General features: G+C 37.4%; 2 protein-coding genes and 3 long non-coding RNA genes across 6 annotated transcripts; 2 read left to right on the top strand and 3 right to left on the bottom strand.

The window, feature by feature from the left end:
• Window positions 1-1482: 1482 nt before the first annotated feature.
• LOC133833863 (uncharacterized) lies at window positions 1483-4631 on the top strand. Of its 2 annotated transcripts, none has more exons than XM_062263478.1 (7): window positions 1483-1601; window positions 1699-1775; window positions 1907-2004; window positions 2700-2795; window positions 2887-2981; window positions 3223-3310; window positions 4319-4631. In XM_062263478.1, the coding sequence occupies exons 1-6, from the start codon at window positions 1582-1584 to the stop codon at window positions 3230-3232; spliced, it is 396 nt and encodes a 131-aa protein (XP_062119462.1). In that variant the 5' UTR covers window positions 1483-1581; the 3' UTR covers window positions 3233-3310; window positions 4319-4631. The 2 variants fall into 2 exon arrangements, with proteins under 2 accessions (XP_062119462.1, XP_062119461.1); XM_062263477.1 differs by having other exon boundaries at window positions 1489-1601; window positions 1685-1775.
• A 1769-nt stretch (window positions 4632-6400) lies between these two features.
• LOC133833864 (uncharacterized) lies at window positions 6401-8647 on the top strand. Its single transcript, XR_009893181.1, has 3 exons — window positions 6401-6505; window positions 7895-8064; window positions 8302-8647. It is a non-coding gene; the product is annotated as an uncharacterized LOC133833864 (long non-coding RNA).
• Window positions 8648-18296: 9649 nt separating this feature from the next.
• LOC133833865 (uncharacterized) lies at window positions 18297-19498 on the bottom strand. Its single transcript, XR_009893182.1, has 3 exons — window positions 19396-19498; window positions 18490-18624; window positions 18297-18358 (listed from the first exon to the last, which is right to left on the bottom strand). It is a non-coding gene; the product is annotated as an uncharacterized LOC133833865 (long non-coding RNA).
• Window positions 19499-52229: 32731 nt separating this feature from the next.
• Window positions 52230-53043, bottom strand: LOC133833866 (acetyl-CoA acetyltransferase 1-like). Its single transcript, XM_062263479.1, has 2 exons — window positions 52576-53043; window positions 52230-52500 (listed from the first exon to the last, which is right to left on the bottom strand). The coding sequence occupies exons 1-2, from the start codon at window positions 52681-52683 to the stop codon at window positions 52378-52380; spliced, it is 231 nt and encodes a 76-aa protein (XP_062119463.1). The 5' UTR covers window positions 52684-53043; the 3' UTR covers window positions 52230-52377.
• A 3976-nt stretch (window positions 53044-57019) lies between these two features.
• On the bottom strand, window positions 57020-58185 carry LOC133833867 (uncharacterized). The gene is made up of 3 exons (XR_009893183.1): window positions 57911-58185; window positions 57551-57615; window positions 57020-57424 (listed from the first exon to the last, which is right to left on the bottom strand). It is a non-coding gene; the product is annotated as an uncharacterized LOC133833867 (long non-coding RNA).
• Window positions 58186-72089: the final 13904 nt, after the last annotated feature.

Consider the following 72089-nt stretch of genomic DNA (forward strand, 5'->3'; position numbering starts at 1 on the left):
AAAGAGTTACACTAAGATACACTGTTGGTTTCAGGATCGAATTGAAACCATGGCTCCTAAGAGATTGGTACGGAGGAATACTTGGTTGAATCGCAACATTGATGGCCAACGTGTTGTTCACCAGTATCCCACTACAAGAAAAACACCCTTTAGCAGTGACAATATTAGCGGCGAAATTTGGTCGCCGCTAATAATGCTAATATCAGCAGCGACAAAGCATGTTCGCTACTGACATCAAAATGTTTTTTTAATTTACAAAATTATTAGCGGCGACTTTTTTTATAGTCGCCACTAATAAATTAAAAAAAATGGAGGAATTTCCCCACAAGATTTTTTCAGATGATTATTAGCGGCGACACATGTCGCCGCTAATAGTCGCCATGATAACTCCCCTCAGAACCCTTCTTCTTCATTTCACATAACTTCCTCTCTCTCATCAGCCGCCACCCGCAGCACCTCCCCAACCCCCAGTCGACGCCCCATTCTCCCCCTCTCTCCCACAGCCCCTCCCGCCCACCCGTCGCCTCGACCCCCCATCTCTTTCACATAGCGCCTCCCAGCCCCCACCCACCTGCCGCCCTGTCCCCAACATCCTTTTTTGAGAAAATAATTATGAGTAAAATTTGGAGCTTTTTCATTTGGAATGTTTTCTTTTGAATCCTTTTGTTAATTGGTATGTGTCTCTTATTTATTGTGTTTATTATTATTATTCACTACACCAAACACCCATTACCATAACACATCATTATAATACTATTTAAAAAGAGTTATTGTATATTAGGAAAGTTTCAGGCGGCAAGGGAAAATAAAATAGCGCGAAATCACTCTAAGTTTCTCTTCCTGGTATACCCATTTCCCGTGTCTCATTTCCCGGACCTATCTCTCTCGGTCTCTCACTCCCCTTCACGAAAGACAAATCCTGAGAAGGGCTACACCACATTCGAAGGCGATATAGGATGCACGATCTTCCCTAGAGACTTTGGCCAAATCAAACTCGTGAGGTTGGTGAACTAGGTGGAAAGTGCAGGTCAGCACTGTGGAGATAGAAAGGCTGATGGTTGGATCCTTCCACTGTCTTTGAACATTGAAATCAGGTAATGTTCTCGTCACCATCACCAAATTCTTTTCCCTTGCTCTCTCTCTAGCTCCCTTTCTTCTCTTTCTTCTTCATTCTGATTTAATATAGGTAGAACTAGCATTTCTATGTTGATTTGATATAGCCTAGGCTTTGGGTTAATCAATTTTACCTCTGATTTGTTGAAATGTTGTGAAAAAATGACTCAAAATCCCAATTTCAGTTCTTGGGTTTCTGAGTTCTTGAAGAACATCGAAGCTTCCTTGAGAAGCTTTATAAATTTGATAAAATCCCCTTTTTGATCTATTTGTCATATGGCTCGAGTAGGACTCAGTGTTTTACTACTGAGCAGAAAATTCCTTTTTGTCGCCAATTTGTGAAATTTGTGAAATGAGATTGACTGTTGACTATTTTGTATTACAGATATTCAAGAATGACTGCTGAACTGTTGCCAACAGTTATAACATCCATACAAAAAAGGATTGAAGTCGGTTTCCCTTTCAGAAATGACCAGACAGGTCTACTGGTATGGTTCCCTCTCTGATTATAACAATTACATAATTTTATTCACTTCATTGCATGCCTCAGTGATACTTTTCTTTTCAACAGACTGCTTCTTTTAGTTGTTTGACAGCAGCTTTCACTATCTCACCATCCTCAACGCAAGTTAAAGAAGTGCTTCTTAAAGAGATGAATGAAGGTGAGTATTATTTCATGCCATGAGGATGGTCAAGTGTTGATATTTCATATTGTCAGAAGTATGCTCAAGAGTTTTATACAACACTCCTTGTTTCATTTAATATTATAAATTCATTATTGGCTTTCTTATAGGTTTTATTGAGGCTGAAAAGAAGCCAGGTGTTCTTCTTACTTTGTTTCATTACTTGGAAAAAGTAAACAATCACACAGTATGCTTAGAGGCTCTCCAGGTAACCTATTAGTTAGTTTGGAAATACCATGCTTTATGGTTGTCAGAAATTATTCTCTTGTCAAGAATCTAGGCATTGCTTGAAGTACTCTGTATTTGGAATCTTGGATTTACTATTTGTATGCCTGTGTGGATGTATCAGGTTTTCAATGGTGGAATTAGCTATATTTTGCTATAGATATTATATAATTCTAAATACATTTTCCTGTTAGAATTGTAGTTATTTATCTCGTGTGAAGTGAGGGCATGAGTGTGTATTAGGGTATGCGTTTTCATTAGTTAGCTGTAATTGAGAAAGTGGCTATCTGTCATTGTAATTGGATCTAGTTATACAGTTTATGAAAGATAAAATAGAAGCGAATAGAAGATCTGAGTAGTATCTACTCAAGAATTTTCCATTGATTCTGCGACATGCTTCTGCAATGGTTGATTAACATTGACCTGATATCATTAAGTATAAAGTAACTAAGAAAAGACAAGTCATTATCATTCTTTTTTCTTTCTCTGCAAAGTGTTAATCTTTTTAACAACCCTTGTAATATTAATTATCAAGAATTGACAAAAGTTTAGGTTTATTAATTTAGGTAGGATTTTTAAAGATTGATTATAAGCCCCCTGAAGTTTCGGTTTATTAATTTAGCTTGGACTTTTAAGTGTCTGTAGTTACTTCTGAACCACCTCTATGTGTTCTGCAAGGTGAGAGCTGCATCAGTAACATGTTTTGCAGGCATAACTTCCTCTATATTCTTCTCTCTTGCGAAGGAGAAACATGATTTCATTCTTTCTGCTGCGGTAAGCATTGATTATGTGTTTTTGACTTGTTTCTCTTGGAAATTAATTATTTGCAGACAAGTTTATGCATTATAACTAATAGACTTTGCAGATTAATGCAGCCAAACAAGACGAGGTGCCTTCAGTTAGATCAGCTTCTTGTCGAGCCATTGGTGTCATTTCATGTTTTCCTGAAGTTTTCCAGAGGTGATTTTAAATTTTTTTCATGCTTTCATGTTTCTTTGAGCTCGAAATATAGACAGAAGAATTACTAGAAACTTAAATGGTATAGTGCGGAGACCCTGAAAAAATTGATTCACGCAGTGGAGATTAATACCCGCGACCCCTCAATATCGCTATTTCTCTTTTACTTTCAATTTTTATAATAACCTTGCTCTCTAATTTGTTCATAAGGGAGTAATATTTTCCTATACGTTTGTTGTTTCAGGTGCGAATAACTGCTTCTTGGGCTTTGGCAAACATATGTGATTCTATCCGGCACTGTATTGATACTCTTGCTTTGGAAGGCTCCACATGTGGGTTATATGTTACATAAGATATTTATTATTTTCCACTACTTTATATGAAAAGTTATTGATGTATTATACTTTTCCTTAGACTATACTACAGTCTCTGAATCAGTGGCATTACTAACTGATTATACTGAAATGACAGCACATAACACCGAAATGAATCATCTGATAGTATCAACTGTGATAGTGCCCCTGCGCTTAAACTGAAATGACAACACATAAAGTATTGTATTTTTTTGTTGATTTTCTGATGATCTTTCAAAGTTCTTCTTTCATGTTGTTTCTTCAATTTCTTCTATTACTGATTCCACAGTATTATTCCCTTGCAATATATGTATATATGAGTTGGCATGTTGTATTGGCTTCTTCTACTGTATATACTACTGGTATGTGGCCATCATTATTTTGTCTATAAGCTTGAATCACCAAAATACATGTTTCTCTCAGCACCATTGATCTATTTCTCTTCATTTTATTTATATGACAAATTGACAATGGCTTAGTCTACCTATTATGTACTCTCATACTTATTTCTGGTAAAAGAATAGTTGCGGACATTGTTTTTGATTGGCAATTAACAAGTATCAATGCTTTTAAGTATTTTCCAATATCTTTGAGGGGATTGGCCAATGTTAATTTTTATGTTACCTTCTTACTCTAGATCATATCAAGTGTATGGTTGCTTAGTACTTTGTTTCTAATACTAAGAGTCTAAGTCCTCTACTTTTTGTCTTCAGTACACTCCTGCAATAAATATTTGATGCATAGGATGTATTTGCTGAAATACTTCTTAAAATTGTGAAATGTGTGCATTCTTATTTGTTATTTATTTTTAATTTTTTGTTGTACACACTTGATTTTCAAGTTATTACTTTGCTGTTCTGACTAATCATCAATAGTCCTGTTTATTTTATTGAAACATTTTATTCTCCTTGTTCAGTTTCCTATTGAATGCTCTCTTACCTTGAGACTAGTATGAATAGAACTACTGAATGTTGTATGTCCAAACAGGAGCCAGAGTCCTTGGGATGCTTGTTAGAGTTGTCATGGAATGGACAGAAGTCACTGTCATTGAAAGGGGCAACCCGTAAATTCCTAGAAGATGGTGATAAAGTTATCATCACTAGTTTTTGCAAGGTTCTTTGATTCACTAAGACCTCTCTTTTATTTTTCTATTTAATGTGATAAACACTCTCTATTAGTACCAAGGCACCCAAAGTACTAAGTCATTTGCTCTAGAATGTTTAATTGCTCTATACTCATTTTGAAAAGATACATAATCTACCAGGGAAAAGTATAAGATATAGAAACAGGGGACGATTTTGAATATTGAGCTGAACCAATAGAGGGAAATTTAAAATCTGAACTTTTCATCAGTCTAATGCATTTGCATGATTCTGTGAACATTCTGCCCCATATTGATAACAAAAAATTAAAATAGAAATCTAAATTATGTGGAGGTCATGTCAAGTTAGATAATGTCTACTAGCAAATCTTAGCTAGTTTGGTATGGTCTCATTCCATGGCAAGTATAATAAATTATTTAATGGCTACAGAATAGAGAGGATGGGGGATTACACTCTTATATATTTTTTTTAGTGGACAAATCTTAATGAATAGAAATCTAAATTTACAATTATATGCTTCACTTTCTTTTAAAATGTATGTCATCTATGTTCGTGCTAGTAGGTATGTCTCTGTGGTTTGCTTTAGAGGACTTGTAAAAAAAAAATTGATTTCTTATGGAGGACATGTCGATTTTTTTTTAAAGTGCTTTCTTTCTGTATAAATTGGCTGCTTTTTATTTTCCTGTTACTAGCACAAGTTCTCTGTTTTGTATGCTTGATTCTATGAGCACATTCTAGAATTTCCTATATAAAATATCAAGTAATAACCCATAGATAAGTTTTTTTGAGCATTTTAATTGAATTTGACATTGGAATTAAACCTCCTTACTGATGCAGAACCAAGAAAGAAAAAAGAATGAGAGACATAGACATTGATAGAAATGACAAAGAACTAGAGAGAAAGATAACAGTTTTATTGAGAGACAATCTGATTTTTTTTTATTCTATCATTTTACAAATAATTCACACCCCTTTTAATCATTTTCTTTATTCTTTCCTGGATTTTATTTTTTTCTTTCTTTTTTTGGCTGTTTAAGTTTCTTTCCTTAATTGCAAGAAATAAACTAAAGCTATGAATGTGTTTTTGGTCCCCTTTCTAAAATTGTTTGGATGTTCTCATATGCAAACGTGCTTCACTTATCATGATGTTCTTCTGTTAAAAGTATTCTAGAATGTTCTAGGAGAAACCTAGAATTAATTAGACTATGATATAGATTATTATAGAATTATTTAGAGAATAGTAGAAACTAGTTAATGACTTGGAAAATTCTAGAAAGTTTTAGATTTCTTCATTGTATCCTAATAGAAGAGTGGTGTGTATAGATGTGATCTCAATCGTTAGGCCAGAAGTAAATGAGGGTTTGAATAAGTATCCATATGTTAAAAAGCTATGTTCAAGAACAGTTGCTAACACTTGGTATATGTTTGTCTCAGTATCTTATGCTCTGTTATGAGTTTTCTGGTTTTTTTGATATGATTCTTTCTGTGGTTTTTGTTGTTGGTTTTAAGTGATCCACAGAAGAGAGCCATATACGATCAATATGCTGAAGAAGGTCTCAAAGGACAAGTGCCACCCCCTGATGCAGCAGGGGGATTCCCTGGTGGTGGTGCTACTTTCTTTCAAACTGGGGATGGTCCAAGTTAGTTATTTACTGATTAGTGGTGCCTTCCTAAATATACAATCGAAGATATATTTAATAGAGATTGACCTTCCTGTATTCACCTTTAAATTATGCGTTTCTATTCCTCGATTGTTGTGATTGATCTATTTCCACTGATTAATTTTTTTTCTTTACTGACTGTAGTGTTGGACACAAGAGATAGGTCATTCTTGAAAAACAACTGGTACAAATTACAGGTTGAAAATTTTAGTTCCTTATCAAGTTCAAATTCCTTTCCTTCTATTTTAATTCATTAATATTTTCTTTTCTTGCTCCAAAAATTTATTTAGGAAAAGAATGAGCTGATCTTAAGGTGAAGAGAGCAGTGATAATTATAGCTATTCTGATTGGATTAACTTGTGGGATGATTTTAATTGGCTTTTACATTTGCAAGTGGAGAGCATTTTATGGTAAGAGTCTCTACCCTTACTTCATTCATCTATTAATGTAATATTTTAGCTGAGTAATATTTTGACCTTGCAAATCCAAGAAGTATATGGTCTATAAAGAAATTGACAAGTTTTTATTCTAACAAAGTAACAATTGCCATTGAGGGTTAGCCAACATTCATGGCATAACATAAAAATTCATTTGAAACTAAATAGAACTTAAAGAAAATACTGATTTTGAAGACACGTACAATATAGATATTTTTAAGCATACCTGGAAATTTTGAACAGAACATATGCATTGTTCTTGTGAATATATTTTAGAATCGACCATAAGACATGGTTTGTGTGAATTGGATGGGAATTTTTTAACATGCACTTACAGAGCATTTTTCATGATATGTGTATATAACTGGTGTTATCATGTCATTTGTTGTTGCTTTATTGGTATTCTATAAATATGAAAGAGATCAATGCTCTAAATCTGAGTTTGAATGTTTGTTATTTGTGTACTGTTTAAGTTTATTCATTTTTTTTCTTTCACTTTTGTCTGCTACCTTGTTTATAATATATGGTCAAATTTGTTAAAATTCCATTTAGATAGATAGCCATGTAGAGTATTTGTGGAATACAGAAGTAATATTCAGTCATTAATAACTCTACATGATACCTTTGAATATAACTAATAAAGGTAATATATATATATGGTTATTAACTCTCATGCATGTTTTGCTCAAGCAAAAAGAAAAAAAAAAGAAAGAAAAACAAGAGCAAATTGAGTTTGATGAAGCAAAACAAAAGAGCTGAAAAATGAGTAGCAGATCCCTCTATTAATCATAGACCAATAAGGACTCTACTCCTAGCAAAACCTCAAGGACTGGCACTATTTTTGTAACCTGATCTGATCTTTATTACAAACTTTGTAGACTTTTCTTTAGAGTTTGTTTATAAAATTAAGGTTGCCGGTGTCCTTGCTTTTGCTATAATTTTACTGAAGTCTTCAAAATGAACTGGAGGTGCCTGAATCATGATGTATATCATCTAATTGGTAAGTTAAAGTTGAAATAAGTGTTTTTGGCCACTTGAATCTTATTGTTGCTATCTCAGATGCTGAACAGAGAGAAGTAGATACCTGACACTTCATGTAAACAGCCCCTTGGCTTGGTTTACTTCCCAAGGCTGATGGGCAAATATTACATTCTCAAGATGGTGGAGATAGTCCAATTCTCAGTCTCTTTAAATTAGTCACTGCTGCAATATTATCTAAGCCAGGGTGCCCAAATCCAACCTCTTTCAGCACCCTATGATTTTCCATTATGTCATATTTTATATATTTCTTTGAAGTAGAACCTGTTTTATGGTCTCTACAGAGCTTTCTTTGTATTAACTAGAGTTTTCCAATTTTCTCAGGAAATCAAATCCTTGTTTCCTACCGATTGCAGTCCATTCTAAGCTGGTTTTGGAAATAGAGATGCAGATGAAGTTAGCTACCTTAAGGTCAGAATTCCACTAGGAAAAAATTACTATGCCTGAAAATGAGCAAAGTCAGAACTGAAAGAGCTTCTTCAGAGCTTTGGAAGGTACTTTTTTCCAATTCATTCTTAATATGATTTTACCTTCTTTCTCAGCTGCTTTGAGTTTTTCCATCTCTGATCCTAAACATGCTTTACTTTTCAACTTTATCCAGATATAAGATTGCTCAAAAGGTTTGTTTTTTGGCATATAAATTGAAAACATATTTATGAGCACTTTCCATGTTTTTTTTCTTCATGAAAGCTGTTAAGTTGTGCTGAATGAATGTAACTTTGGGTTTGCAGGTTGCGGGTTTAGCTGTTGTTTGTGTTATATGTTTCACCTCTAATGCTTTTGCAGGCAGCAAGAGCAGCTGATTATATTATTGGGAGTAAGTTGCTGATACCTAAACCCCTCCTCTCACTTTTTGGAAACTTGACAGAACGAATAGGGTAGAGTGATTTCTTTGGAGAAATTCTTGACAATATTTGTAGTTGAGGCCTTTAGAATGGAAGAATGTATTTCACTAATTTTTGTATACATTTCTTGTTTTGTATTTAGTGATAAAGGAATCTGAATTGGGCATAAATTATGTTGTAATATGATTTCTTAAGCCTAGACTAGTAGACTAAATATTTTAATTACATTTGAGTAATTGATAAAAATCTATTTATGTTACCTTATTTGGCTTCAACTTTCATATTTGTTTTCCTAGTTTTGTGTAAGTAAAAAAAGATTATGTTTCTCTAAGCTAATATAACACATGTGTTATACTAAAGTGTAGTATAACACAAAAAATGTGTTATACTAAAGTATAGTATAGCACAAAAAGTGTGTTATACTAAAGTGTAGAATAACACAAAAAAAGTGTTATATAATCGACTATAAATAACATAATTAAACAGTTATCTATATATTAAAATAACACAGAAATTGTGTTATCGTTGACAGTACAATAACACATCTATATAACACTGATAAACTGTTATGTAAAGTACCCTGACCTACGATAACATAGTTGGTTTGTTATCGTATGTTTTGATAACACATTTTCGGTGTTATTAAAAGCATTTTTTCTTGTAGTGATTATTATTATTATTTACTATTGTTAGAGGAGTTTGAATATCCTAAAATTCATCCAAAGTGAAGTAGGTTCTATTAAATTTTGGTGTGGTGTGGAGATATAAGGAAGAAACTTGTTGTGTGTTGTTTGAATTGTATTTTTTTAACTGTTTACATATGGCTAGGTGATTAGTATAAGGGAGATGCTGCAATTTTTTTTGTAGATTTATAGGGTCAGGATATGGTTGGGCTCAGGATAGGTCTTTTATAGGGTCGGGGGTCAGGATAGAGTCTTTATAGGGTCAAGGATCAGGATAGAGTCTCTATAGGGTCGAGGTCGAGTTGGGATAGGGTCGGGGTCGAGATAGGGTCTTTATAGGGTCGGGGGTCGGGATGAGGTCTTTATAGGGTCGGCATAGGGTCTTCATAGGGTCGGGGGTCGGGATAGTGTCTTTATAGGGTCAGGATATGGTCTTTATAGGTTCAGGGGTCTAGATAGTGTCTTTATAAAAAAAATGTTATTATTTCTAATAACAAAGAAAATTGTTATTACTTCTTATGACAAAGAAAATTGTTACTATTTCTTATAACAAAAAATCATTATTATTTTTAATAACAAAAAAAATTGTTATTATTTCTAATAACAAAAAAATTCTTATTATTTCTTATAACCAACAATTGTTATTATTTACCGTAGACAACGATTAATAAGAGTTGGATGAAATTGAGAAATCGTGCATGTGATGCTTATTGGATCGCTCTCCAAAATTTCATGAATATGGCATCATAACACAAATATTATGACGAGAGAATAAGATGTCCTAGCATCAGATTCATGAATCTTAGTGTACTTTGGATGTCGTTTAGGCACATATATTTGATCGGGGTTTCCAACAGAGTTATGAACAATGTATTTACCATGGGGAAGTATAAGAAGATGTTGATGATGAAGGGATGAATGAGAATGAGCCCGTAGTTGAGATGCGAGATGTCGTTGACTATTTCCTTTTACTGAAGAAGCTGTAGAATGGGTCAGTACTATGACGAGTTATTCGACGAGATTGAAGCTGAGTTGTATCTGGGTTGTGATTGGATATCATCGCTGAAATTTTTAGCTAAGTTGATGCACTTGAAAGTGAGGGGGAAGATACATAACAACACATTTGATTTATTGTTGAAGTTATTAAAGTTTGCATTTTCGAAGGAAAACAAAATTCCAGCATCCCACTACAAGGCACAAGTAACTGAGTAAATTAGGGTTGGGATGCTAATCAATACATGTGTGTAGATATGATTGTTGCTTATTTTATAATGAGCATGCATCTATAGATTCATGTCAGGTGTGCCGGAGTAGCAGGTGGATAAATGAGAAGAATAAAGGGAAAAATGTCCCGCATAAGGTGATTTGTTATTTTTCGTTGATTCCTCGATTCAAAAGATTGTACAGTTCAAGGCATACAGTGAAAGAGATGCTATGGCATCATATTGGGAGATTGAAAGAAAATGGGATGATGCGTAATCCAGTTGATGGGTTAGTATGGAAGGATTTTGACGTCATACATCCTGATTTTGCAAGAGATCCTAGAAATGTTCATCTGGGCTTGGCTGCCGATGGGTTTAATCCATTTGGCAACATGAGTTTATTGTACAGCATGTGGCTAGTTGTCTTGACGAACTATAATCTACCACCCTGACTCTGTATGAAGGACCATTATTTCATGCTGACTTTTTTTATTCCTGGGTCAAAATCATCAGGTAAGGACATGGATGTATTTTTTAGACCATTGGTGGACGAGTTGAAAGAGTTGTGGATTAACGGGGTGGAAACTAGGGATGGTTGAAACAATAATATGTTCAAGATGCATGCGGCCCTTTTGTGGATGGTGAGCAATTTTCCTATACTTGAAGTAGTTTATCTGGATGCAGTGATCAGGGTTACAAGGCTAGTCTTGCACGCAATGAAGACGCATCCTCTATCTGAGTGATTGCTAAGACATTTTATTTTGGTCATAGAAAATTCTTGGCTAGTAATCATTAGTGGAGAAAGGATACTCAATTCGATGGAAAAGTTGAGTAAAGACGTCCTCCAAGAAAGTTTACTTGTCCGGATATCTTAGATCAATTTAATGCCCTTCCACCTCAAGTCTCGGGGAAACATGAGAATTTTGGAGGTTTGAAACGAAAAAGAGGTGCGGAGGATAGTAATTGGCAGAAAAAAAGCATCTTTTATGAACTTGACTACTAGAGCACGAACAAGTTAAAACACAACATAGATGTTATGCACGTTGAGAAGAATGTATGTGACAGTGTCCTTGGTAATATCTTTGATAACGATAAGTCCAAAGACACTACTAATGCAAGACATGATCTAAAGAATATGGGAGTTAGAGACGCATTGTGGATATATGATGATCATAATAAAAAGTTAATAAAACCACATGCTCCTTACATGTTTGACTCTTGAAGATAGGCGAGAATTTCTTCAATTTCTAAAAGGTGTTAAACTGTCAGATGGCTTTTGTGCGAACTTGAAGAAGAAAGTGACTGATAATGACTCAAATATCATTGGGTTGAAGTCACACGACTGTCATGTGATAATGCAATGATTACTTCCAGAGGGTAACCGCAAGTTTCTACCAGAATCTATATTAGGCACCATAATGGAACTATGCAATTTCTTGAGACAATTATGTTCGCGGACCTTGAATGTAAATGATATGGAGAAAGCTTAAAGGCAGGTCATTCACATCTTATGCAAAATAGAGTTGATTTTTCCTCCAGCTTTTTTTGACATAATGATACATTTGGTCTTGCATTTGCATGAAGAGGTTTTATTGGGTGGGCTGGTATTTATGAGATGGATGTATCATTTTGAAAGATACATGAAAAAATTAAAAAACTTCGTCAGGAATAAAGCTCGTCCTGAAGGGTGCATAGGTAAAGGATATGTGGCAGATGAAGCTTTAACATTTTGTTTCATGTCGTTCAAAGGTGTGGAAACCAAATTTAATCGTCCGGATCGAAATGCGGATATAGTTTATGTTCCACGCCACCTTTAAGTGTTTCAATCTCAATGTCATCCATTGAGTAAGGGATTTCAAGTGCCTCTCCACGAAAAGACTCGGAATATAGTTGAGTGGTTCATACTGGAGAATTCTTCTGAAATCGAAGTCTATATAGAGTAGTTTAATTTAATTATATTTTTTTTAATGTTATTTTTAAAGTAACATCTTTGAACTGTAACACTATGTTAATCAACAGCGAACACCTTCGTCGGATCAAACAGAGGGATCCATTGGGCGATCAAAACCTTTTGCACAAAAAAGAGTTTCATTCCTGGTTTCATTTATACCTATGAAATTCTTTGTTGTTAGATTGTTATATAAGTTTCTCATTATAATATGTTTTTCTATATTTAGATATATGACTTGCACCAGCTCGAGTCATTAGATAATGGGGATGAGTTGCTAGCTTTAGCATCTAGGTCTGATCTTTTGGCGTACTCCTATCAAGCATGTATAGTGAATGGGGTTTGATATGTTACACACAATCGAGATTGAAACATATTACACAAAATAATGGAGTGTATGTTGCTGGGACATAAAGTTTTAACTATTATGGACAACTGGAAGAGATATTGGAGGTATCTTATACTGGTGTATATTCAGTTGTATTATTTTGATGTAAATGGTTCAACACGGACCCCAAAAAAAATACTGAAAATAATTTCACCACTATAAATGTGAGCAATGAATGATATAAAGATGAACCGTACATACTTGTGAACCAAGCTAAACATGTTTTCTATCTCGATGATCTACTTAGAGGTTGAGCTTAGATAGTTGTTGAAGAAGTGAATCATAGGCAAGTTTGGGATATTCCAGACAATTTTGATCATATTGTTGATGTTGTACATGACACAAACTCATCCAATTTTATATTGACTATTGAGCTCGGGGAGTTGGTTGTTCAACAATCTAATCAACCAACAACATTGATAGGCACCGTCCCTTGACCTTATTCGACTGGTCAAGATACTGATGATTTTATTAATGATGATGAAGAAGAAGTCGAAGACGTAGAAGAAGCTAATGACTAGGGTCATTTACTTGTTGACCTTAGTGGTGATGATAACACCAATCATGTTTTAACAATAGATGTTAATTTCATAAGTGATGACAGTGACTATTGTACTTAGTTCTTGTATATGTGTAAGAAAAACTTTATATTTGAATAATTATATATCATAAATGTTGAACGATTTATAGATTTGTTACGTTGTGGATTTGTAATAAGAAATGTTAAATCATAATTATGTCACTACAAGAAAAAATGCTTTTAATAACACCAAAAATGTGTTATCAAAACATACCATAACACTTTTTGATGTGTTAAGACTAACTATGTTATCGTAGGTCAGGGTACTTTACATAACACTTTAACATTGTTATACAGATGTGTTATTATACTGTCAACAATAACACACTTTCTTTGTTATTTTAATAAATAGATAAGTGTTTAATTATATTATTTATAGTCGATTATATAAAACATTTCAACACTTATAAATTTGTGTTATACTACACTTTAGTATAACACATTTTTTGTGTTATACTACACTTTAGTATAACACATTTGTTGTGTTATATAATGAAGTTTGCATAACATAATTCTTTTCTTATAAAAAGTGTTATTGTAATAGATATTATAATACATTTTTCGTATTATTTTAATATTTAGATAAGTTTAAATTCTCATTATATATTCATTTATATAACACTAATTTATTATATTATATTTTTATTTTTTATTTATATAATTAAAATTAGCTTTCTAATATATACTAGCATCATCAAATGAACTTGATTTTCAAATAACGAAAAGTAAAAAGCATTCAACATTGTATTAACAATCCAAAAATTAGTTTAAAACATTCAACACTGTCATCAACAACAAAATGTTCTTTAAGTATTCAAGTAATCTTAAATATTCAACATATTGAAAAGTTATTACTTTCAGCACAAAATATTGAAGAGTTTAATTTTTTACATAATAACACGTCAAAATTTGAGTAGTTGCACACTCCTACAGTACTATTTGATAGGAAAAAAACATGCAATTGAAGTTGCTTCATTGTACCAGCCACAATGATCTGATCTTCACTTCCAATTCTAGCAAAACCAACACACTCTGTGTCTTCATTGCAGACTGCAACACAACATAATACAACAACATTCAATGTTAAATTGATAAACTAAGTCTGATTTAGTTGTTTGAACTTCAAAGTTAAGACATGAGTGAGTTATAGAGTAATAGTAGTAGTTATAATTACCAGATTCTACTTTTGCTTGCACAACTTCTAGGAGCTGCTCAATGGCAGTCTTTATTGTCATGTACCTAGGTGGTTCATACTACTTCTTCCCTCTAAAATTAAACAAGAAATACAGAGAAAAACTCAGATCCTGCATGTATTAATTTAAAGAGCATTAATTTAAAGATCCAATCCTAGGAAGCCACAAGCGGAGAACAACTCAGAACCTGCATGCATAAGAAGATCATGAAATTTCTAGGAAGTACGAAGCATAAATGTAGAAAGACAACTCTGACGTACTGACCTGTTCAAAAAATAAAAGTGTTACTCAATTATCAACACATAAAAAGCATAGAACAGCAAGATTCAATTGCTACTGCAAAAGCAGAAAACATAGAAACAAATGACCAAGGGATGATCAAAAAGTTGTTCTCTTCAACACCAAAAGCTAGTTTCTTATTGTTACTAAAATCACTCCCATAAAGAAATAATATAAATCAAGAAAAACAAAAAGAACAAAGAACATAGAGAGAAACTAATTTCAGAGGAAAAATAAAACAAATAAGGTCATTAAATACAAGAATTGAAACTTATCACATTTGAGAGTAAAGGAAACCAGGAGACCAGACCTATGCAACTCAGGAGAAAAAGAAAGGGAAAGGACAATTCATACTAACTAATTTATCACCCTATATTCCATAAGAAGAACCAATATGAAGAAACAATTCATACAATTTGTACTAACTTCTATCCCCATTTATTTCTTCTCTAAAGACCTAGCAAAGTTAATTCCTTTCTATAAAGTTCAATACATACATATCATTGATGTGTAAATAGCTTTGGCAAAATTCTCTCTGTGATAGGTAACCAACAGGGCATCAAGTATGGCATCCAAATTAACAAGTAGAATGTGAATATGGCTGTTAGAGGTCCTTTATGAAGCCCATGCTATTCCTCTTATTCTCCCAAAGTTTCTCTTTCTTTCTAAGTTGGAAGTGGGAAATGTGTTTAGAGTTAGGTTATGGGAAACAAGACAAACAAAAACTGGGAAAAAAAAAACAAAAGTGGAAACAAAAAAATTACCCTGTTTCTTTAAATGAATACTCTTTCACTCTCTTAGCTAATTCAATTTCAGTAGCAGCTGCACCAGGAACCATTCGGCTATCCCTGCACATAGCCTAACAGGAAAAGTACCCGGTAAGAATGGTTAGTGGGGTAGATAAGTTTCCAATTCATAAGTCTGATGTAACAAGTACTGTCAAAAAACCTACTCTGTATGGATCATACGGTCATACCATCCTAAGAAGATTGTAATAGACAATTAAAGATACCTAATGTTGCTTCTAAATAAAGATCGATACACAAAGAAAAACTAGTCCAAATTACCTTGTAAGTATTTACTCCATCATCAACTGCTCTTTCAATGTCATCTAAAATGTTATCTGTGCTTCCTCGCAATAAAACAGTGGTTACGGAGTTCCCACCTTCTTCATTCTTCACAACAGTGAAGTGCTACAAATATTTGACAGATTTCATAAAAGATCAAAAGCATTTAGATATGTACAACAATCACAAGTATGTTTTGAAAATTAGTAAGTTAATCAATAAAAAAGCACAATAGAAGGTGATATACTTGTAGCGCTCATAGAAATGAAGTGCCATCTCCCCAACTGCTGCTCCACTAACAATTACTTTGGCACCTGAATCAGCAACTGCCTTTATAAGCTCCTCAACTTTAGCTTCTTCAGTTTTCGCATAATTTTCTAGCTACAAGATATTAAAAAAACTATGAGAACTACTTAAAGGCACATAATACATAAAAATTTCAAGGATAACATAACAAGCCAAGATATTAAGAAGCAATTTTATATCAACTGGAGCAAGAACAGAGCAGAACAGTATTCTCACGATGGTGTCATTTGGCATTCCTGAGTCAAGAATACCCACCAATATCGTGGGAAAGAATAGAATTGCAAGCCCAAAACTGTCCAGCAAGAAAAGCTTTTCTTTTTTTAATTCATCATTCATCAATGATAAAATATGAACTAAACAACCAAAAGAAATTAGAAAAATCGATGCCACTAAACATTAATATGAGATGAAGGAAAATTTTGCACAATACATTAGTTACGTGGAGGATCAAAATTAGCCACAACAACAAAGGCATTGACAGACAGGCAACTACAAGTGCATGCAAATAAAAAGCAAGAAATAAAAAAAATAAAACAGAAAATAACTGCTAAGTATATTGGCTACCTCATGAATAAGCAAGCCAGAATAAGAAGAGAAACGTTCATATAACAGCAAGTAAAAAATATCCATTTCAGAATTTTACTTGGTCAGCACTATGAATTAGAACTGCTCCTTTTGTCTCAATTACAAAGGTATCCACACCACCAACAAATACAACAACCTGAATGAAGTAGGTATAATAGAACATACAAGCTTAAAAAGCTAGACATGCTATTTCAAAAAAAAAAAAAATACAAGTATTAAAAAAAATTGCTAGGTTCAAAAGCTACTAATTACTATAGAAGTCCGAAAGGAATATTAATAATAAGTAGCTACCAATATACTTGTAAAAAAAAAAGTAGCTTAAAAAGCAGTACATAAGACCCTACTTCTGAATGTTGTACCAAAAATCAGTAAAAATCTAAAATATTTTTATTGAGACAATTTTAATCAAAGGGAAAAAAATAGCAAGCATAGGATGAAATAGCCATCTCAGCATCATCTAACATGAAAATAAACTCCCCACCATTTCTTAATGCAATATTTAAATTTTCAACAAACCAGATTATGGAATCCTAAAGAGTGGGAAACAAGATCCCTTTTTAGTAATACAACCAAATTGTATAAAATTTAGCTAATCTAATTTTCAAATAATAGAATTGAAGACACTATATATATGACAATTATTAGGCACTAGACAAGGAAACGTGAAATGGGGTAAGAGGTTATCTTAAATACCTTTGATCTTACTTGGAATTTAATACATAATTAGCTATTATATCTTATGAGGCACAATCTGTTTTAGATATATTATATACTTCTCTACAATATAATCCATTACATACTAAGTAATAATAATGCAAACATCCCCACCCAATCAATATCATCAATATTAGATTTCACATCAAAAAATTCAATAAAATGTATCAGCTATTCAACATTGTTGCTATTAGTCTCACATACCATCAATCCAAGTTCTGAAGTAGTGTTAGAAACATGCTCACCAAACTTAGCGTTTGTAGCAGCTACACAAATTTTGACTTTGATAAGATGTTCTTAAAGCCGAAAAGAAAAAGAAAACCACTGTCAATCAACTTATAAGATAATGACAACATTAAATATATATACATAATATCCATATGTATACTATATTGCTACTATCTTCAAATGACAATAAATATAACAAAAACACAATTAAATGATTCAAATACAACAAGATAAGAGAACTGCATGCATTGTAGTGATTCTTCCTCATTTAGAGCTAATTTCTGCACTAAAGGATTCAATTTATTTGATGAAGACCAGAGAAAGAACAGTCTTTACAGCACACAAAAGCTACAAAAATTCAAGATCAGAAAAGTATTTGATTAAATTGCAATGCAATAAATCAAATTTGTTAATAATACCTCCAACTTAACTCTTTTATTTAGGAAAGAGAGCTGAGCAAAGCATCCATATATAGGACCTAGAATCTCAATCAACAGGAATGTGCAGATTTTTTTTATAATCAAAGACCAAAACAGAGTGTAAATGGCACCAAGCAGATGAGATAACATATTTGAAACACATGCATGTAAACTTACCTTGTAAACATGTGGTGCACCATGAATTTTTATGTTGCTAGAAGTTCTCTGACCAGGAAAGAAATACATTTTAAGTATTGAGCCTTTCCCCAAAACCGAACCGTTACGCATCTTTACAATTGCCTCCATAACTGTATCACCATTTTGGGACTCATACGGTGCTCTCAGTTCCTCCTAAATTAAAAAACAAATGAGGGTTCAGATATCCATGCCAATAAGTGGACAAATTGTAAGTTAAAGAAAAACTGTAAGTCTCAATTTTCCTAGTCCAAGAAAGAAGGAAATAAAAAAGCCTCCAATCTTACAGGAACTGTGAAAAATCTTCCAGGCCTTAATCTTATGCTCCATTTCATTGCTTTAAATTCTGGATTGTGACGATTTGAAATCCCTTCATTTCTGAATATTCGACCAATCTCATAAACTTTTTCAAACCCTCTAACCTGTCATCCACAGAGATTTAATTTTAGTGCAAAAGATTAAAAATAATATGGAGAGAAAAGTAAATGACGATAGTCGATTTTTTTTTTATAATGGGAACCAAAAATGTGCATGCAAGTGAAAAAGTTTGGTAGAACAAACCAAAAAGAAAAAAACAAAAATAAATTAGATGGATATGCAAATATGCATTGATCTTCAAGGACAAGATTATAAATGTCGACACTGAGAGTACTAAGTAGAAAAATACGCACTGTGCACATCTATCTCTCGATAAATATATACATTTATACATATATATATTGTAAGAAATGAGAACTTTAATAAACTAATGAATGGGAATAGTTATATAAACCAATATAAAAAAAAAGTAAAATCTATAAAGAGGAGAAATTTGGTGTAGGCATAGAGACGAATAAGAATTTGTCTGTATGTGTTCTCTTGTACAGATATAAGAAGAGCTCAAGAATTATCATTAAAAGACAAATGAATTTCTTATAAATATTGTCAGCCTTAAGAAATCTACATTGGAAACAGCGAATGTTTTATAAAATCTTTACACAGAAAAAACTTGCTTAGCAAAACAATACTGCCATGGAAGTGATAAAATCTGACATATACACACAAACTAATGAATAAAAATTAGAAAGAAGCTTCGGGAAAATGACCAAGTTAAACTGGAGAAATTACACCTTGGAAATACCAGAGGGCGGTTGAAGAGATTATGCATGTTAGTATAGCACTCGAAAGAAAATGAATATACTTTAAATCCTCACCAGCATCCTCTTCAAGTGGAGCTCTGTTGCTATCCTCAAATAAAGATCCCTTCCTAGCGAATTATGGTAGGTAACAAATGGTCTTGCTTCTGCTCCACCAGCTGCTCCCAAGTTGATTAAGTCAATTAAAAACCAACCTTCAAATAGAAACAATACTAATGTATGTAAATTAAGGCACCAAAAAATTGTCATATACAGAAAAAGTAAAAATTATTCCTAGAAATGAATACAGTTCATCAAAATTTATAAAATATAAACCAAAAGAATTCCCAGCTAAGTATTTCAATAGTTCAGCCTCCAGTCATCTTTACAATAAACTAGACATTATCTTTTTTAAAAATTCTAGAATAGGGTATTCTATAAGTTGTATCTTGGCCAAGAACAAAAGCTAAGCAATTGAACAAGCATCACCAGAAGTAACGGTAATCTTACATGAGAACTCAGCCAAAGTATAAAGTCAAATTCCATTATAGAAATGCTAAATCTTGATATGAACCATATGACCATAAAACGGTTAGAAAATCCACAAACCTGTAGAACTGTTGTTTCAACTTTGAGAAATCCAAAAGATTCCACTGTCTTGTGTAACTCTGATACAATCTAATCCACCAAAAAGAAAAAATAGCAAAACATCTATAATGTATAAATAGCAAGATGGCTCAACCACTATATCTAGGGAATAATATTGAATTTATATGTGTATACTATAAAATGCCCAAACTAGAAACAACTTGGTATACCATCCTTCTTTTGCTCAAGTTTTCAACAACTCCATAATTGCTAAATACATTCAACCACCGTAAGCACTCTAATATTTAGAGAAAATTTGTTCAAAAGAAAGATAAAATATCCATAACTTGCATAAATAAATTATCTCCTCAAGTGTTAATGCTGTTAAGGAACTTAATATAGAAATTATAACCCTGTAACCTTTTTTTTAGAAAAAAAATAAAATCCAATGAACCGTGCTTCAACTTAGGAAAGGTCATTTAATGCTATTTTTGTCTATTCAAATACTTCATTAGAAGCGAAGTACCCTTGAAGCAATCATATAAGATAGTTCTAAGGTCCTCATGTTAATAAAAATACTATTTCTGGAAAGAACATATACTTTAAATAACTAAAAGGTCTTTAATTACTCCTCAGCCTAACTTACCTTTGCTTTCTTCCGAAATACATCATCTACTTCAGGATTGGAAATCATATCAATGTACCTTTAAAAGAAAAGTAAAGTTCAGTTATAACCAAGTATACCCCAAAATATATATATTTTATTTAAAAAGCCATTTAGACAAGTCTTTTGCAAGAACCACTGCAACGAATTGTGGGCTATCATCATCCAGTAGAAAACAATTTGTTATTTCCCATAAGAGACACTCTCACTCAAACTGTGAAAAAGAAACAGAAAACTCAACTTACCGTTGCCGGTAACGCTTATCCACATGAGTTAGACCATGATATTTGTCTGGCAAGGGCAGTAGAGATTTTGTAAGAATTGCAAAAGAGTTCACATAGACAGAAAAGCTCCCCTAAAGAAACAAAGAAATAAGTTCAATTAGTTTCTCACCTCAAAGGGAAATCACAAAAAAAGTAAGAAGCCAGTCAAAGCTAGTGGCGTTTTTTTATAAATGGCATTGGTTTATCTAAATAGCTTCCAATACAAATAGGGTAAGAATAGCTTCACCTAGAAGTACCTATAAATTCAACAATCAACACCTAATCGCAAATAGGTGCAAAAGATAATTTTTGTTAGTACTTGCCTTTCTCAGTTCGCTTAATTGAGCCACTTGCACCAAGTATGTCACCAATATCAACAAGATTCTTAAGCTCGTCAAACTGATCACTTAAAAATCTTGCCTTTTCACAATAAAGTTGTTTCAAACATTGAACAACTTGAGTGAGGATTCTTCCATACTAAATGTGAGCAAAGATTTATAGAAAGTTTCTGAAGAAACCATCCCTACCCGCCAAAATTTACAAACTTTGGAAAACACCCCATTTTAAAAAAAAAAGAAGGTAACTAACTTATATATTTTAGATCAAGCATCCCATAAAATAGACATGCTTTTAAGAACTAAACCACCTAATCACATCTTATTATTATATTTTGTCTTTATTATAAGTATCCATCTAACAAAGAGATGGCAAGATCATTGTAAGGACAGAAAGTTGAGGTGGGGATACCTGAATTGTCCCTGAATCATCTCTTAGAGTGAGAAATGCAAGCTTTCCAAATGCTCGACGAGCCACAATTCTTCCAGCTATTGATACATTGTCTTGCTCACCATTCATTTCTTCACCATTTTCTAAATTTTTATAAGTCTCTTGCAGTTGATTAGCAGAGTGAGTCTTGTCGCACTTATATGCATACGGTTCCAGCCCTTTGCTTCTCAATTCTTCTATCTACACAAAACACATCCACACAGACCTATGTTTATTGAGCGGTATTGAAATAACAATGTCCCTCTAACACACATTTCACCGAACAGTTTATGGGCATTACTTATTGAAAAGTAATTCAAGGAACAAATCTCAAATTCAAATTCAAACTTTTTCGGCAAATAACATTCTAGAGAATCCCAACACAATAATATGATTCAAAGAAGAAGAAAATCATATTTAAACATTTATTTTAATAAATGTAAATCTAATTAATATATACATATATCAAACTACCTCTCTCCATTTCTTCTCGACCCTTTCTCTGCAAATTAACCAACCCTCAAACTTCAACCTAGCTCTAAGCTTCAAACCCAGCCCCGTTTCCAGTCTCACATCGTCGACCACACCATATACTATTACCTTTGTTCTTGTAGATGCTTCATGCAAAAAAACCCCAGCAATATGCAAAATCAAAAATTAATTTTGAAAACCACAGATTTTATAGATTCTATGAGATTCAAGCTGATAAATCTAACATCTACAACTAAATAATTACCTGGCTTGCCAAGATCGAAGAGAAGAACGAATCCGAGAAGCCCAACAACTGGAAACGGGTTGACAGAGAGAAAGAGAAAGATGAGAGAGAGAGAGAGAGGAGATTTGAGCGAAGGAGGAGATTTCAGAGAGTGAGGAGATTGGAGACCATACCAAGCTGAAGAAATGGGTCTCTTCTTTGTGTCGAAATGTTGAAGGAAATGGTCTCTGTTCTTTGTTGAAGAAATGTTGAAGGAAATGAAAAAAAAGCTAAGTGGCGGGATGGCTAAATAAATTACCGCCCATTTTTTCATTAAGTTCCCAATATAATACTTTTTCATAATACTTTTTTATTAGTATTATATTCATGTGTTATGGAAATGCGTATTTGGTGTAGTGTGTGGTCATTACAACTATATATTTATAAATAATATGTATCTGATATTCATACTCACAAACAAATTTGGTCATATTTATCTTAAAGATGTCAACAAATGTAGCTTCATACCATGGTGGAGATGGTGGTGGTCAAGATCCACCGGATCCTAGTATGATCCCATCCAGTTGCGAGTTAGGTATTTTTAAATATATTCTTTATTTATTTCTAATTAGACCTTATCATACAACATAATAAATAATATGATGCACTTATTTAAAACAATATAGTAGATCCACCAAAGAGAAAAGGTCATGGGCCTGCCGCTGAGAAAAATTTAGAGGACAGAAGGCGAGAAGCTGGACATCCACTCCCCATAGTGCCTGACCCTATCACGTACAAGGTGGTGGGAACGAAACATGCTACTTTTGTTCGGCCTTTGGGCACCCAAGTCACATCAGCGGTTCCAGGATATTACAAGGATTGGACTAGTGTCCCAAAACAGTATAAGGACAATGTCATTAGTAAAGTGAAGGTAAATTTTTTAGAATTTACTTTAATAATAATTGTATTATAATTCCAGCACGATTAACATGTTTTCTCTAGATTGTAGCACATATATCAAATAGATGGGCGACCAGATTATACCACCCTCATTAACAGTATCGATGCTGAGATGGCTGAGAGATACAGAGACAAGAAAACTAAGCGGCACACTCACTTCAAAAAGTTTTGTTGCCGCTAATAATTATTATTCGGGGCGAAATTTTCACCGCTAGTAATCGATATTAGCGTCGACCTATTAGTGGCGATACGTTAGCAGCGACGTGTCACCACTAATGACTATCAGCAGCCACTTCAGGTATTATTAGGGGCGACATCTGTTGCCCCTAAAGATCCTTTTTGTTGTAGTGTCTCCTTGTGAACTTATCTGTCTCCCTATGGATTCAAAAAGGAACCTTCAAAGTTGACATAGAATACAGTGGCACATTACAAATCATTGAATTAATCATGACTTGTTTTCCAACATAGGATACAGTATTCATTTTCCATCCTTCAAGTTTCTTCTATTGGGTTTTATGCCCTTATAAAAACATGTCAGACATGTAACGCGAACTTATATTGTCTATAAAATAGTAGAAATCATTTTGTTTGACAACCGTGTTGCTTGCTTGTTTTATTACATGATTATTGGAATAATACAAACATTTATAAGCTCCCGAACTATGCACAGTTACAATTATAGTGACTAGGTCACAGTGGATTATAGTTGTAATTATATGTTCAAAAGAACGAGTTCTAAGATTAGATCTGTGCATTGGATTTTCACTGATTGGGCAATCTATGATATGATCTACTTACACATTCAGGGCGTGATAACTTGTCCAAGGCATTGACAAGGTAGATAAGATAGAATGTATTTGGTTACATTAGACTAGGACTGATATTGATTTGTTCAAAAGGTTAAATGATTGAGATCTCATTTCTGTGATTAAGTTCACAGAAATATCATTTATAAGTAACTTAGTGGGAGTTAAGGATAAAATACTGATGAGTGGTAAAACTGACAGTAATGAGATTGACCGATATAATTTGTACCCAGGTCGTTAGTAAGTCATCGATAGAGGATTGACTGACTGTAATGGTTATAACAATGGATAACGTAATTATGGTTTGGAAAATACGTTCTATGAATTCAAGAGTTCAATTCTGAGTCTATAGTGGAGTCACGAGAAATTAATAAGGTAGTGACATTATTCGTAAACAAATTGACGGTAACTTATTAAAGATTGATTTCATGGATCCATGGTCCCCGCATCACCTTTGAGTAAATCATCTAGAATGTCTCATTTAATTTATTTAATTATCAATTAGGATTTTTAAAGTGTACTAGGTTAATTTTGCAAAATTTTACAGAGATATGAGATATAGAGAATAAAAGAGAATCTTTGGGAAATTTTATTAATCTTGATAAATTGGTGTCAATATAAATAAATAATATTAAATCAAGTTCTAAATTATAATTACTTAATTTGACTAAGGATTTAATTAATTAATTAAAAGATAAATAAAAAAAATTTAATTTAGGCCCAATTGGGATTTAAATTCAAATCAAAGAGATTGGGCACAAGTCCATTTGTGGGAGCTCAAGGCTTTTATTTTTTGTTAATTATTTTTAAATAATTTTAATTAAAATATAGCCCATTAAGTTTCCTATATAAAGAATATGATATTTAGGGTTTTCATAAGGAAGTTTCAATTGATTCATTGGGTATGTGAAAACTTAGACAATTTAATCATTTGTTGGCCACTCACTCTTCTTCTTCTTCTCTTCTAGATCTATATCTCATGTGTTGAGAACTAGTCCACACTAGTTCTAATTTTATCAAAGGGTTGGTGAGGAAGATTGTGTTGTTGAACTAGTTCAATTTCTTGAAAATAGTCTGCTACAAAAAGGAATCAAGGGTTAGAGAGATTGAAGGATGGAGTTGTTCCAGTTCCGTTGCATAATGTAAGTTTCTTTACTTTACTCTATTTTGTATCAATTTCATAGGAGCATGTTCTAGGAATTTACATGTTTGTTTGATAATAATATGTAAATTACTTGAAAATAAACAAATCCTATTATATGCAATTTCTTACAATTGGCCTCAAAGCCATAGGTTGCTAGTTTATTTTCATGAATGAACATGTAGGAAATTGATTGATATGTTAGTGTGTTAATTGGATGGTACAAATTTAAAAACAAAAAAAAAATTCGACTGTTTGGGCACTATGCGTGCTGGCACGCAGGAAAAGATGTCGAGACCCCAGGGTCGAATGGTGTGACGTGTTGCGTCATGACCCACCTCCAGGGGCCATTTTGTATATATGAGCATGCCTTGGTGCTTGATCATTAGTCAAATCTTGCACCAAGTAACCTCATGGGTAAGGGATGGCACTTTTGTAATTATGCATATGTCTCCCAGACAAAAATCATATATGTTCCTAGGAAGACTTCATTTCCTTAGAAAGCTCCTTAGGGGGGGTGACCTGGTGACTTAAGGAAGCACCATGGCCACCAGCAGATAGGGGCTTAAGTTGTGTACTCCCTTGCCCTATCAAGGCCTTCTATGAATAAAACGATGCTTTTCCATGTCCCTTCGTGTATGCTTTCTTTACGGTCTATGTGTTGCTTGTTTGTTACCTTCGTTGGGCCATTGCGTGCCACTCGACTGTGTTGTATGCTCTGATTGTTGTGTGGGATGTTGTCTCTGGATAGCTTGCCTCGTGCTTGCTCTCGCTTCATAATTGCCCTTACTTGTGTGAGACTTGTAACGTGGCTAACCATTGAGTTTGCTTGCCGCAGGTGTGAATTCTAGGCTGACTTGCTAGCTAAGAGCGCTAACAAGTGCCGCACGTTCCATCAATTCGAGTACCGAAGTTGGCGGCCTGTGACAGTTGGTATCAGAGCTAAGTTTGAGAAAGCTTGGTGACCCTGCATGATGGTGAGCAACACTCAAAGGATTGAAGCGCTGGAGAGGCGCGTTGGAGAGATAGACGGCCTGGACGAAAGAGTCAGAGATCTTAGCTCTGTCAAGCTAGAACCGGAGACGACTAACACACAAAATCGCGTGGCTATGTTGGAGTGAGATGCGACCAATCTACTAGTCCACATAACTGCAATCGAGCAGAGGGAAAACCTTTCAAGCACATCCAATAGTCCTCAGAGGGAGGAACGTATTGAGGCAGTGGAACGAGCGGTGAAGGACCTACAAGAAGCATTAAATGACCTTGTAGAGAATTGTAGAGGGTCAGTTGAGGCATGGAAGGATGAAATGTTGGAGGTGAACACCAAGCTGAACCTCACCATGAGGGCAGTTGGGAATCAACCTGCAATTGGACCCATTGGCATGGAATATAGGAGAGTAGAAGTCCCTGAGCCGAGGCCCTATGGTGGGGCTAGAGATACGAAGGACTTAGAGAACTTCCTCTTTGATATGGAGCATTACTTCAGGGTCGTGAGAGCTGAATCAGAAGATGGCAAGGTCACCATGGCAACGATGTACTTGTCTGCAGATGCCAAAGTGTGGTTGAGGATGAAGTACGACGATATTCAGAAGGGCAGACGCACCATAGCAATGTGGGAAGATTTAAAGAGAGAGTTGAAGACGCAGTTTCTCCCTGAAAATGTTCCCTACATAGCTCAACGCCATTTGAGAGAGCTGAAGCACACCGGAACAATCTGAGAATACGTGAAGAAATTCTCTGGGTTGATGCTGGATATCAAAGACATGTCTGAAGTGGACAAACTCTTCGCGTTTTTAGAAGGTTTGAAGCCTTGGGAAAAACAAGAGCTTGAGAGACAATGAGTGGCTGACCTAGCCATTGCTCAAGCTGCTGCCGAATGACTGACTGATTACTCATCAGGGAACATTCAAGCCAAGAAGACCAATCCGTCGACTAGTGGAAGTAATGTTGGGAGTAAAAAGTTTGGGAAGTCTAGGTAGAGCAAGGGTGGGGGAGGAGAGAAAACGAGTGTGGAATCTAACTCTCCTAGCAAAGGTAGTAACCCCCCGTTCAAGAAGCCTCTTACATGTTGGATTTGTACCGGTCCTCATAAGTTGAAAGAGTGTCCTCACAAATCCAAGATGAGTGCCCTCCAGGCGTCATTTTCCCAAGGGGAACAAACCAACGAAGAGGAGGAGGAGAACTATACGCACATGGGTGCCCTCCAGATGCTGAATGCTCTCAAGAAACACAGTGTGAAAGTGAAGAAGACCCTTGGAAAGGGACTAATGTATGTGGACCCCACTCTAAACGGTAAAATGGCCAGAAGTGTGATGATCGACACGGGCGCCACTCACAACTTCATTTCAGAGACCGAAGCTAAACGTCTGGGACTGAAATGGGAGAAGGACCATGGCCGCATGAAAGCGGTTAACTCGAAAGCCTTGGCCACAACTGGCGTGGCTAAAAGGGTGAACATGAAGATCGGCTCGTGGGAAGGGCAGACTGACTTGGTGGTCGTGCAAATGGACGACTTTGATGTGATATTGGGTATGGACTTCCTTACGAAAAAGGGAGCCATTCCCATCCCAGCTACAGGAAGCTTACTCATAATGGGGGAGACACCTACAGTGGTGCCTGCTAAAGTAGAGCAGCCCCCAGAAACCAAGTTACTGTCAACCTTACAATTGAAGAAGGGCATGAGAAGACAAGAGTCCACGTATATTATCCTACCCACAGTATACGAGGATACGGTGGATGAAGTCATCCCACCAGAAATTTGAATGGTCTTGAAGAAGTATGGGGATGTTATGCCGGATTAACTCCCCAAAGCGTTACCATCTAGAAGAGGAATTGATCACCAGATTGAGTTGGTGCCGGGAGCCAAACCACCTACAAAGGCGGCCTATAGGATGGCACCCCATGAACTAGCAGAACTGAGGAAGCTGTTGAAGGAATTACTAGAGGCACGCTTCATCAGACCATCGTAGGCACCATTTGGTGCGCCCGTGCTATTTCAAAAGAAGCACGATGAGAGCTTGAGACTATGTATTGATTATCAGGCTCTCAATAAGGTGACAGTGCGTAATACGTACCCCATCCCCTTGATCGTCGACTTATTCGACCAGTTGAGTGGAGCAAAATTCTTTACGAAACTGGACTTGAGATCAGGCTACTATCAAGTGCGGATAGCAGAAGGGGATGAGCCGAAGACAACGTGTGTGACTCGATATGGAGCATTCAAGTTCCGAGTCATGCTGTTTGGGTTGACAAATGCACTAGCCACATTCTGTACGTTGATGAACCAAGTTTTCCAGGAATACCTAGACAAGTTCGCGGTAGTCTACTTGGATGACATTGTGGTCTATAGCTCCACAATAGAAGAACATCAACGACACTTATCTCAAGTGTTTCAGAAATTGAGAGAGAACCAACTCTATGTGAAGCGAGAGAAGTGCTCCTTCGCACTAGAGAGAATCAAGTTCCTAGGCCACATAGTATAACGTGTTCGAATTCGCATGGATCTAGAGAAGGTGCGGGCCATTCAAGAATGGAAGGCCCCCACCAATTTGAAGGAATTATGCTCTTTCCTTGGTTTAGCCAACAATTATCGAAGATTTGTGGAGGGCTATTCAAGAAGGGCGGCACCCTTGACCGAGTTGTTGAAGAAGGGTGTAACATGGACGTGGACCGATAGGTGTGTTGAAGCATTTAAGAGTCTGAAGGAAGCCATGATGCGAGATCCTGCCCTCACCTTACCAGATGTTGGTAGGCCCTTCGAAGTGTAGACAGACGCGCCTGATTATTATTTGGGAGGGGTGTGTGTACAAGAGGGCCACCCCGTAGCTTATGAAAGCCGCAAACTCACAGAGGTAGAGAGGCGATACACTGCACAAGAGAAGGAGCTTCTCGCAGTAATTCATTGTCTACGAGTGTGGAGGCACTACTTGTTGGGGTTGAAGTTTGTGGTGAAAACAGATAATGCCGCAGTGAGTCATTTCCTCACCCAGCCAAAGCTTACCCCTAAACAAGCATGATGGCAGGAGTTCATAGCATAATTCGACTTTCATTTCGAACACAAGGCAGGACGTCTAAACCAGGCAGCTGATGCCCTGAGTCGCAAAGCTGAGTTAGTGGCTCTAAAATTGCTAGAAAATATGTGAGCTAGCATGGTTACCACTCCACTCCGAGAGCGCATTAAGGAGAACCTGGTGAAAGACCCGTGGGTAGACCATCATGAATCTCGCAAAAGAGGGGAAGAGTCGCCAATTTTGGGTAGAAGACGATTTTTTGTGGGCCAATGGTGGCCGCTTATATGTTCCAAAGACAGGAGATTGGCAGAGGACACTAATGAGTGAGTGTCACGACACCTTGTGGGAAGGTCATCCAGGGTGGTAGAGAACTCATGCCCTATTGAAGCAGGGGTACTACTGGCCACAAATGCGCGATGATATTGTGGATATACCAAGACCTGTCTCACCTGCCAGCAAGACAAAGTGGAGAGACACAAGACGCCAGGGTTGTTGGAACCTTTGTTAGTCCCAAGCCGACCATGGGAGAGTGTGTCGCTTGACTTCATTACTAGTTTACTGAAGACGGGAGACTTGAGTGCGATCTTGGTGATCGTGGACAGATTTTCAAAGTATGCAACCTTCATACCGGTGTCGAAGTATTGCTCGACAGAAGAGACAGCGAGACTTTACTTCAAGTATGTAGTTAAGTATTGGGGAGTACCCCAAAATATAGTTAGTGATCGTGATGGAAGATTCACAGGGACCTTTTTGTCTGAGTTATTCAACCTTTTGGGGTCACAACTAAATATTTCCTCGAGCTACCATCCTCAGACAGACGGACAGACTGAAAGATTCAATGGGATGTTGGAAGAGTACTTGCGGCATTTCGTCAGTTCCAACCAAAAGAATTGGCCACAACTACTAGACATAGCTCAATTTTGTTTCAACTCTCAGAAGAGTTCTTCGTCAAACAAGAGTGCTTTTGATGTTGTTAACGGTTAGCAACTGCTGTTACCCCACACAGTGGATGAGTATCGAGGAAGAAATCCAAGAGCCTTTAATTTCACGAAAGACTAGAAGAAAACCACCAAGATTGCCTGAGTCCATCTGGAGAAGGCATCAAAGAGAATGAAGAAGTGGGCAAATCAGAAGAGACGACCGCTAGAATTCAAAGCAGGCGACTTAGTGATGATCAAGTTGAGGCCCGAACAACTGAGAATCTGAGGGAATAAGGACATCAGACTCATCCGCAAATACGAGGGTCCTATTCCAATCATCTCAAAAGTGGGCCTGACCTCCTACAAAGTGAGCTTACCAGAATGGATGAAGACACACCCGATCTTGCACGTCAGCAACCTCAAGCAGTATCACGAAGATCCAGAAGATCCAGCGCATAACCAGTCTACCAGAGAAGGAGTCAGCGTCAAGCCACGAAGCATTAGAAAACCTGAAGAAATCCTAGCAGAGAGGACCATGGTCGTGGAAAGAAAGAAGAAGAAAGATTTTCTGGTGAAGTGGAAAGGGCTCGGAGATGAAGAAATTTGCTGGGAAAGGGCAGAGGACTTGCACAAGCATACGCAGAAGATTGAAGATCAGCAAGGGGCAGGTTCATCGAGGACGCCGAAGATTTAAGTGGGGGAGAGTGTGATGTGCTGTGTCATGACACTCCTCCAGGGGGCCATTTTGTATATATGAGCATGCCTTGGTGCTTGATCATTAGTCAAGTCTTGCACCAAGTAACCTCATGGGTAGGGGATGGCACTATTGCAATTATGCATATGTCTCCCAAACAAAAATCATATATGTTTCTGGGAAGACTTCATTTCCTTAGAAAGCTCCTTAGGGGGGAGTGACCTGGTGACTTAAGGAAGCACCATGGCCACCAGCAGATAGGGGCTTAGGCTATGTACTCCCTTGCCCTATCAAGGCCTTATATGAATAAAACGATGCTTTGCCATGTCCCTTTGTGTATGATTTCTTTACGGTCTATGTGTTGCTTGTTTGTTACCTTCATTGGGCCATTGCGTGCCACTCGACTGTGTTGTATGCTCTGATTGTTGTGTGGGATGTTGTCTCTGGATAGTTTGCCTCGTGCTTGCTCCCGCTTCATAATTTCCCTTACTTTTGTGAGACTTGTAACGTGGCTAACCATTGAGTTTGCTTGCCGCAGGTGTGAATTCTAGGCTGACTTGCTAGCTAAGAGCGCTAACAAGTGCCGCACATTTCGTCAATTCGAGTACCAAAGTTGGCGGCCCGTGACATACGACGTCCATATGGCAGCACCGCGCGGGCCCGCAATAGGTTTTTTCACAAATTTTTATTTTTTTTACAATTGGACATTTGGTGCAGTTAAGTTTAAAATATTTATAATTGATTATTTTACTGTTTTAAATATTTTAGCCTTTTTAAATATTTTTAATCGGTTATTTGATAATCAAATTATTTTAAGATATATTTTATTTTATTTTTTTATAATTGAAATGTTAAGATGGGTTATCTAATTATTCAAGATATTTTTATTATTTAAAATATTTGAAATTGCTTATTTGATAATTCTTGATATTTTAAATATTTTAAATTTGGGTAAAAGATATTTTAAAATTTTAAAATTTGTTAAAATACTTTATCTTGTCATTCTTGACAACTTAACAACATAGTTTAAATTAATTATTTGAAAATGAATTTTGTTTGATAAATTCTATTTCAATTAATTTAACATTTTTGCAACTTGTTTAATTGATTATATTGAATTTTGTTTGATGAATTCTATCTTAATTAATTATTGTATTATGCAAAATAGTATATTTCCATAATTTAATAATACATGCTTATAGAGTAACATGTTAGACTCATCAATTATTAACATATCAAGCATCATTATTAATACATTTTTTGCATTTGGGCTTTAAAAAAAAGTATAATGATGACCCAATTTTTGTGTTTGAAAAATATGGAAAAACTCAAATAAAACTTTCATAAAATGTTAGGTTTTATTTAGGCCCAATTGAACATGTAAATTTTAAATCCCTCTCTTGTGAGTGGTTCCACTTGTGAAGGCCCTTTCACTTTGCATTACTAGAATGGGCTTAATAAATTGAATAACAATTAATAAAATGAATGTACAAATTCCTGTCTTTTTGGACTTTGTGTGGAAGTTAGTGAGCCTTAATAATGGGTCCAACATACTGAACCCAGCTCTCCTCCATGTAAACTCGAATTGTTAGGGCCCATTTACCTATGTTGGACTTAATTGTATTATGTTATTTTTTTTTAGTTCGACTTAAAAATTGATTAGAAACAAATTAAATATATTTTTTGGATTAATTTTCAATGTTAATTTTATAATTATTGGGAAAATGATAATCTATGATTTATTGATTATTTTAGTAGTTTGGCATCCCATAGTTGGTTTATTAATTATTTTCATAATTTAGTAAACATAAGTTAGTTTATTAATTATTTTAATAATTCGGCAAACCTAAGTTGATATTTTTTAAAAAGAATAAAATACTAGAATATTTAATAATGATTATTAAAAAAAATTGAATTTGATCTCCATCGTTCATTTAACAAGATTAGAGTTCAGTGGGGCCTCATGGCGCTTTGATTTCGTCTCCCTAGGGAAGGTGTTCACTGGACTTTTTAACATGGTTAAATTTGATAGGATGGATGATTATAGATGGACCTTCTATATACTTGTTGACGCAGTTTTTCGTCAACAGTAGATTATGAAATCAAACAAGAAAGATATTTTTCCTTATTTGTAAACCGTAATGAATTATGTGAAGAACTTTTCACACACACAATGTTGCGTGGTTTAGTGGTTAAAATCAACCTAGTCCATAAGACAATATTATTACTCTCTAACAATTTCTGCAGTGTTTCTGTATTACAAAAAGCAACCCTTTTTCTTGTCCATTATCCTTGATATTTATAGTGGAATTTCCTGGACAGGTTTGGGTAACTGTGTGCACAAATATGGTAAACAATCAATAAAGATAATTTCTATTTACATAGGGATACAATTTCATATGAAAATTACTCCCGTTATCTCGGGCAATAAATTTATAATACAACCTGGACATTATTGAGCATATAAGTGAGCTCCAAGTCTTTCGGGATCCTTCGCTGTGTGTCATGATCAGGTTTCCACGAGCTAAACATCTTCATCTAGCTGGTGATTTAAGAATGTACGAACTTAGATTCGGGTTAAGTTCGGGCTGTCCTAAAGGCGATCTAGAGATAACTGTCTGGAAGTAGATTATTGTCCTACAAGGCAATCTGGAGATTACTTGCATATCGCGCTGTCAAGTCCTAACTCGAGCTAATCATATCAGCAATAGCTAGATGTTTAACTCGCGGGATATTTCTACGTGTTTATCTACCAGTTGTACTCCTAGCTGAGTCATCAAATCCATGCCTATTTTGGGGTACAACATTTGCCCCCAAGCTCCTGCTCGTGCTTGACATCGTCATCTTATGACACACAGTAGGGGCTTTTAGGCTTCGATCATGTGAAATTGTGCATGCCCACAACTCGAGTGTTGAACACGTGGCGGTCAGTAATTGGCATATGCTCGGGTTCCGAGGATTGTGACAACTGTCCTGTCAACTTTTTGTCCCTGCACGAGTCATTCAATCTTGGCCTTTGTATCTCTAGCTGACCCGAACGGATGGCCTAGATTAATACCCAAAGCATAATTACCCCAACACCTTCGCATTCAAAAACATTCCTTTCAGAGACAAATCTTCCCTTTTTCTCTCATACTTCTTTCAAAAACATTCATCACCCTTCCGTTTTACAGGAGCTCTGAAGCTCCTGCCTGTGGAAGCATCAACATTCTCATCAAGTAAAGGTATACACTATATGTATTTCCTCATCTAGTCTGAATCTTTTACTCTTTATTTTCCAATGAGTTCCTTTTATTTCGAAAGATATATTTTTTTTTTACTTTCAGTACCATTTTGTGCTCTAGCCATGTTTGAGTTCAAAGAGGGGTCGATTTTAGGATAAAAGAAGGATTTTAGAATTGCTTAGAAATAAGGTGTTTGAAAACTAGGCAAATTTTATGGGTTTTGTAAAGAAAGCGTTGTTGATGAATCGATTAAGATTCTTGTTTGGTTATAGAAGTTAAAAGGTTTTTTTAGGTTTGGCTATGGGTAGCTTAAGGGTCATGATTCCTTAAGTGGTTTTGCATTAAACCGCTTTCAAAAGAAAAGTAGTGGGTCTGACACGTGAATCCTGAAGTATCATGGAATTTCCTGATTCTGTAGTGCGTGGCCTAGGACTGTGCGTGTAGACATGCGTTGGAGCTAGGACATAACTTAGCTCATGTAGATTTTGAATCACAAAAAATAAACCTCACTCAAACCCTTGGGTCACTGTACCATTATCGTTGTAGTTAGTTATTATCTTAGGTCGCTTTGTCGTCAGGCGAGCTAGATCATGGCCCCACCAAAGAAAAACATCGTGAGCTCCTCTACCCAAAACAAGAATAAGGGCAGGAAGATCGCATTCGAATCTCCTATTCGTCATTTTGACCCAGTGGTGGAAAGGGAGATTATTGTTTAACCTGATGTCGTTTTCGAGGCTGAGCACATCATGTAACGCCCTGGATAGCCAAGACCGTTACACTGTGTGTTTATAAAGTGCCAGACTTGCTAACCAAATCATTAAAGTAAAAATGTGTTACTGAAACATTAAAGGTACTAGGGTTAAAAGCGTTTTGGTCTCAAAAGTGCTGTTCTCATTACTAAACATTGTTAATGTACATGGGATCCCAAAATTGACAGTGTAAAAGCCATTTACAAAATTTACAAAGTTTAGATACATTGACTGGCCATACTAAGGCAAAATGAGCAATTAGGTAATCTCTGTCCTGACACACTCCTCGACCATGGTGATCGAACGGCTGGCTATGTACATTACACCTCGGAGCTCTCCACCTCAGGCCTGGTCCAGCTTGCCCTTGCCCTTACCTGCACCACGAAGCACCCGTGAGCCAAGGCCCAGCAAGAAAACACAGCAATAGCAGAGCATGAACAACTAGAAATCAAGGCAATTACTCATATAGCATCTCATAAATTCAAGTATATCATCATTCAAGTATACCACATGCTAAGCATCTCAACTCATAGTACACAATGCACAGATGATAACCAGGGCTAGCGCTCACAGGCTGCTCCCTCTGTTATCCTATTGTTTCTGGCTCCCAGTGGCCAATTCGCGCCCCGTGCGCTAAAATCATGAACGGTACTCTTAGACCGCTTAAACGTGTCCCTTGGCATAATACCAACGATGACACAATACAACTCTCGGGAGCACTTAGTCCCAATCACAACCATAATTCGGGTGCAGTTTTCTTACCTTTCAGTTCACTGGTTTTCGAGGCCACGTAGCCGCATGCACGGTCCTACTACCCCGAGCCTCTCCAAAGTCCTAATCACAACACAAATAATATTCTTTGTCATTAACCAATCCAAGACTACCTTCCCAGTACCTAACCCACACTCTCGGAACCCCCAAAACCTTAGAACAACACCCCGGAGACATCCCCCGAACCCCCGGGGCAAAGGCCTAAAATTGTCAAAAATCACACCCTGAAATTAGCCTTGTGCCGCGGCCCCCACCAGTCAGAGCCTCCAGGCCGCAGCACACAAAACCCGTGCCGCGGCACGCCTTCGCAGCCCAGAATTCTGGGTTTTTCCTTCGCGTTTTTCCCGAGCCTAACTCACTCCAACTCACCCCAACTTCATACCCAAGCCCCAAAACTCATTTGAAACCCCACATAGACCAACCAACAACTTATAAACACTAAAACCCAACTCAACTACACAATCACCCACAGAATTCATACCTAAATTCAAACTCTAACACCTAAGCTAAAACTTGAGTAAAGTACAAACCAGGCCCCTAAATCTTTAAACCATAACAGCTATGAAATTGCAAACACACTTAATACCCTTACCTCAAATAGAAATTCGACCTGAGCTTCCTCCAATCCAAGCTTGAGCTGAATTCCACCTTAACAAACCAACTGAATTCCATACAAGAAAAACCATAGCTATCTCTCAATTCTTTCAAAAACCAAATTCAGAACTTAACAAAACAGAAACCAATCCCTTACCTCAGTATAAACCTTGATATATGCTTGATTCCACACCCTTAAGCCCTTCTCTAGCCTCAAAGAACTCAGTTTAGTTCCTCTCCCACCTTGCCTCTTAGGTGCTTGATTCTCCCTTTCCTTCTTGACCTTTCTAACCTTTCAAGACTTAACTTCAGCTTTACTTAGCATAAATAAATCATACCTATCTTTTTTCCTCAGCCAAAGACTCTATATTACTGCCAAAAGACCTTTTTAACCTTCCTCAAATATCCTTTTCTAACTAAACCTCAAGGGTACACTTGTCTTTTCACCAGCTTTGCAAATCTACCACTTTCCCCTTAAAACTTGTTACTCTCTATAGTTACTAATAGTTACACAAGTTACCAAATTACCAGTTACCACTATCTAGCTTTCTAGGACCGTCTCGGCACGTGCATCACATTGGTATCACAGCACCCACGCGGTATAATACACACATCATAATTATCACATAATGTAATTCACATAGTCATATAACATGCCTAAATCATAATCATGCATCTTAATCATAAAAATCACACATAATTCCCATCATGCCCTCCCGGCATACTAATCAAGGCCCTTAAGCCTTATTAGTGAATTTGGGTCGTTACACATCGTGTGTCGAATAACGACTTAGTGGAAAGTGAACAAGATACTGATGAGCCATGGGATTGAGATGGGGATTGAGGGCCTTATTGCTTGACCTTCGTTTGAACGAGAGTAGAGCTGTACCCCACTTCAAGATGACTTCAGGGCTTCGAGTGATGTGTACCTGAAGGCATGTGCTTTCCTTCCCTTAGACCAGTACTTCGTAGATATCTTGAACTACGTCAAACTGGCTCCATTCCATCTCCCCCCAAACTCGTATCGACCTTTGGTTGGGTTAAAATGTTCATTCTTGACGCACGAGTGGGAGGTCCCCATTTTGGCTGATATTATGTACTTCTTCTACCTCAAGGGCAGTCCTGATCAGAAGGGGCGAGGTAGCAGCTTCTACTACCTCACTCACTTCCCCAACACGACCTCCGTTATTGACCTCCCCGGCCACCCAAATGACTATGAAGATCAGTTTTCCTGTCGATTGGGTTCGAGAATTGCCATCACCGATACTTCAACCATCCTCATAAGTCTCCTAAATTTCTAAACTCCATATGTTAAATCCCTTGTCATTTTTTTTATTGAGTTTAATCCTCCTAACTAAGTTCGTTCTTTGTGCAAATATATTCAAGAGCACAGGGCGATCTGAGACCCTTGGAGGTCAATACGAGATGTTGTCTCATCTTCCTTCAAAACAGAAGAAATTCCATCAAGAAGTGAATGATGTAACTATGGTACCCTGAAACCTGATACTCAAAGATCAGACTCTGGCGATCAGGACCCGAACTTCTCCCTCCTCAAAAAGTTTGGCCGCCATTGAAGACTCCAAGGAGGAAGAAGTGGCACCGCTTGTGCGTTAGAGAATAGTTCCCTGAGGATGGGCAGCATCCTGACCCAGAAAGAGCTGAGTCAGGGGCAGCAGCTAGAACTTCCGGCCAAGGTAACCTGTATAGAGAAGTAGAACAAGCTGCTGCCAGTTTTAGGCTAATTTGATTCAACCCCCATTAGTTCATGTGTCGACATCCAGTTGACCCGGACCTGAACACAACGCTCGTCCTATGTGTGGATCATCTGGTGGTACGCAATGACCATAGCCTCCCAAAATGTACAATTATGGTAGACAATACCCTCCACTTTAGGTCCACCATCTGTTAGGAATATGGTACGAATCGTAGGACATGGCCTTCGTTACGTCAGGGTGTATTCTCCATAAGGTTTTAGGCAATCTGTAGATGATTCCAGCTTGGAAGAAGAGCTTGAACCCCTGAGGACCCATGGTGTAATAATTCTAGATTCTCCCCCACCTTCGTTAGTCCAAGAGTTAGAGGTTTTACCCAGACTGGTTCATAACCCCGAGCTGTTCGTAGTAGATTCCTCCCCTAGCTCGGATGGTACAGTTCTTGTTCTATTATTTTCTCTGCATTATTTTGACTAACTATTCCTTGTATCTGAATCTTTTACTCGTTCCTTTTTAGGTGAAGAGATGGATTTTCCAGATGCCTCCGATTTAAAGGATGCCTTCAAGGCTGGTGGCGTCGGAGCAGGCCCGTAGTAAAAAGGCCTACATTGCCAGATAAACATGCCTCCAAGACTAGAACTTCAACCGAGTCTCCAGTCAAAGATAAAGGTACGAGCTCCACCCAAGAGCAGTAACAACAAACTCAACCCCCATCCACTGTAACAACAGCCACCATCCTTGAAGCTCCTCCTCCTCTCCCTCGACATGTACCTTTCTCGGTTCCTTAAGTGATTCAGGGCGAAGCTGTTGGTTTTTATTGATCAAATCAGAGATTATACGCAGCGGAACAACAATCAAATTGTTAGATTGATCCCATAAGATTTCTAGATCTACTTCTTCACATGCATATATATATATTGAATCAAGGACATGAACAGAAAAATTACCTCAGGTCCTTCCTTGCTGCTATCTTTTCGTATGGCTAAATCCTCGAGATCTCACACCAAGATCTTCCAAAATGTTCTCAGGCACACAAAGAACGAGTGTGGGCTCGCTATACAAATAATAGGCAATAACAATTTATCAGATGTTCTCAACACATGAGATCTGATAAAGTTTGGACCTAGGTTTTGTGAAGAACAATGACTTTAGTTTTTGTCACTGTTCTCTTTCTCTGAGAGAGATTCCTAGATATTTTTATATCCTTGAAAAGTTACGTTCTTTGAAAAACTGATATCCAATATTTAATAATATCCAATATATTAAAATATTTGTTATTTTAAACAAATTCAAAATAACTAATCAGTTATCAGATTTTTGTTTAAATAATAATATTTTAATCATATTAAAATATCTCATTATTTATTTAATATTTAAATAACTAAAATTGTGGAATCAAGAGACTGAGTAAACTCTCTTATGCGTATAGCACAGTGCCTGTGCATTGTGCCACACGTGTACCACATGCCTGTGATGGCATGTGATTTTTCCCAATTTTTATTATTATTTAAATACCAAAAATCCCAAAAATAAATTAATTCAAAATTAATTATATTTTTGTTAAATCAAATAATTAATTAATTCTTAATAAATTCATTACACATAATTAAACAATAATTATGTTTGATACATAGAAAAATATTTTACTTATCACATAAGTCCTTTTTGACCATTTTTTGTATTTGCCTTTGACAATGATTGTTTGAGCCATTTCGGGGACCATGGACCTATAACATTAAGCTCCAATAAATTGAAACTAAATAATTAAACTCTTTATTATAATAGTTAATTTATTAATTTTGATATTACTCCACTATAAATTCAGAATTGCACTCTTTATGTTATAGATATACTTTTACAAAAATCTTTTTCTTAAGTCGTCCATTGATATAACCATCTTACAATAGTTCAACCCTCTAATTAATTAGTTCATAAATTAGAATGGAAGAATTACCATTTAACCTTTCTAATTTACTTCTTATTCCTTAAGTACCATTAATTCACTAGTGAATAATTAATCTATAATCTAATTATAGATTTGAGCTCAAAATCATTCAGTTCCAGAATTAACCCTTAAAGGAACTAATATACGATCCATTAGGAAAGATTAGATTCCGTATTGTTGATACATGTTCTCAGCCATCCATGATATTAAATCTCCAAAACAAAAGTCATTAGCCTCATTCTTTGAAGAGACCTTAACGAATGAATCAAAAGATTTAATAAACATGAATAGGAGTTCATGAACACTCAGGATTTAGGTTGATCTATAAATGATCATCAGTTATGATATGAATTACAAGTCTTTATTATTAAATGTTTTTTGGATAAAGACTTTAATTCATATCGGTCCATGTCATATATAATCATATTATATAAAGCACATTTACCGAGATGTCTTTCCACATCAATAATCTGAATCTAGATTATTTGTATCATTATGATACTCAGTAAACCGTACTTACAACTCTAATTAAAGAATTCTATAACTTTAATTTGTTGTTGTTGACTATTTTTATTCATTCATGTGATCTTAATTCTCTCGTACTAATACAAGATCACATCCTCAATAATGAATATGGAATTTTTCTGTTATTTACAAAATTATTCAAACAATAATTTAACAATCTAAATATGACAATAATAATAAACCATTGTATTTATTTATTCACAGAAAAAATAAATGTCTTTACATGCTTTTAGGACACACTCCTAACAGAAGCTCCCTCCGCTCAGGTCCAATCTATATAGATCACGGTAAAGTCACTCGAGCTGGCAAGGATAGCCAAAGTGTTTCAAGGGACTGTATACGAGATGGCGAGCCATATGGTGGGCCATGCGTATAAAGCCAATGTCAAGGATTTGTGGGCCATGGAGGAGCATACTCTCGAAGATATTTTCGAGTCTGCCATGGGGATGAACCTCACTATGAGCCAAATTCATTCCTCCTATAGTACTTCCTTTTCTTTTTCCTCTATTTTTTTACTAACCTTGACCTGCATTTTCCCTTTGCAACCTGTCATGGCTCAACTCTGTGGTACTGCTCAAGTTCGAGCTAGGAGTGATGAGCTCCAAGCCATTATGATCGCCTCCCAAGAGGGTGATCGATCTGCCAAGGATGCCTTGGCTACTGAGCAGGAGAGCAAGCGGATTACTAAGGACCAGGTCATGGAAGTGAGTCAATGATTGGACCAGCTGCGGGATGAGAATGATTCCCTTAAACAGAAGTTTGAAGAGGTCTAGAACAAATCCAATGAGGAGGCCGAGAGGGTGAATTTGGAGATTGCAGAGTCGATGTATTCCCTGGAGGAGATGTTCTACCAGTGCTAGGCTTTCAACCTGGATGGGGATTTCACCTTCACGCGTCTAGGGTCTTGGGCGCCTTGTCTTGCCAAGTTCAATATTTGATTCTCACAAGAACCCTCTAAGATCGTCGAGGCATCCAGTGTTGCTGACGGGGGTGACAGGGAGGTTACATCCTCTAAGCAAGTTGACAGAGCTCAATGATGCATTTTCTTTATTTATTTTTTATATAACTAAGTCCTTAGGGGTTTAAACAATCGCCTTTAGGCTCAGATCGAAGTTTTTTCCTCCTCGAGATAACTATATACTTTTGAAACATGTTTGTTAATTTGTGATCCACTTTTGTTCCTCTTAATTTATTGATTTCTCGTGTTTGTGAATCTTGAATTCTTGTACACTTGAAATCTTAGGGGTTATCTTTAGATCGAGATAGGTTTTTTATGGCTAGACTAACGTATCTTAGTCGATATCTTGGTTGTATCCAAGATTTTGCCCTCTAAATTGCATTATACCTTTTAGGAATTAGGCCTTGGACTTAGTCGCATCTAGGAGTTTTAGTTTGCTTAATAGCATTGTACCTGTTAAGAATCAGGTCTAGGACCTAGTTATAGCCATGGTTTCCTAGTTGTCTTCTAGGTTTTGTTTTATCTTAGAAATTTCTCAACTTAGTTCGTATTTGAAAATATATAAAAATTCAACCTTTAAAAAGTCATTGAAGAATAAATTTTTCCAAATTCTAAGCCCCCCAAGCGACCAGAACTTATAAATGTTCTAGGTTGCTTTTACCAAATGAGCATGCAATAATAAGATGAAATATTGATTATGTAAAAATCCAATTGTTATTAAATTGAAGTGACTTTTATAGATAAGCCTTGCATGAACAATAATACCTGAAACATTAAAGAAAACTAAATCATTGACAGTACTTTTTATTATGTAGGGCATTCCAGGTCCGTGCAACTATTTCTCCATTTACCAGAGCTAGCTTAAAGGTTCCTTCACATAGGATCTCCATGATCTAGTATGTTCCTTCCAATTTTGACGCTAACACAAAATCCTTAGGGTCTTTACTTGCCAAAAACACCCTCCTGAGAACTAAATCACTGAGGCCGAGTCAGCGTCCTGTTACCCTCGAGCTGAAGTAATGAGTGATTTTCTGTTGATAATGGGTGAGCTGCAATTGTGACGCTTCTCATTTTTTCTCGATCAAATCAAGGTATGCACTGAGTAGCTCGTGGTTTTGATCTTGATCAAAGGTTTTCTATCTATGGGTCATCACCAGTGCCTTAATTGGGAGCATAGCCTCACTTCCAAAGGTTAAAGAAAAGAGGGTAAGTCCTGTGGAGGTGCGATGTGAGGTTCTATAGGCCCAGAATACTTGTGGGAGTTTCTTTGGCCATAATCCCTTTGCTTCATCTAACCGCTTCTTTACGCTTGACTTTAGGGTTTTGTTTACAGCCTCGACCTGCCAATTAGCCTGCAGGTATGCTACCTACGAAAAACTCTTGGTTATGCCGTATTTTTCACAAAAGTTTGTGAAGAGATCACTATCAAACTGAGTTCCGTTTTCGGACAGGATCTTCTTTACGAGCCCAAATCGACATATGATAGTTTTTACGACGAAATCAAGGACTCTCTTTGAGGTTACGGTTGCTAGAGGCTCGACCTCAACCCACTTCGTGAAGTAGTAGATGGCGACAATAGCATAACGAACTCCTCCTTTTCCTACAGGCAAAGAACCAATCAAGTCAATCCCCCATACTGCAAACAGCCAAGGGGATTAGATCATGGTTAACTCAATGGCCGCTCCTACTGGGAAAACTTATACAAGATCTTATTAATTTTCATGTAAATCATATGTTAAATAAATTAATATAAGAAAACCTAGAACATGTTTCTACAATTGAATTTAAACAGAGATAATGATAAGAACACTTACATTATGTGCAGTGGAATGAATAAGTCCTTCATTCAGTTTCTCTAACTCATGTATTCTTTCTGTTGCAGGGTATCACCAAGAAACTGAATCGATCTTCTAATTTCTTCACAGTCTTCCAAATATCCTTGGAATCAACACATGAGATCTATACAGAGAGAAGAAGAGAATATAGAGACTTAGAAAAGGACTTTTGTTGTAGAGAGATCTTTTGATTGTTTTTTTCAACTCCCACTTAGCATTCCTTTTATAGGCTCAATTAGGTCACTTATCTAATTAAAAATTCAATAAAATAATAGGTAATATCAACCATTAGGTCGAAATTATCATGGGCTTTAGGCCCGTGAAATTTCCCATTTAATTATAAGCCTGTTGGACTTAAAACCAAGGCCTGTATTATTTTTTATTGAGTAATTAATTAAATAATTATTTAAATCCTTTATAAAATTAATTATTTATAATTTGAACCTCAATTTAATCATATTTATTAATTTAGGCACCAATTCGGCTTAATTATTAAATCTGCCATAAAATCTATTTTCTGTCTAAATTGCATAACTCTTTGAAACTATCCAAAATTGATTGGTCAACTTTGATAATTCTAATTGATAATTAAATCAATGAACCGAGACTATCTAGGTGATTTTATCCAAGGTACAGTGGGGACCATGGGCCTATGAAATCAATCTCTAATAAGTTATCACAAATTTAACAAATAAATTTACTAACTCATTAATTCTTTGTTACTCCACTAAAGACTCGAAATTGCACTCTTGAACTCATAGAACGCTCTATAAGAAATATAGATACATTATTAATTATCCATTGATACAACCATAATTATCACTAAATGCTCTATAAATGGCTACAATGATATGGGACTAAAATACCGTTTTACCTCTCATTATATTTTATCCTTAAAACACTTAGTTCCATATAAATGATACTTCTGTAAACTAATATTAAATGAGATCTCTATCATTTGGCACCTTGAACCAAACTAAAAGGAAACCATTGTTTTAATTCTTCATCAACAACTATAGATGTTCATATCTATGATTAACACTCCCACTCAATTATACTATCAAGTTCCCAAGATGTAAGTATGGACTAGTCGATAGGGTAAGATGGTAACGAACAAGTCAAAGAACTCAAATAATACAATCAGTTAGAATACTAACCACTCATAATTGAGATTGAATTGACCTATGGTGAACGATATCATATGACTAGAATAGATAATAACAGTATGTTTACTTATTCTATCTATTGTCAATATCGATCTAGTCCAATGTAACAGATACATCCGATCTTATCTACTTTGCTAATGTTCTAGAAAGAACATAACACTACGATGTGTAAGTAGATTATATTGTAGATTGGCAAGTCAGTGTCAATCCTATGCACTGACTAATCTTAGGACTAACTTATTTTGAACATATAATCATATTTATATTCCATTGTGATTATGTCACTATGAATATGATTAGCTATATGCTCTGGAATTAATAGAAGTTTATATTAAACATGTAATCATGAAAATAAAACATGTGAGCAAAGTGATTGACCAAGTCAACAATGATTTCTATTCTTTTATTGATAATAAAATGAGATTTCAATGAAATTGGGTTTTAATTAGAGCATAAATCCCCAAAAGCTACTCTGGAAGTTACGGCGAAGCGTTGGCTTTTGTCACATTTTTGCACATACGATATCGAGTCCTTCGTCAGTATAGGCCAAAAATAACCTTGTCTCAGTACCTTCAGAGCAAGGTTTTTTCCCCCCAGCATGATCTCCACAGAAGCCTTCGTGCATTTCTTACAAGATAGTATGTGCTTCCTCAGGCAGAGCACACTGCAGGGGAGATAATCTGTGCTGCCTCATTGATATATAACAACTTTCTTGCACCCTTTCGATCATTAGGTCACTTACCTATTCTGAAGTACTCCACTATGGAGGTCATCCAGGTTGGTTTTATGTCAATGACTTCGACCTCAACCGATTCTGATACTATGCTAAGTTTTTCAAAGAACTCCACCGAAACTACGTTAAGTGTGTCCACCTCTTTGTTTGTAGCAAGTCGATCCAAAGCATCACCATTGGAATTCTATTCGCGGGGTACTTTTTCAACAGAGTTGAACTCGAATACAGACAACTCACTCATAACCTTAGTTAAGTAAGCCTCCATCTTGATACCACGAGCCAATATTTAATTAACCACGAGGTGGGAATCACAATAACATTGGATCGCCTTTGATTTTAGCACTTTCGCCACCCTTATTCATGCCAATAGGGCTTAGTACTCGACTTCATTGTTGGAGGTTGTGAATCGAAACCTGAGAGCTGTATGGAATCGATGCCCTTCAAGTGAGATTAAAATTATCCCATATCCTATCCGTTTTCGTTAGAGGATCCATCAATGAAGATTTTCCACAACCCCTGAACTAGTTCTCTCGTCGGTTTGTCCTGAAAACCTGAGCACTCAGCCAAGAAGTCACTGAGGGCTTGACTCTTGATTGCTGTGTGTGGCACATACAATATCTCGAACTGGTTGAGTTCGATGGCCCACTTTAGTAGACGTCCCAATGTTTCACACTTTTGTAAGACCTTCCTTAAAGGTTGGTCGATTAAGATGTGGATGGTGTGAGACTGAAAGTACGGTCTGAGCTTTCTTACAGCCAAAATAAGACAGAACACAAGCTTTTCTATTAATGGATATCAGGACTCAGCTTCGAGAAGTCTTTTACTTACGTAGCACACTGGTTTCTGTGCCCGATTCTTCTCTCGAACTAACAAAGCGCTGACCACATTTTCCATTAGAGCTAGATACAGGAGCAAACATTCTCCAAATGTTGGTTGTGATAGTACGGGGGTTTCAACCAGGTGAGCTTTCAGGTCGTGAAACGAAGCATTTTATGGATGCCACTTTTCTAGTTAAACTATGCACCTCCTTACGCGACCTAGGTGAAGGAATTTCTAAAAGTGATCTAGTTTTCTCTAGATTTGCCTCTATCCCCCTTGTGTTGACTATACACCCTAGAAACTTTCCCAATAATACTCCGAAAGTGCACTTCTTAGGATTTAATTTCATGTCATACCTCCTAAGTACGCCGAAACACTCTTCCAGGTCAGACACATGGTTACTGGCAGTCTTTGATTTAACGAGCATATCATCGACATACATCACCAAGTTTTTCTCGGTCTAGTTAACGAACATTTTGTTGACTAATCGTTGGTATGTTGCACCAGCATTCTTCAGCAAAAATGGCAGAACTTTGTAACAATATACGTTATGCCCAGTCATGAAGTTGGTATGCTCTTGGTCAGTAGGGTTCATCGCGATCTAGTTATATCCAGAATATGTGTCCATGAAAGACATGAGCTCATGACTAGTTGTGGTGTCTACCAACTGATCAATTCTAGGTAATGAGAAACAATGCTTAGGACAGGCTTTGTTGAGATCAGAGAAGTCAATGCAAGTTCTCAACTTATCGTTTGGCTTCAGGACCAGAACAGGGTTAATAACTTAGATCAAATATTTTGATTCCCTGTAAATCTGCATTTAACTAGGCAATCTACTTCTTCTTCTAAAGCTTATGATCGTACTCTCCCAAAAATCCTTCATTTTTGGGACTTTGCAAGAACATTCTTGTCTAAGTTCAAAGTATGCATTATTACATTCGGACTGATTCCCACCATATCTTCGTCTAACCAGGCAAATATGTCCAGGTTCTTTCTTATGAATTCAACCAGGTCCTTCCTTTCAGCTCCTAGATTTTTTCCAACTTTTACAGCACTTGAAGGTGTTTCTGGGTTGATACTGATTTCCTCGAGCTCCTCCACAGCTTGGAGCTCAGATCTATCCTGGCCTAATCACAGATCAATGTCACCCTGTTGGGCGACCTCATTATCTCCTTCTTGAGGTTCTTTTGTCCTATGGATAACTTCCATTACTCGGAACTCCACTCCTTCTTCGACCATGACCATTACCTATTGCCCGGGTTGTGATTTTCCCTTCATGGCATGCTAAAGCAGAGAGCTGGTCTCTTCTTATGGTGTATTACTCATGCCCGTCGAATGGGGTCCTCCCACGGTAGTAGTTATATCTCCTCGTACTATTGTAGGAGGATTAATTAGGTTCTCCTAATCCATCTGAGTACTAGACAGACCTATCGGAGTTTCCAGAGTAGGATGAGAATTCAGCCCGATTGATTGATTTGGAGTGACTCGATTTAAGGCATACTAGGCTAACGCTCCAGCCCAAATGAGAGCAGCAATCATCAGTGTTATGGCTGATGTCATTGTGATATCATCAAAACTTAGAGGGATCTATCTTCATCCTCTAATGCCTTAATGGCTCTGGTTTCTTCCACGAAAGGTGATTAGAGTTCGCCATGAAAATATGTTCCTGTGTATCTATTAGGTCAGTGTAGGTGGCATAAATGGGCTTGAATTTTTCCCCGGGCTTGTTCTTATTTGTGCCAGTCTGGTCACCCTCACCATTCCCTTTCCTCTTATTTTTTCCTGCTTGGTTATTTTGGGTAACTGGTTGAGCCATAGTTGTAACATCTGTCACCGCTCCAAGGAGCTGAATAGGGACCTGGCTAGTTACTGTGACAACATATCATGCCTCATCAAAGTTTATCCATTCTTGAGCCCAGGCCAAGAACTCATCTACACTTATAACTCCTTTTCGTTTGAGCTCCTGCCATAAATTGCCTCCTCCCAGGATTCCTATTCTCATTGCCATGAGCTTGGAGCTATCATCCATGTCTCTAGCTCGTTCTGCAACATTGGTGAACCTACTTAAATATGCTTTCAAGGACTCACCAGGTTGTTGTTTTATGTTGGCCAATGAGGCGGCTTGTATGCGAGTTTCCTTTGAAGCTCGGAATGCTCTCTTGAACTTGGAAGACAACTTCTTCCACAAGCTGATCAAATTTTTTTTGTACTTTTTGAAACACTGTCTAGCAGGTCCGGTCAGAGTTGTGGGGAATAAAATACATCTTATGTCAAACCCAACATTGTGGGCCATCATGAGCATATTGAACATCCCGAGGTGGTTGGATGGATCTGTGTTTCCATAAAATGCAAGCATGGTAGGCATCTTGAAGCCAATAGGATACAGAGTTGCTGTAATGTTTGGGGTGGAAGGTTCAAGCTCCTCATCAAAATCACAATCATCAATTCCTTTTCTAGATAAGAGCTTCTTCATTTGTTCCTCCATCAAGGCTAGTCGCTCGAGGGTTGGATCTTTTGTCTCTAGTTTGGCTGGGAGCTATTCACCAGCCCCATCCTATTGTACGCATTTGATGGATTTTTTTCCCTCCATGTTTAAGATTGGTTAGGTAGGACATTCCCATTGTTGTGTATGATAGACAGACCTCCTCCATGATGAGTATAACTCATATCATCCTTGCGAGTTGGATACCCACATCACTTTGTTGGGTTGTTGTGAACATTCCTTGAAAACTGTGCAGAAGGCACGGAGTTGGGAGTCGCAGTTCTAACAAATCGACTAACATGGGGATGATGGTTCCTGTGATGATTAGTAGGCTAAGCATTCTGCTGATTTCACTTTAAAGGTACATAGCTCGAAGTTGCGGTTCTAACAGAACGACAAAGATTGGGTCGGTTATTCCTATGGAACCTATGAGACCCACTTTGCCTCTTTCCAACATTAGCATTAGTCGCAAGAGGAGGTAACCAAGCCAGAAGCTCCTCCCTCTATCTGTTAGCCCGAGCGAGATGGAACCTTAGTTGGGCATTCTCAATCTCGATGGATGTTATATGTCATGGATTAGGATTTGGTGGGAGTGACGGTGAACTCCCAACATCGTCTTTGCCCACCTGTTGTATTCCAAGACGTTGCTGAATGTCTGGGCCCTTTTCAGTGGGAACGACTCTATGATACACCTCTTTCCCACCAGGCTGCTCCATTTAGTAGTCGTGAATCGATCGAGTAACCAACATGATGAACGTTGAATGAAACTTGTAAAGGATTAAGCACTAATGACCTCTCAACGAAAGCACCAAATCGTTGACGCGGTTTTTCGCCAACAGTAGATTAAGAAATCCAACAAGAAAGATATTAGTGCTTATTTAGAAACTGTAATGAACTATGAGAATAACTTCTCACACACACAATTCTACGTGGTTCAATGGTTAAAATCCATCTAGTCCATGAGACAATAATATTACTCTCTCACAATTTTTGCTGAGTTTCTATTTTACAAAAAGTAGTCCTTTTTCCTGTCCATTATCCCTGATATTTATAGTAGAATTACCTAGACAGGTTTGGGTAATCATGTGCACAAATATGGTAACAAATCAATCAAGATAATTCCCATTTACATAGTGATACGATTTCCTATGAAAATTACTCTTGTTATCTCGGGCAATAAATGTATAATATAGCCTGGACATTAATGAGCATATAAAAGACCTCCAAGTCTTTCGGGATGCTTCATTGTGCGTCATGATCAGGTTTCAACGAGCTCAACATCTTCATCGAGCTGGTGATTTAAGAATGTACGAACTCATATTTAAGTTAAGTTCGAACCCTCCTAAAGGCGATCTGGAGATTAACTGTCTCGAACTAGATTATTGTCCTAAAAGGCGATCTGGAGATTACTTGCATGTCACGTTGTCAAGTCCTAACTCAAGCTGATCATATCAGCACTAGCTAGATGTTATACTCGCTTGATATTTCCACGTGTTTATCTACCAGCTATATCCCTAGCTGAGTGATTGAGTCCATGCCTATTTTGGGGTACAACAAGACTCATCCCTACGGTGACTATAGGAATTAAATTTGTAATAATCAAAATTGTGGGTCAAACTCATAAAGTAAGAAATATTTGTGACTCTTGCCTATCGGGACACATGGGTTTTCGTTAATTTGATCGGATGGATAGGTAGTTAATAAAAGTCTTGGACATTTTATTAATTTAGATGTTTCTCTATTTGACTAAGTGAATATTTGTGACACTCGCCTACTGGGACACATAGGTTCATGACTAAGTGGATGTATGGAAAACATGCTATCCCTTTTTCAACCAAATGAACCCTATGTTCTAAAAAATGAGTTGTATAAGATAGATAAATCTAGGACCGTTAAACGACAAAATGTTAATAACGTTAGAAATGGTATATCTTTGGAATCTTCGCTTTGGTAATATTTGATATGATAGGATTCCATGACTAACAAAGGATGGGCCTTTGATAGAACTCACCTAGGGTGGCCTACATGTTTGTGAATCTATTCTAAAGGGAAAAATGGTGAAGCATCCATTCTCTATGAAAAGAGAAAGAGCCAAAGAACAACTAGGGATAGTAGATTCAAAGTTCAAGGGACAAATGATAGTATATTCAAAAATCTTAGACATACTAGAGATTACATGCTTGTGTATTCAGTTGGCAACTTGAACCCCACTGGATATACAGATTTTAATTTTCAATCAAACAAAGATAGTCGAAAGTCGACATCTGGATCAGTTTTCACACTTGGAGGAATTGTTGTAGTTTGGATAAGTATTAAACAATCTAGTATTGTAGACTCCACCATGGATGCCACATACATAGTAGCTTGCACTATAAGAAAAAATGCTTTTAATAACACTGAAAATGTGTTATCAAAACATACGATAACACTTTCTGATGTGTTAAGACCGACTATGTTATCGTAGGTCAGGGTACTTTACATAACACTTTATCAGTGTTATACAGATGTGTTATTGTACTGCCAACGATAACACAATTTCTGTGTTATTTTAATATATAGATAAGTGTTGAATTATGTTATTTATGGTAGATTAGATAACACTTTTTTTGTGTTATACTACAATTTAGTATAACACTTTTTTTGTGTTATACTACACTTTAGTATAACACTTTTTTTGTGTTATACTACACATTAGTATAACACATTATTTGTGTTATACTACACTTTAGTATAACACATGTGTTATATTAGCTTAGAGAAACATAATCTTTTTTTACTTACACAAAACTAGGAAAACAAATATGAAAGTTGAAGCCAAATAAGGTAACATAAATAGATTTTTATTAATTACTCAAATGTAATTACAATATTTAGTCTACTAGTTTAGGCTTAAAAAATCATATTACAACATAATTTATGCCCAATTCAGATTCCTTTATCACTAAATACAAAACAAGAAATGTATACAAAAATTAGTGAAATACATTCTTCCATTCTAAAGGCCTCAACTACAAATGTTGTCAAGAATTTCTCCAAAGAAATGATCTCAATAAACCTGCACATTGTAAAAATAAAGTCATTTTATTATTAAGAACACAAGACTTAAGCTAGTTTCCACCTGTAAGCATATAAAGTTTAAATTAAATTTGTAATAACTCCAAAACTTGACAAAACATCAAGGTATAGCAAGATGTACTACCATACAAAACAATGACTGAAGCAACAAAACATGCAACTTAAAACAAGGCTTGTGAAATGTATCAAGATAACAAATATATCTATAAGAGCAACACAGGCAAACATCAACATTTAGAAATGGTCAGAGAGAGAGAGAGAAAGAAAGAAAGGACTTATAACAACTGTTATGCTTGCAGTGATCACTACTGAGATACCAAAATGAATTAAAAAAAAATCTGAAGCTTGAGAAGATGAGATTTTCAGATAACCAATACTAGACTAGTTAGAATCTCACATCCATTACTGGAGGAAGAAACCTAAATAATTAAATAATTAACAAGAAACTAAGATATACCATAAACAACATGACACATGCATTATTTGAAGAAAAAATTGCTCATGAAACATTACCCATGGCTGGCTATAACAACAGGCATATTCATATAACAACAGAAGAAAAAGAAATCCCAGACTAGATGCAATATTCATATATTTCATAAACTTATGCATAAAACAATATGAATCTACTTACTCTGAGTTATTACTTACTAGACTTTCTTTATCAATAACTCAAGGATTCCACTAGAGTTTATTATAATTTCCTCTTGCTTACTCATTTATTGATTTATTTTAAGGGTTCCTTAGGAAGCTGTTGCCTATTATGATAAATATTAAAAGCCAGTAGCATGAAGAAGAGAATGGAGCAAAGCTGAAATGCATTGTGGACAGATGAATGACTATACAAATTGCAGAAAATGGAAGAGTGATCACATTTAAAATAGCATACATTTCAGACTTAAGAGTAAATCAACTTGAAAGAAATTATCTAGTTTTCTCCAAACTCACAGTATAGGGATTACAAGTACTAAAATCTTACAGAAAACGCTTCATTTATTTCATAGTAATCAATCTGAGAAGCATCTAAACCAGCATTTGAAATAGCTTTTGGTATCACAAGGGCTGGAACAGTTGTAAAGAATTCAGGTGCCTGCGAAGATAATCTTCTTTGAGCTATGTTTCAGCAACAGTAAAATAGAACTAGGAAGCCAATTCATTGGAGTACCTGAGCTGCATCAGCATAGCCCTTAATCTTTGCAATTACTTGCAATCCAAGTTGAACTGCCTTCTCTCCACTCACTAGGACTAATGCAGCTGCACCATCACTATTCATGATAAAAACCAAACCATATTAAGGCAGACAATAATATCTTAACACATTAAATGAAACTAGCTAGGAAAAGAAGAACCAAAGTCCAACAAAGCAATGTAGAGTCACAAGAACCCAACTAAGAACAGAGTCTCATACTAGTGGCAAACTAAGAATAAGCACAAGGGAACATAATCATAACATAAGTCTTACTCTAAACGAAACTATATCAATACTTTTAAAAAAAAAAAGCTATATCACTCATAAGCATGGGAAGCACTTGCAAGGTCACTTTACAAAATAAATGCTAAATGATAATTTCTTTAATGTGTTAAGATTTAAACTACAAGTATAGAATAAGTAATGGAGAAAAAAAATCTTAATATGTTAAATTAATAATAAGCCCACATGAATATGATGATGGTAAAACAAGATATAAGATAACAGTAGTACAAATGCAAATATGTCTTGACAAAAAATGATTTGGTGATCTATTTGCCTATATATAACATATACTTATATAACTCTATAGTTCAACTTTGAAGATGGATTGAGCTTGAAAATTACATAATAAAAAAAAAAACACTTAATATGAATAAAGGGTGTTGAGTATTTTTTTTTTTTTTTTGGCTTTAATGATACTTTAGTGTTAGCTTAATTTTATTCATAAGCTTTATTCAAAAACACTAATGCAAAAAATTATCAATAAACAGAACACATCTATCTGTTTATGAAAACAAGCATCGCAATAAATATGATCAAGTTAAGATCAACAGTTAATAGTGTTGAACATACCATCACAAGAATTGCAGCCCCCTCCTATTCTAAATTCCACAAGCTTCTCATTTGGTTCTGGTATGCAGTCAGGAAGATTTCCAAAACATTGAGTTGTTTATAATATCTTCAAATGATTATAAATAAGGTAAAAGTTCAGAGACAAAAGAAAATTGAATTTACCTAGCTAAACTAACATATACCTAGAGAGAATTCACAAGAATCGTGTAAGTCTTCAAGTCTGGAACAGAGCGTTATATAGCATGAGCATTGAATTTCAAACCCAAAAGAATATTGTAACACCCTGGATAGCCAAGACCGTTACACTGTGTACTTATAAAGGTGCAGGACTTGCTAATCAAGTCATTAATTTGAAAACGTGTCACTAAACATGTAAAAGCTAAGGTTAAAAAGGTTTTGGTCTCAAAAGACTCATTTCATATATTTAAACTGTAGTAAACATGGGATCCCATATGAAAACAAAATTAGAGTAAGTTTACAGACTCCCAAAAGTACAAGTGTATCCACTAGCCATACTAAGGCAAAACAAACAATCTTCAGGTTCCAAGTCCTTGCCTAGATCTCAACCGTGGCGGCCGAGCACCTGGCTATGTACATTCTGCTCACTGAGCTGTCCAATAAGAGCTGATCTAATTTTCCCTTGCCTTTACCTACACCACGTAGCACCCGTGAGCCAAGGCCCAGCAAGAAAACATCATAAATAACCCAAGCAATGATAACAGAAAAATGACTCATTAAGCATGTATTCCCATCAGTTAGTCCTCAACAGATATTCAGCATATACAATCCAATTCAAGATACATTCTATCACATATAATACTCATATCACATAGTGTTCAGGGCCGACGACTTAGGCCGCACCCTCTGTTTAACCCACTGACTCCGGCCCGCTTAAACCGAGCTCAGTGCATAATAAGCTGTCCTCGGCTACCAGTGGCCGAGCCGTGCCTTGTGCGCTAGTGAAACCCTTGGCACCCTTAGGCCGTTGGTTCACTAAATGGCTTGCATGGCATAATACCATCTTTTCAAGCATTTACATTAGGGAGCCCTTAGTCCCATCACATATACTCAACCAGGTGCAGTTTTCTTACCTTTAGTCTGTGCGATTATTGAATTACGAGCAACGCCCCTCAAGCACGATCCGCTCCCGAGCCTAAGCCCTTATCACCTAGCCACAACCAAAGTATAGGGTTCCATTAATACTCCAATATAGGTTTTCAGTTACAAAACTAACTCCCGAGATTCCAAATTCCACCAAGCACGGTGGTGAAACCAAACCCGAGCACACTAGAAAATTTTCCCGTGCTTAAAACCCACAAAAACTCATGTGTGCAACCAAGGGCTGCGGCCCCCAAAGCCTAGCCGCGGCCCTTCCCCAAAACAAAACCTACTCCCACACTGAACCACACACACGCCGTGGCCCTTGCCTTGGGCACCGGGATGCCCTCCCTCTGCCGAGCCTTCTTGGCTCTCTTGCATGCTAGGGCCGTAGCGCTCTAGAACAGAGCCGCGACCCTCCCCTTCGAACCCAGATTTTACACCATTTCTAAGTCTGAAACCTCACCTTAAACCATCCCAAAACTTCCCAACTCCTAACCAATTAATTCCCAACTTCTTTAGCAAGATCTTAGCAACATAATTCCCAAGAAAACACAGCCTAGCACACCCTAATCTCCTCCTTTCAATTTCTAAAATCCAAGTGCCATAAACACTAAAACCAGCCACTCAAACCCAATTTAAAACCTCTAAACCTGAAGTTAAGACTTACCTTTGCTGTTGAATCACTTCACCAAGCCATAGCCAAGCTAAGTACCCAAGTGTCCTCCTTAATTCTGCCTTAAAACACCAAAACTATACTTATTTCAGCACTTAACCAAAACCCAGCTAGAACTCAGAATTCAACCACAGAAAATAGAGTTAGATGCTTACCTTAATCCCTGTTTCAGTTCCTTGATTTTCCCTAAGCTAAACCTCCAAATTCTCACCACCAAACTCAGAAATCCCAACTTGTTTCCCCTGTTTTCTGTGTCCTTTTTGTTTCCCTTTGTTTTCCTTAAGCGTGAGAGAGAGCTGAGGCTAAGTTTAAGTCGGTTTGTGTTTTTCTAAAGACTTCCTAAGGTCTATCTCACATATTAAGTTAATCCCGAGGCTCGGGGTGCCAGAACCGTCCCCGAGGCCAAAATGGTAAAATCCCCCAATATTCCCGCCTAGACATCCTAACCTCAAATATATCTCCATATATTTATTTTCATGACCCGATAGTCCAAATCGCTACCCGCTATCTAAAAGTATCCTCGACTTCTCCAAAGTCATATCTTAAACCCCGTTGTGACTTTTCCCACTATCTGACCCTAGAATCGTCTTGAGTCGTGCTCAGCGAACCTGTCCACATAATAACGTGGTTCTCACATATATCACATATTTATTTCATATCATATTACCACATAATATAATCAATTATCATATAAACATTATTAAACATATAATTACTCATTAAATCACAATTATTCCATTAATGCCCTCCTGGCACCCTAATCAAGGCCCTTAAGCCTTATTAGTGAATTTGGGTCGTTACAAATATTTCAAACAATTAGCCTGAAATTTTGCAAACAATAGATATATGAGATGATGGCCAAATATTGCTGCTAGGGACCAACGAGTCACAATCAAATGCCTTTTTTCTCCTTTCTCCATTTCTATTGGCCAGTTATGAAACTTTAAGTAATTTCTCCCTAGGCATAAAGCCTTGGTGAAGATTTTATGCCAAGACCAAAGATCTTATAAACTCAAAAAGTTGACTAAACAACAACCAAAGACTTCTTATTCTTCACAAATCAATCACCATCCAAAAGAAAATAGAACTTATGATTAAAAAGGTCTTGTCATTCAGTATTCTGATAAAGCAAAGCAACTTCGACACTAACAAATAGTTTAAAAAGATAATGACATAATTTTCTCAGGTAGAATGACAAATGATAAAAAAAACAACTAGAACACTACAAATTTGAATCAGCAAACAAAGCATAGAAGTGACAAAAATCAAAGCAGGCAAGCACCTTCGCCTTCAAGTTGTCTAAGAGTGTCATAAGGATTCAATAAATAAAAGACTAACACTGTTGTATCAAGTCAAATTCAATGAAGTAATCACAATTACAAACAGGTAAATCTAAAAAAAAAAGCTGTCAAAATATATAAAACCAAAAAGAAAAACACAATTAAGCTTGATAAAGTACTATAGTGAAGAAACTCTCAATGAGATAAACTTGAATAGGAATTTTGCAGACACAGCATTCCATTTCATCAAATCAAAGTCAATATATAACGTTAAACATTGCAAAGCCAACAACAAAGTACACCATTGATGTTTGAGACCATCATATATGTCTGCAATTATATAGTATACTATTATACCCACTCTCTTCATAATAAGTATCAATCAAGTTTAGGCACATACATCAAATCCCATATCTAAGACCATCACATATGTCTCAAGTGACCTATTGTCTACAAAATATGCACATAAAATGTGAAAGGAAAAGAAAGATAATGATATTCTAATCACAAATTAACCTCAATTTTTATTTTTGATCTCAATAGTAGCAAGTTAATATTCATGACCTTAAAGCAGCATACAAATCATGGTGTTGCAAGCTTGAGTGTAAAACTTACAGTATGAACAAATCAAAAAAATTCTAAAAACCAAATCCCCAACAAACTACTATGTAGGAAAAAAAACCCTACTACTAGATGATAATCCATCACAACATATAAAATCAATACAATCAATTTATGAAGAGATTAAAATAGTTGATAAGTGTCCTGCTAAAAAGAAATGCAATGAGTTAGAACAAGCTAATCTGCAGTACGAGTCTACCTTGATCATTAGTATTGCATCATCTGTGCCTGCTAGCAACAAGTCCAACTTCGAACTCCAACAATAGTCTTTGCATTTGGCACTTCCGATAAAGCACTGTGGAATTTATATAATCAGGCTAAAAAAATATGCTAGTCTATCAAATTCTAAATGTGATATCGAAGTGGCAGTACATGATAATTAAAAAATAAAAAATAAAAAAAAAGATGAAAAAAAAATTACACTGCTATTCCTGCAGCTGTGATTGCCAAAGCATCTTGAGAGTGCAAACCATCATAACTCAGAACCTGCATGCATAGGAAGATCATGAAATTTCTAGGAAGTATGAAGCATAAATGTAGAAAGACAGCTCTAACGTACTGACCTATTCAGAAAATAAAAGTGTTACTCAATTATCAACACATAAAAAGCATAGAACAACAGGATGTAGCCAGCCATGAGGCTTTTCTTAAAGATTTAATACCTAGTTTGTTTGTGTAATCTTTTCCCTTTTTTCTTTCTTTGTATTAAACTAAGTACTCGTAATAATACATGTTGTGTGCCTATATTTGTTGCAATTACTAAAAGTAAATGCTAACGCACCCAAGAAAGTATCTGAGTTTCATGGTAGAAGCCTTTCAGCATTGTTGGACGCAAAGGCCTATCAATCAATCTACATATCAGAACCTGCTTGCAACAGCAAAAAAGAAAATAAAAATTGTTGTACAAATAATCATAGGACAAGTGAGTAAAGTAAAGGACAAAATTCCTTGAAAAAAAAAACAACAAACCAAACTACAAAACCCCATAGTTTATGTTACACTATTTCCTCGTAACAAATATTAGAAAAGGGAGATGGGAGCAAAGAGTAAGGCTTCCTTCCTATTATAGACTGGACCATCACAAAAACTTTAAGCAACATGAAGGTAAATGCCCATAGTAACAACATAAATCAAGAAAGTTTAAATATGTTCCTTTGCAATTGAATATTTTTTAAGATTTTAAACACTTGTATAAAAGATAGAAAGATACAAAATGTCTAAAAATATACATCACACTAAAGAAAATTACATCAGAAAACTCCAATCCCTGACTAGATCAACAAACAAAATATCTTTAAACTCTTTAGAATCAAATAACCAAATACCTACCTAATTGAACTAGCAAATCAAGAACTTAGATAAAAAAATGATTTTCAAATGTAATAAGTAATCAATGTGTGCTCTTTACAATATATATATACACATATGTGCCTAAATGTATATATATATATATGTGTGTGTGTGTGTGTGAATATGATGAACTTTTAGGTTCACAAAAACCAAGACCCAATTAAAAAATGAAACAAGAAGGTTTTGAAACTCAAAAAAGAAACAGGAAACTATTACCTCATGACCTTTTGTCCTTCCTTCTCTTTTGAAAAACCCTCTGCTGTAACAGTAATACCATGAGCATGAAAGTCTCACTCAACTCAAGAAACAAGTGGAAAAATAAAAAGATTCGAGTAGAAGAAAAGCATAACAGATACCTTGTAGCTAGTCCTCTACAAAATTGTTGCAACAAAGGAAATTCATCTCTGCTATCAAAATTTATTAAAGAACAACAAAAATAATCACAAGTTGCCTAAAATATCTTATACACAGTGACGTGCTTCTTACGAGTTAATTAGATATATAGGTGTAGAATGAAGAGCTGGATGAACATCCACAAGCAACCAAATCCAAAACAGTCCTTCCCAAATCAAGATTATGGTATGTAGACATCATTATTGTAAGCAAGACCCAAAAACTGAAATCGTCAGAAAACACTCTGAAATCAAAAACCCAAATGTAAATTCTACTGGAAAAGTCAAGGGAAAACCAGCCCCCAAAGAAAGCATATAAAGTAATTCTTGTAAACATAAAAGAAAAGTTGAGCAAAATCATAAATTTTGAGGCATCCAAAATCATGAACAAACTTAAAACGATAAAAACTTGGTTCGATCAATTCAAATGCAAAATCAGTGTAGTTTTCTAAAATGCAAATACAAAAAAAGGACCCAAAAAAATAAGTTTCAAAAACAGAGAAATCTAAATCATTTGAATTCTTACATGAAGACATATTTCACAAGGTGTATTTCCTTTCTTGTTACACCATTCCTATATACAATCTTTAAGTGCAAACTGAAAGTTTTTGAACAAGAAAAGCCAAAAAAAGGATTAGAATTAGGCAGTTCCAGAGCAAGCACAAGGAGCTTCCAAACACACCCAAAAGGTAAGTCCATAACTAAACATAGTTGAATACATCAAAAACCCTCACATATTATATAATTTACAACAATATTAATGGCATTTTCATTCAGTAAATTATATATATGTACATATATATTAAATGCACTAGCATATATATCATTGAGAGGCGGACAGAGAGAGTACGATGCATAGAGATATAGCCATGGCTTCTTTTCTCAAAATTTAAATGCTAAAATATTACAAAGAGGAAAATCACATACATCCCCTTCATCGAGTCTGACATAGGCTCTCAATCTTTTAGCTGAATTAATAGCTTTCCTTAGCAAATTAGGACATCCACTTCCAACAATCACCTCATTAACATTAGCCCACAAAAAAAAGTTAATCCTTTATATATTTATAATGTTAAACCATGAAAATGCTCCTAAGGTAACTAGTAAAAGGCCATGAAAGTGTGCTTGTGTTGGTGTTCAACTCAAACAAACAACCACATGAGATGAAGAAAACAGATTTAACAGTTGGCTGACTCAGTTTCACACAAATATTGACCAAATATATGGAAAATTGAGACTAAGTATGAATAATGTTGAGCTTTTGTCTCATATTTTCTCGGCAACCAAACAAATAGAGAAAGAAAGAGATAATTTACTTGAGAACATCGTACGGTCACGAGCGAAGCTGAGACAGGGGTCTTTCAAAAGGCTCATATTCTTGTATAGACTGTCAGCCTCATCTTCAACAAGGGTTTCGCTGAAGTAACCCTTGGTGGTCAATCGGTCGACGAGGGCCATCCATTCGGGCCAGGGGTGACGAGAGTCTTCGGCGCTGTCTAAGGCGGTGACATTATCAACGGCAGCGGAGGAACAGTAGCAAGGATTGGGATTTGGATTGTGAAGGAATAAAGGATTTCATCGAGTTGATAATGGAAGGGTGTAATAGGATATCTTAACGAAACCATTTACATGTCTCAACCAGAAGGGTTCAAAATTAAAGATCAAAAGAAAAAAGTTTGCAAGCTTCTTAAGTCTATTTATGGACTTAAACAAGCTTCAAGAGCTTGGAATCTTAGATTTGATGAAACAATCAAAACGTTTGGTTTTAAATGAAACGTTGATGAACCTTGTATTTATAAACAAATCAAAGATAAGATTGTGGTATTCCTCGTTCTTTACTTTGATGATATTCTACTCATTGGGAATGACATATAAACATTATCAAAAGTAAAGAAATGGTTAGCTGAACAATTCCAAATGAAGGTTTTGGGAGAAGCCAAATATGTTTTGGGAATTCAGAACTGTAGAGATCGAAAGAACAAAATTTTGGCACTGTCTTAATCAATTTATATTGATAAAGTGCTAGAATGCTTTGGCATGAAAAACTCCAAGAAGGGCACTATGCCTACCCAGTCAGGAGTTAAATTGTCTAGAGAAAAATGTCCACAAACACCTCAGGAGGAGGAGGACATGAGACAGTATCCCTATGCCTCTGCAATAGGAAATCTAATGTATGAAATGTTATGCACTAAACTTGACATCTGTTATGCAGTAGGGATAGTCAGCCATTATCAATCCAATCCTGGATTGAGTCATTGGACAGCAGTAAAGAATATTCTCAATGGTCTTAGACATACTATAGATTATATGCTTGTGTATTTAGGTGGAGACCTGAACGCCACTGGATATATTAATTATGATTTTCAATAAGACAAAGATAGTCGAAAGTTGACATCTGGATCAGTTTTCACACGTGGAGGAGGTGTTGTAGTTTGGAGAAGTATTAAACAATACATTATTGTAGACTCCACCATGGAAGACGAATACATAGCAGCTTGTGAAGCTGCTAAAGAGGTTGTGTGGCACCAGAAGTTCTATATTGATATGGAAGTTGTTCCAAGCATGGATCAACCACTTGTTCTGTATTGTAATAATAGTGGGGAAGTAGCTAATTCAAAGGAATCCCAAAGTCACAATAGGGGAAAGCACATCGAGAAGAAAAATCACTTGATATGAGAGATAGTCAACTAAGGAGATGTTGTTGTCTTGAAGATTGCCTCTGAAGATAATCTTGCAGATCCGTTCACAAAGACTTTATCTATTAAATCTTTTCAGGGTCATGTAAGAAGAATGGGGTTAAGGGCAATGCCTAATTTTCTTTAGGGAAAATGGGAGATTGTTGGGAATATTGCCCTTAAAGAAATTGTAGTAGACAATGGTTTTTAATGAAATAAATAATTGAATTGAATTATTGTATATATGTATGTTGACGGTGAGAACTCGTCAACGAAGTTAAGTTAGAAAAATCGAAATATTGAGCTTATCAATGAAAAACTTCAAAAATCTAATCAGGAACTTAAAGAATAGTTGCAGAAAGAAAATGGTGAAAGGAACTTGTATTTCTTGTGGTATGATGCTACAGTGTTTTTTCCAACAACCCCCTCCAATGTTAAAGAAGGGTTCCTTTTATAGGAGGGTCTAATGGCCCTTGATACAGCATGGTCCAGGGGACCAGATTGTACACAAGTACACTGTCAGGAAAGTGTTATCAGGTGTAGTGGTGTTGGGAGAGTGGTGGTCGGCTCTAGTGCATGTCAGAGGCATGGAGGTGGTGTTGCCACTCCTCGTACCACCCCTTACCGCCACTACTTGTCAAGTACAGGTGTTAGGTCTGTGCCTTGATCCTTGCAGACATGTATGTACCTATTTAGAGGTACCTTGGCCGTATTTCTTGTCTCTTGTGGGCCACCTTGAATGACATGTCTGGTTGGCCTTCTTGTAAGTGGTCCCAATTGGCTAACTGGAAAGGGTGTATTTTGTTGGGGGCCCCAACCTCACCAAGTGACGTAGGGCCTTTTCAACGAGGTGGGTATAGCATGCTATGAGGCTAGTGAGGCCTTGCGAGAACATGGGGAGGTCCTAGCACCATGAGCACTCGCAAGGCATGGGGTGTCATATACACCTTTGAAGCAACATGGGCGCGAGGCTGTGGGAGCACCCATGCGAGACGGCTCCTGGGCGAGGCCCTATGGAACGAGGCCACACGCGCGCATCCTAGGTGGTGTCGCGAGGGCCAACACGTGTGTCCCAGGTGTTGTCACGAGGCACAGCGCACGCATCCCAGGTGGTGTCGTGAGGCCCAGCGCGCGCATCCTAGGTGGTGTCGCGAGGCCCAGCGCGCGCGCATCCCAGGTGGTGTCATAAGGCCCAGCGTGCGTGCATCCCAGGTGGTGTTGCAAGGCCCAGTGCTCATGCATCCCAAGTGGTTTCGCGATGCCCAGCGCACACATCTCAGGTGGTGTCACGAGGCCCAACGCGCACGCATCCCAGGTGGTATCGCGAGGCCCAGCGCGCGCATCCCAGGTGGTGTCGCAAGGGGAGGCGTGCGAGATGATGGGTCTTGCGAGGTACAGGGCAAGGCATGGTGAGGCGTAAGACAGGCCACTTGGGTCGTGAGACCATTTTCATTTTCTTCAACAAGGTGGATTTTCAGCATCCACACTTGCCCCCAGTCTAGGAGAGAGTCTTTAGGCTCACTTGTAGACTTTTCTCTTTGATTCTTATAAATAGGCCTTCATGCCTAGCCTATTATTTACACCTTACCTCTTCAGTTTAGTGGTTTTGGGATCCTTGCCCCTTTCAAGAGGTGAGGGGTTCAATCCCCCACAACTTCATTTTTGTTATCTTTCCCTATTTATATATATATATATATATTTGAGTTCATTCTTTGTATGTCTATATCCATGCAAGCACTTGAGGACTAAAATTCCATTTTCCTTTGTTTTTGCAGACGCGTACTTTCGACCACTTGCCTCTTTTTGACTGTGACGGTGCTTTTGGCCCTCGACCTCCTTTCGACCATGATAGCACCTAATTTTGCTTGCTTGAGGTATACTTTCTTTTTCCCTTGTATTTACCAGGTCCAAATTAGCACCACTCGGGAGGGGGTACTTTGGCCTGAGCTTGTCATGAGTTAACCCAGTTGCATGCCCCCTTATTCATACGCTGTAGTGTGTCATTTAGAGCGCTTGTACCTAGAGGTTTTGAGCCCATTCCTTTGTGTTTTGTAGCATTCCTCTCATTTATACGTGAACCCTTTTTTCTCTCGGGACGAGGTCTCATGGCATGTGAAATTCCATTCGACGCTCCTCCAGGGGTTGAGTTTGTTGACTTGTCTTCAGGCTTAGAGTCCCTGGAGGACAATCCTCACCATGACTACAACACCTTAAGGCAGGCCCGTATTCGTCATCTTGAGCATATGGCTGAACTTAGGCATAAAATTTGGGTGTTAGAGAGCGAAATAGACTCGGTGTTGAGGGGAGACGGTGTACCTTTCCCCCTTGACCTTAACGACCATGTAGTGAACCTTAGGGTGACCCTTTTAGATTTGCAGATGGAGTTGGAGTTTATGGAGGGACATCTCTTGCCTGAGCCTCCTAACTCGTTTTCCCCTAATTACTGTCATGGGGTCGTCCCATCTTCTCCTTAACCCTTATTCTCGATCTACCCTTGCTTAGCGCTTTCACACCTAGTGCCTCGGTGGAAGACCCTTTCAAGGAAGAAAAAATGGAGTGTAAAGTGCTCTGTTTCCACCTCACCTTTTTCTTTTGGTTTTGCAGATATGTCACAGAGAGGGCGACGACAGGTGACCGAGGATCAGGACACTGGCCCCCTGTTGGCATCCACTCTAGCATCCCATGTGTTTGAAAATAAACAGTTGGAAATAACAGAGAACAACCATGTTCCCCCAGGCTATGCATTATATGTCCTTTCGATCACATGCCGGGCTGACTGCCTAAATCTGGGTTACGTGACTATGAGCGAGCATATCTTGAAAGCGGGTGGTACAATCCCGTTACACCCATTCTTCGCCACGGTTATCAATTATTTTGACCTTGCTCCACTCCAGTTGGCGCCCAACAGCTGGCTCACCTTGAGTTGCCTCTTCGTCTCATTTATGGATCGTGTCCAGCGTGCTCCTACGTCCCAAGAGTTGCATTTCATGTACAATCTCATGCCCTCTCCTAAGTCCAAGGGCTTTTATTTCCTACAAAAAGCCAATGCTTCGGTCCCCTTGATAGAGGGCACTGTGTCCAACCCAGGGTCCTGGAAGCAGGACTTTTTCTTTGTGAAGGGTCCATTCTCTGTTCATGAACACTTTTGCTTTGCTCCTAGTAAATACTTCAAGCCCCCCTTTAATTTTTTTTTTTTTTGAAGCTCACTATTTTGGAACTTATGTTTGTGTCGGCAACTGTGTGGATTGTGCAGAGCATTTCGCCACTCCTGAGGTTGTTGGGTCGGAGGCGCATGCAGTGGATGCTTTCCTCAAGGCTAACCCTTCCGAGAAAATGGCTACATACCTCTTTACCGTGGACAAACTTAACTTTCACAAGTTGTCCCCGATTTCGGATTCCGGGTTGTTGTGGAATATTCCTGGATCAAAGAAGAAGAAGGCTGCTTCGGCTGATCATCGCTCGGATGAGGGTGAGCCTGAGCGTGTGCCAAAGGGGGTCTCCCTTGGTCATGGGAAACCTTACTTATGTCGGAGCTTGGGGAGACTCTTGCACGCTTCGCTGCTTGGGTGAGTTCATGCATCTTATGCCAGCCTTATCCCTTTTTTCTCCTTTTTTTTTGTTGCTTATCATTGTTATTGTTATCTTTCTTGTGCAAACCTATACAATGGCTCTGTGATTTGCCGACTCGGCTCAAAACCTCTCCACGTCGAATGCTGAGAGGGATCGTCTTATGGTCCAGGTCCAGGAGCTCGAGAGGGAACTTGCTGAAACCAGGCTCAAGCTAGAGAAGGCCTTAGCGAAGGCTTCTTCCTCATCAAAAAGAAGAAGAGGGCAATTTCCAAGGCCGCGATGCTGCAGGAAAGGGTCACCAGGTTAGAGACCGAACTTGAGGGTGCCAAGGCTACTATCGCTGCGTTGCAGGGGATGGTTGATTCCTTAGGTGCAGATAAGGCGGCTATGGAGGCGGACAAGGCGGCTATTGAGTATAGATCCATAGAGCGCGCCCTTTATGGGGTATGGAGGCAGAATCCTAACTTCGATTTCTCCTCCATTGGCAAGCACGCCATTGCCCGGGTGGCTAAGTGGAATACCCATTGCAAGAGGCCTTGAGATTATCATTTTGTGATTTTTGCCAGTTAATCCACTATGGGTGTATGCTCGTTCGAGCCTTATTTTGCTTGTAATTTCTCCAAGTCTTGTTATGTTATCAAAACTCTTTTTTATATATACATATGCGATCATTCATATTTTATTCCTCTGTGTCCTTTTGAGCCCGTATGATGGGGTTCGATAGGTTCTCTTTTTTATTTATCAGGCTTGAGGTCCTTTGGAACCCATGTGAAGGGGTTCAATAGGTCCTTCTTTGGTGCCTCTTTGTAATGACCCAACTACTCTAGACTTTTGGACCATTAATGAACTATGCATACAAATCCTTACTAAAACTTACATTGCGAAAATACCATAATTTTATTAGGTAACTTGTAAAAATAAGAGTTACTTACAAAATATTAAGAAGGATATGGGATCCCATTGTCTTAAAAACAAAACATAATTTAAAATAAAAGAGTTACACAGAAAGTGCGGAAAAATTACATATAAACCCATAAAGAAAAGACTACATCCTCGAAATCGAACACTCGACTCCTTGAATCCATTCACCATCGATACACAATCCCAAGCATCCACGAACCTTACCGCCACTAAAGCTATTTTCCTGCACATAAAACAAAAAGGAATGAGCCTAATGCCCAGCAAGGAAAATCTAACACATACATCATGTACATAAATTTCATAATAATCATAAAGACATAACATAACACTTATTACATACACTTATTATAATGGCCATTATTACTTGGGGTCCCATAGACTAAACAAGTCATATGCCCATGGGATTAGTGGGGTCCTACTAGCTAAGTAGGTCATATGCCCATAACCCATTTGGGGTCTTGTTAGTCATATGGGTCATATGCCCAAGCCTACAAACATACATATTCATAACATATTTATAACATATTTCATAACATAACACATAAGATAACATAAGCATAAAACATATAGATTCTATCCTATTTTCCTTACCAAAGTTACCGGGATAAGAGGACAGTGTTGGGACTTTTTGGAACACTCCTAAAACCATATATAACAGGGTGAGTCTAATGAAGAAAAGAGATGAAATGAAAGGGATGGAAAGACTAAACCATTGAAAGTCACACTTACCAAAACTTATGTGCTCAAGAACTTAGATTTCCTAACCAAAATAAGAATGAGGTTAGGAGACTGAGTAGAAGGTTATGAGAAAGAAAATAACATAAAACAAATGAACTAGAGTTTTGGTTTACCTCAAAGACTTGTAAGACCAATCTACACCACAACCGAAATACTATAGAACCTTACTTCCCAAAGTGTTTGATAAGCTTATGATGTGTAAGCTTATGATTTCCCCACCTAAGTGCTTAACTCTCACACTCTCCTAGCACTTGCAGCTTCTGAACTTAGAGTAAAAGGTGAATAATGGCTGGGTACTAGGTCCTATTTATAGAGTTTGGGAATGAAGGAATCTTAATTTTACTTGAATAAAAATAATAGCTTTTTAGGTGAAAATAATTTGAATAATCGTTCAGCAGAGGCTGAAGACTCGTTCAAAAGATGTTGGACTTATGAAGAAGTTGAATGGCTGAAAGGAAAAAGAATTCAAAAACATTTTAATTATGCTGAAGAAGGCGATATATCGCCCCCTGTAGGCGATATATCGCCCCCTGTAGGCGATATATCGCCTGGGCCAGTATGCCCGAGGCGACCGTGCATCGTCTCGTGTTTTCCGTATCTACGTGCTGCGATATATCGCCCCCTATAGCTGCGATATATCGGCACACGCTGATTAATTAAACACGAAATTACACATTTTTAGCTAAGTTTGAATGGAGTAAACAGCCTTGACTAAGCCCTCAACATATTCAAAGCTGCTGACTGACCCTATTGCATTCAAACTTTACTCCTTATTAAATTTAATCCTCAAAATACTTAATCCTTAATCACCCATTCATAACATGTGCTTAAAATCCTATTGGTTGATATCTAAACCTTATAGTATAATAAATATTATTCTTAATATCAGTTATATAATCAAATCTTAGGTTAAAATTAATATTCTTAAACTATAGGTTAAACTTAGAAAGTCTATAAGTACTACTATGAGTGTCCAAATAATTCCCGGTCTGAACCAAAAATCCACAGTTACAAAGATAATACTATACATACTATAATACTGCTAAATAATTAGCTAAGTAAAGTTCTTGGACTCTACACTCTTGATTGTTCTTATAAGGATATATTGACCCCTTGGGTTCTAGTTATCCTTTTATATATTTTTGTGCGCTCTTATTATTTCTTGCGAGGAGCGTCCTTCTCGTCATTATTCATAGTACTATTTTTGCAAGGGTCTCTTTTAGGACCCTTTTTGGCTAGACGGCTTGGTGGTCGTTCTAGGCTTATTGGTGGGTGATCTTTCTGAGGCCTTTCCTCTTGTGGGAGCATCTTCCTTTATTTGGAAGTTTTTTTTTGTAGGACCTTTTGGCCTCCTTGATGTTCACAAGGGTAGCTAATCCTTGTGAACTGAAGAGATGCCTTGCAAGGTCTTCTCCCTGTTTATAAGGGTTCATCACTTTTTTTTAATATATAAGGACCTCGTTTAAGGTCCTGATATACGGGGTCCTTTTAGGATCCTCCTGATAGGGGGTCCTTTTGAGGATCCTCCTGATAGGGGGTCCTTTTGAGGATCCTCCTGATAGGGGGTCCTTTTAAGGTTCCCTCTGATATAAGGGGTCCTTTTTAGGATCCTCCTGATAAAGGGTCCCAAGACAAGGGCTCCTTTTAGGATCCTCCTGATAGGGGGTCCTCTTTAGGTTCCCTCTGATATAAGGGGTCCTTTCTAGGATCCTCCTGATAAGGGGTCCCAAGACAAGGGGTCCTTTTAACATCCTCCTGATAGGGGGTCTTCTTTAGGATCCTCTTCTTTGATGTATGTATTGCCTCTTGTCCTACCCTCGCCCCCCCCCCCCCCCCTAAGTGCTTGGTGAAATTTATTTCAGCAGGCACTTTGGTGGGTGCTATAGAGAAGAAGAATGACATGTAAAGTGGCGAACTGTTTCATTCATAGCGTGCGGGTTACAATGACATATATATGAAAGGGTTACATCTAATTAGGAGGTTACTTAGGTAGCCTCTCAAATTCTTACTTACTAAGTGAACATAACAGGGAACAAACTAAACATAGGTCTTCTTTGCACGGGTGCAGAAGTCTCACTCGTAGTATTTCTTGAGGTGTTTCGCATTCCATGCCCGAGGTATAATGGTGTTATCCATGCGGGCCAGTTTGTAGGTGTTTCATGGTATGCACTGAGTGACCTGGTAGGGTCCTTCCCAGTTCGCCCCTAGTACCCCGTCCCTAGGTCTCGCGTGTTGGGGAGTACCTTCCTCAGTACTAAGTCTCCTACCCTGAACCTTTTCTCTCGCACCCTTGAATTGTAGTACCTCGCTGCTCGTTGTTGATATGTGGCTAACCTTAGTTGTGCTCTTTCTCTCTTGGCTTCTAGCAGGTCCAAGTTCCCGACCAATGTTGTGATGTTAGCTTGGTCATCATATGCTTGCGTGTGGATGAAGCTAATCTTCATTTCTATCGGAAAGACAACCTTGCAGCCGTAGGCTAAGGCGAAAGGTGTCTCCCCAGTGGTGGAACGAGGGGTGGTCCTGTAGGCCCAGAGTACATTTGGGAGTTCCTTGACCTAGGCCCCTTTCAACTTTTCCAACTTAGTTTTCAAGTTCCTTTTCGGGATTTTGTTGATGGCCTCTACTTGTCCATTGGCCTGTGGATGTACTACTGCGGAGAAACTCCTCTTGATTCTTTTTGCCTTGCAGTATTCCTCGAACATTCCTCCTTCAAATTGTGTTCCATTGTCGAAGATAATTTTGTAAGGTACTCTGAATCTGCAGACAATATACTTGTTGACAAAGGTGGTGATCTGCTTAGCCGTTATGTTGACTAAAGGCTCCGCTTCCACCCACTTAGTGAAATAGTCGACTGCTACAACCGCGTATTTAGCTCCTCCTCTTCTTGTTGGCAGTGCCCCAATCAAGTCAATCCCCCACACAGCGAAGGGCCACGAACTGGTAATGCTCACTAGCTCATTTGGCGACTGTCGGGGGTAATTGGCATGTCTCTAGCACTTGTCACACCTTCTTGCAAAGTCGCTCGCATCCTTCTCCATGGTAGGCCAATAATACCCCTGGCGGATGGCCTTTTTTGCCGTGGACTGCCCCCCAGCATGGTTTCCACATTCCCCTTCGTGTATCTCTTGTAAAAATTTTAATGCCTCTCCCGTATCTATGCACTGCAGGAGCGGGGTGGAGAAGCCTCTCTTATACAAGGTTCCATCTACTAGGGTGTACTGAGTGGCTCTGTAAGTCAGTTTGTGGGCCTCTTTTTTATCCAAAGGCAAGGTCCCGTCATTGAAGTACCTCGCAATGGGTGCAAACCATGACTCCTCAGATCTATTGACCATGTTGATCCTCTCTTCTGCTATGCTTGGCTTGGGGAGATATTCGACCTATATGGACTCAAGCATGTCTTTGTCTCGTGTGGAGGCGAGTTTCGCAAGCACATCGGCGTTTGTGTTCTACTCTCTGGGGATCTGTTCTATCATGTATTTTTTGAATTGATCCAAATACTCCTTCAACTTGGTGAGGTATGCAGCCATTTTTAGACCCCTAGCCTGGTATTCGCCCTTCACTTGAAACACTACCAGCTGTCAGTCACTAAAGACATGCAAGTGGTTTACCTTTAACTCCTTAGCTAGTCGCAGGCCGGCCAACAACGCCTCATATCCTGCCTCATTATTGGAAGCTTCAAATCCAAATCTGAAGGAACAATACATCTTGTGCCCTTCAGGTCCCGTCATCACTATGTCAGCGCCGGCTCCCCCTTTATTAGATGCCCCATCTACATGGAGCCTCCATTCTTCAGGGTGACTTTCCTCTTCATGCATCGGTTCATTCTCTTCTATTTCCCCCTCCTCTTGGGGTCGGTATGCAAACTCCACAATAAAATCTGCAAGTACCTGCCCGTTGATTGAGGTCTTTGGGGTGTAAGTGATGTCAAACTGACTTAATTCAATCGACCATTTTAACAACCTTCCTGAAGTCTCCGGCTTGTGCAAGACTTGACGCAGGGGGGTGTTTGTGAGCACCTCAATCGCATTAGCATGAAAATAGGGCCTCAACTTTTGAGAAGCCACTATCAGGGCATATGTTAACTTCTCTATTTCTGGGTACCGGATTTCTGCGTCTATCAACCGTTTGCTCACATAGTACACAGGCTGCTGGTGCTTCTTTTCCCCCTTGACCAAGGCAGCGCTTATGGCATGCTCTGATACAGCTAGATACAAATACAACTTCTCCCATTTCTCTGGCTTGGCCAAAAGGGGTGGTTTTCCAAGGTGTTCCTTTAGTTTGGTGAAGGCATCCTGACATTCATCATCCCAAGCAAACTTTTTGTTCCCTTTTAGGATATTGAAGAAAGGGAGGCATTTTTCAGTAGACCTGGAGATGAACCTATTGAGGGCTGTTACTCTCCCCGTTAAGCATTGCACCTCTTTTTTGCTTCGTGGTGGGCTCATTTCCAGCAAGGCCTTTATTTTTTCAGGATTAGCCTCGATGCCTCGGGAATTCACCATGAAACCCAGGAACTTTCCCGATGAAACTTTGAAGGTGCATTTGAGTGGATTCAACTTCATTCTATACCTTCGAAGGGTGTTGAACATTTCCATGAGATTGTTGGTGAGCTTCCATGTTCCTTCCTATTTGATTTGCAAACATTTTGTTCACCAGCCTTTGATAAGTGGCACCTGCATTTTTTAAACCAAAGGGCATCACTTTATAGCAATACAGCCCCATGTTTGTTATGAATGAGGTGTGCTCTTCATCAGTCGGGTTCATGGGTATCTGGTTGTACCCAGAATATGCGTCCATGAAGCTAAGTAGCTCGTACCTCGCTATGGCGTCTACTAAATGGTCTATCCTAGGAAGCGGGAAGCTGTCCTTAGGGCAGGCCTTATTGAGGCTGGTAAAATCCACACAAGTCTGCCATTTTCCGTTGGGTTTCGGGAGTAGCACTGGGTTTGATACCCATAGTGGGTAAAATGCCTCTCGGATGAACCTGTTTGCCTTCAACTTATCAACCTCCTTTTTTAGGGTCGCGTATCTCTCTGGGTCCAGCGCTCTCCTTTACTGCCTCACCGACCTTGCTTTTGGGTCGATGTTCAGATGGTGGCACATGACCGCTGGGTCTATCCTTACCATATCCTCGTGACTCCAGTCAAATACGTCGAGGTTGGCTTTCAAGAACTCTACTAGCTTCTCCTTCATGTCACCCACAAGGTTTTTTCCTACCTTCAACTTTCTCAATGGCTCATTCATGACTGTTACTTCCTCCAACTCCTCCACCGGTTCAACTCTAGGCTCTTCTGTGACTCGTGGGTCTAATTCA

Source organism: Humulus lupulus, chromosome 5 (genome assembly GCF_963169125.1).
Source record: "Humulus lupulus chromosome 5, drHumLupu1.1, whole genome shotgun sequence".
NCBI classification, from domain to species: domain Eukaryota; kingdom Viridiplantae; phylum Streptophyta; class Magnoliopsida; order Rosales; family Cannabaceae; genus Humulus; species Humulus lupulus.

What these genes read in the sequence shown, in the direction of transcription:
- LOC133833863 (XM_062263477.1), top strand. Translation starts at nt 1,509, where the DNA reads ATGACTGCTGAACTGTTGCCAACAGTTATAACATCCATACAAAAAAGG. An exon ending in TCTTAAAGAGATGAATGAAG is followed by an intron (nt 1,776 to 1,906) that starts GTGAGTATTATT and finishes GCTTTCTTATAG; the next exon opens with GTTTTATTGAGGCTGAAAAG. An exon ending in ATTTCATTCTTTCTGCTGCG is followed by an intron (nt 2,796 to 2,886) that starts GTAAGCATTGAT and finishes TAGACTTTGCAG; the next exon opens with ATTAATGCAGCCAAACAAGA.
- LOC133833866 (XM_062263479.1), bottom strand. Translation starts at nt 52,683, where the DNA reads ATGAATAGTGATGGTGCAGCTGCATTAGTCCTAGTGAGTGGAGAGAAG. An exon ending in GCTATGCTGATGCAGCTCAG is followed by an intron (nt 52,501 to 52,575) that starts GTACTCCAATGA and finishes TTATCTTCGCAG; the next exon opens with GCACCTGAATTCTTTACAAC.